Consider the following 71,579-nt stretch of genomic DNA (forward strand, 5'->3'; position numbering starts at 1 on the left):
TCCAATCCTACTATTCCCTCATTGCCACGGATGTGGACAGAAGTTGTGTCACGCGTGGTCAGGTCAGCCAGCTACTCAGAGTGCCGTTCCTACCTGGTCCCTCAGGCCGTAGCTCTATCGCCTTTGCTGGCAGTACCACATGGAACTCTCTCCCTGCTGATATTCGCGCTTGCGACGTACGCCACACGTTTCAAGCATTGCTGTCTGGCTATGACCTTATCTCCCTCCTCAACTAGCTCTCCGATGTTGTGCCTACTATGTCTTCTTCACAGATTCTGCCTGAACAGACGCTCTTCAATTATGTTCTTGTCCTCTACCCTAGTCCAAATCCTGCCTTGCCCATGCATGACTCTCATGAAATGCCCGTACTAAAATAGTTTATAGAACAAGAATATTGGATATCATACTTCTCTCATCAACTATGATAATACCCATTTCATACCCCCTTTCATAAAATTAATACCTACTGTTTCCTTTCCTTTCATTTCATCTTCTTTTCCGTTCCTTTCTTCTCCATACACATTTTAAACATTTTCATCATATTGTGAGAGCCGTGGGCCAATAGCCCCGGTGAGACGGCAGTCTTGCCTGTTAATATGGTGAAGTAAAATAAAGAAACAACAACAACATAGTACTCTTATTCTGGCACGTTATTTCTGCATTGAATAGTGATTGATTTTCCGCGCCGAATTTCCGACGCTGCATGCAATGCGCGTCAACAGTACTTCACACTTTCCTTTTCCTGCGTTATGACCTCAGCTATGCCAGTTTTGTATGTGGAAACCCCTATATAATAGCAGTTTGGTCTATATTTTTTAATCTTTCAATATCTACCTTCACTGATGAGCTATGTATTAGCGAAACAGCTGTCTGAAGGAGTTTATCAGTATCGTCTACGGAAGTGTCCTCGAAATGGTGATGGTTGTGTGCAGGAGGGTCTAGTCGGCTAAAGAGCGCAGTGTAATGGTGGAGGTGACTCAACATACCAAGTACATTTTGCAAAATTACTGATCAGATTTGCATAAAATGGTTGAGAAGTTATAGGAGAGAAGGGGGAACTGTATGAAAGACCTATTTTCTGGTATTGAGACTCATTATCACACATATGTCCTATAGTAATATTGGAAGAGGGGGAGTCGATCGAGGAAACCCGGTATGTTCTTCGAGATATGCGATACTGGACCACCGTCAGGGTGGTCCAGTACCCCTCATCCTCGTCCAGTACCCCTCATCCAATACTATTGCAGGTAGTGGTGCGTTATTGAATGCTTTCCGAGTGAAATGTTCGATGGACTTCTCGTGTGCTCTGGATGGCAGTCATGAGTCAGTCAAGTGATAATTCAAGCCAGCAGGAATACCGCAAGCTCCCACGTAGGGAGCCATGCAAGTATTTTATTCCCGGAGCTATGCAAAAGACGTTACTTCAGCATCGTCTGGCGCTAGCCAAGGTCCACACAGCTGTAAATAATTAATTAATTCCCGTAGCTATGCAGAAGACGTTACTTCAGTAACGTCTTGCGCTAGCCAGGGTCCACACAGCTTCAATTTGGTGTTTGTTTGTTTGTTTGTTTGTGTCACGCCTGGCTCTATCCCGTATCTGTCCCGTACCGTATCGCACAGCTGGCCATTTGCTGGCTCCCGTATCTGTCCCGTACCGTACCGTACCATCAAACACAGCTGGCTACAAACAGCTGGCCACAATATTATGTACATGTAAACGACTCCCTGTGTGTTGCAACTGTGCTTGAAGGGGACGGTTGCACTTTTTGTAGCTCCGTTTTATCTGAGTTTTCAGTCGTTTCTCTTACTAGTCTTGCCAAGGAGGTGGCTCTGAGTCCACCAGAGTTGCCCCTGGCGTATTTCTGAATTTGCTGGGGCGAGGGTTCCGCGACGCGGTCGCCAAGGCCGTGTCTTTTCAGTCACGACCGTTGTCGTCCTCGTCTCTCCATTCGCGGTGGTGTAGCTGACCCCCGAATGGTTTCAAACTGCGAAGCTTGGAGGAGTACAGTGGTGGCAGAGGCATGAGCTGTGAGTGGAGACGGTAGCTGGAGATGGATGGTGATGCAGGGAGAAGAGTTACGCTGCCTGACGCCGCGTGGGAAATTGTTTGAACCTGCAATTTCAGTTCGAGCGCGGTGGACTTCTAGACGATGTGTCCTCATGGCTGTTTTTCAACACTTGGCCTATCGCTGATATCCCTGCGTGGGATGTTCTTCCAGTGGAGTCCAGGCGGGACTTCGGGTGCCCACACTCCATCACCTGGTTGATTGTTTCGGAACTGCAAAAATAATTATTGTGTCCTATTTTGTGCGCATCTCTTGTCATCTCTCTTTTCTATACGTCGCACACCAGATGTACTACTATCGCCGTCTTTCTCTTGCTTTCTCTCCCTGCTTGCTGTTTTTTGTTTCTGTTGCCACTGTCCCTCATCATACCCATGCTTGGGTGGTGGGCGGCGTGACCCGTTAGGGTAGCTGCCAATACAGTACGACTCCCTGATGTATAGAGAGACTTTCTGGAAAGAAATAGGGAGACGAGGAGGAAATGAAATTAGAATGGATGTTAGTTGCCGAATAGGTGATACGATGCGTCAGCAAAAACATGCTTTGGAAGAGAGATCCCGTCGTCTCCAAAATAGGCGTGAACGGGCGAGTCAGCGCCGGTCACAGGAAACGTCGGCAGAGAGATCCCGTCGACTCCAGAACGCGCGTGCTCGGCAGAGTCAGCGCCGTCCCAGGAAACATTTCCATCAGTTCCCACAACATGCACGATGAGCTAAGTAACAAAGCATAGCGTAGGGCCCTGAGCTTCGAAGCTCTCTCGTTCATGTTTGTTTGTTCGTTCGTTTGTTTGTGCCATCGGCATGCCTGGCGCTATTCCGTACCTGTCCCGTACCGTACCATCAAGGTGTGTGTCTGTTTGTTTGTACCATCGGCATGCCTGGCGCTATCCCGTACCTGTCCCGTACGGTACCATGAAAGACACCTGGGCATGACCACAAAATTCAAATAATTATGCCTTTCAAATTCAAGATCGTAACGTGAAACAAATGAATATGTATGCGAAGTGTATCGGGGTAGGCATGGGCGGGAAATGCTACTTCCCATAGCTTTGCAGAAGACGTTACTTCAGTAACGTCTGGCGCTAGCCAGGGTCCACACAGCTTTAATTTGGTGTTTGTGTGTTTGTTTCCTTGTGTCACGCCTGGCGCTATCCGTATCTGACGGCAAAAAAGCATAAGATGTTATAATTTTTCAATTCTCCTATTTTTTAAGGCATATCCTGGGATTCGAACCCGCACTATCGCCCTACATGCATTCCCCCATACACTTCGCATTCATACTCATTCTTCCAAGTTGCTTCACGTTATGATCTTGCGTTTGAAAGCCCTATTTGAATATTGCAGACAGCTGTATGTGGCCAGCTGTGTTTGATGGTACGGTACGGTACGGGAGACGGTGTCGTATTAACTTCGATCATACCTGTCCCGTACCTATCCCCTACCGTACCGTGCCATCAAAGACGGCTGGCCACAATGCATATTCAAATAGGGCTTTCAAATGCAAGATCACAATGTGAAACAACTTGGAAGAATTAGTATGTATGCGAAGTGTGTCGGGGGATGCATGCATGGCGCGCGATAGTGCGGGTTCGAATCTCAGGTTATGTCATAAAAAGGATTTTTTTAAAGAATTTATAACATCCCTATGCTTTTTTTGTCTAGGTCATCAAGGCAAAAAAGCATAGCGTAGGGCCCTGAGCTTCCAGGCTCTCTCGGTATTTGCTGAGATAATGCTAAAGGCAATGCTCAAAATATGGTGATATAATGCCACTTATAATTTATTTGTTTTCATGTATAATAAATAAGCTTGTTCCTAAACGTTTTCGTCGCCATCTCATCAGAGGATTACTGGCAAATCAACAAAAGCTCTTAACTCAATATATATACGCACAATGCAAGTAATAATGTAGACCCTAACTAGCGCGATAAAATGAGAGCTGAAAGAAACATTACACCATTCAACGATATCAGGTGACAACAAATGCGATAAATTCACCACTAGAAAGTTACCAAGCAACCACAAACGAGAACTACTGATCTAAATTCACAAACAATTTCAACGTAAACAAATTCTTTTTCTGCCTACACAAAATCGGCCTGGTGGTAAAAATGTAAATAGACTCCAATACACGCAAATACCTTTGACTACGTGAACGAGACCAAACAGAAAAGCAATCATCAGCATAACTAGAACGACAATCACTATTCTGAACAAGATGGTTGGCGATAGAAGATTCATACACCCTAACAACGCTACTAGAACCAGTACATACTTTGGAATTACGTGACAATGAAACCGACCTGACATTCCTTGCCGCTACTGCCAATCCAGACGAGGCCGATGTAGATGTCCGTACCAAAGGCACGTCCGTTGCTGGCACTGCCTGCTGCGATGATGCTCCCTTTGACGTTCCAATGGCTGTTGATGTTGATGAAGAGGAGGAGGGAGATGAGGAAGACGCTGACGACGACGATGACGACAACGACGGAGACGATAAAGACTCTGCTAACCTCGCCCTAGAGCGAGTCACTGGTCCCGCAGACACACCATCCGGTGGTTTCTTCAGTGGCCGGCCACGCTTTTTGCCACCGGAGGTGGACACACCGGATGACGGTACAGAGGAAGTCAAAGAAGACGAAACCACAGATACCAACGATGATGACGGGATAGAAGGAAGAGACGGTAAAGACGAAGGCAATGACGAACAAGCCGATGCCGACGAAGAAGACAACGACACCCCAGTTGGTTCCGTCCCCAGCGACGGTGCACCTCCAGTCGCAGTACCAATCTTTGGGGGACGACCTCGTCTAGGCCTTGACGACCGTGCCTCAACAGGCATAACGTGAAGAGGCACATGCTGGTGGATCCGTGCCTCCAGGTGCTGAAGGGTCCTACCCACATACCGGCTCTCACATTGCCGGCACTCGAAGTTGTAAATAAGATGTGATAATTTAAGAGTGGGTAGGACATCCTTCTTCGCCATGAAGGCACGAGCTGTTGTGTAGACGAACCGGACACTAACCTTACGAAAGTTCGATTCTGCAGCTGACTTAACTCGACGTTGCATGGTACGGCAAACAGCTTCACCCTTCCAAGGCAAACGAAGATACACCGGAGTGGCCTCGGAGGACACTTCCTTCGCTCCACCCAGTGTACTAACTACGACATATTTAGATATCACATATTCCGGGTACCCGTTTAAACGAAACAAAGTGCGTAGCCGCTCCAGCTCCTCATCCAACTTTGAAGGCGAACATAATCGACGAGCACGATCCACTAGATTACGAACGAGATTAATTTTGTACGACCTCGCAGTAAACGAGTCCCAAACAATGTACAAGCCGGTGAACGTTGGTTTCCGGTACACTGATGTAATTACACCACCCATACCAGACTTCTCTACAAGAACGTCCAAGAAGGACAATTTACTAGCCGATTCAAACTCACAAGTAAACTTCAGTGACGGGTGCAGCTTATTCAATAATTCAAGAAACTCCTGCGCGTCGCTCCAAGTCTGAAAGTAGGACCAACTATCGTCAACAAAACGACAATACACCGCAGGCCATTTACATTTGGGGACCAATGATTCGCAATAACCCACAAATATATTTGCAAGAACTGGACCCAACGGTGAACCCATCGCGACACCATCTATCTGACGATACATAACATTCTCAAACGAAAATTCAACGCCAGACGTAACCATATTCATAAGACGGCGAAAGTACGTCTCTTCGATAGTAACAGGAGAACCTACATTACCACGGTACATAGCATCACAGCAAATATCAATCGTAAAATCCAAAGGTACGTTCGTGAAAAGACTCACAACATCAAACGAGCACATAAAGAATGTCTCCGGGAATTCGTGATCATGCAAAAAGTCGGCAAACTCAAAACTATCCTTGACTACATATGTACTGTACATGTCGAGAACAGGCTGTAACAAACGACAAATCCACCTCGACACTTTGTACTGCGGTGAACCACACATGGACAAGATCGGACGAACTGGACAACCAGCCTTGTGAATTTTGGGTAAGCCATACATACGCGGTCGCGCAGAACCAATTGGACTAAATGAATCCGACTCAGTCTGCGTGATCTGCTTCAGCAATACTAACTCTTTAAAATAGTTGCATAATTGTTCCTCTATTTTAGCCGTTTTATCATGTGTCTCAATAGGCCCAATGACAGTAAACTTCGAACTATCGTTCAGGATGGTATGTGTCTTCGTGATGTAGTCATGCTTGTTCATAATGACGGTAGCCCTTCCTTTGTCAGGTTTGGTTATTACAATGTTGTTGTTACTCCGCAATTCTTTCCGTACTCCGTACTCCAGCATTATGCCACCTGGAAAAAAGGGACTATAATGCCAGCGAAAATGCAGGCATTACCAGCCCATGCCTACTCCCAGCCCTGACAGAATACGTTACTGTAATTATGATTTGAAAATCAGTAACTCTTCTGTCGCTTCCCGATTTGAACAATTGCGTTCCCGTTCCTGGGCTTCCCGCGGAATGTGAACTAGGGTTCATGCAAGCAATACCGGACTGTACGTTGTTTCCTTTATCGTACCTATCGTACGGCAGTCGCATCTTCGCTGCTGATATGATGATGAGCATGGATTTTTCTAGTGTGTACCGCAGGGTACTAGGGTTGCAAAAATCCCGTACAGTCAACATGCGTACACTCAAATTCACCTGTGCGTATACGATACCGTAGCAGCTGGTTAGCCTTGTTAACCCGTGATTTATGTCTCTTTCTTGACGAGATTTTTGCGATCTAGGATCTAGTCTTGAAACAGTTGTGCATGCGAGGTCCGTTCTGCCCATTTCATAGCGAAATCCTCTTTTGTTCCCACGAAGGACGAGGCTAGCAATCCTCATTTTGTCAGCATAGAGGTAGACACGAGCCAAACCTGCTCGACTTAGTGGAGAATGGCAGCGGATGCCGAGTTCACGATTTCCGTCGGTGCCAATTTCCGCCAGGCCTCTTTCGATTGCATTACGCTCAAGATCGGCGAAGAAGTGAAGATCATTTCGGACATAGAGTCCGGCTTGTATGGCAGTGTGGCAAAGGGAAAGCATATTCCGACCGGTTGCCCAGTAAGTCTGGTCTTGCAGTCTTTATTTGTTTATTTATTTATTTATTTACGGATTCTCCAGAGGTAAATGGATACCTATCATGGGAGTCTCACCAAACCAATAAAATAATGAAAATAAAATTATGTTTGGAGCGCAAAAAAACTCAAAATCTGAGATTTTTCACTTAAATGAGAGGAAGAACAATAGATTGAGAACCAGGGGTGCTAATAGAACACTGGAAAGGCACTTAAACAAAATAACTGCAGTAGCAGATTTCAGTCCGTGACGCGCTGTTTTCTTGAATAATCTTTATTAAAGGATCTCCCAGAGGCGAAGGCCTGTCGAGGGGATCTCCTGATGCAAATCATGCAATAGAAATAAACAGTGAGGAAAACCACACGTGTTAAAGTATAATGCTTATGCTACATAATGAGCAATAAAAACAGGGCTGGGTTGTTCAAAATACAACAATTAGTTTAAATGTCCAGGGATATACCACTACAGTCAAGTTTATAACATTTCACGTGAAAGCGATATTGCTGCTGAAATTTACAAAGTGAATCTTGGGATGTCAGCCTTGGCGGAAGGCAGTTCCACAGCCTTCCGATTTTATACATAAAGAGAGAGCAAGAGATGCGGCCATGAGATTTGAAAATTAGTTTGTTTGGTCGGCGGGCGCTAGAAGAGATATTGATGTCAAAGCGGGATAGATAATCTCGGTGCCAATGGATATACTTGAACGAAACAGTGATGGAAATGTAAGTGTGTAAAAAGCGAAGGGGTGCCAAATTACACAGCCTATTTCAATTATTCTTCGATTCATAGCTATCAAAATCACTCTTCGCAGACCGCGGCAGGCATCTGCAGACATTTGCTTGTAAAATGTCAAGCGATTCTAGCTGGCTAGCGGTAAGTCTGAAGCACCAGACAGGGATAGCATACTCTACTGTGGGTCGTACATATGACTGGTAGAGTAGGGCAATATATGCAAGCGATAGATGACGGCCCATAAAGCATAACACGTTTACACGTCGGCGAAACTTTTTGAAACATTTCGACCACAGGAGTGAAATGGTCTTGGAATTTAAGACTAGTGCTGATCTCTACGCCTAGATGGATTACGGTACGTTTAACATTGAGTGAGACGTTGTCCATTTGGAGAGACGAAGAGGGTGGAGGAGCATATTTGGAGAATATGGTGGTCTTTTCCGCTGGAAACACCGCATGAATGCCTCTAGCCCAGCGCTGGCAACTTGTTAAATCCATCTAGAAGTTGGCCAGATTCTCACCAACAGGTAAACCGATGTCATGGGTGTTGAGCAGTGTAACATCATCAGCAAATAAATAAGGGGCGCTGTGGGTCAATGTGTCGGGAAGGGTATTGATGTAGGTTAAAAACAGCAGGGGTGCAAGATGTGAGCCTTGAAGAACACTACGACTCAAAAGATATTAGGGGGAGATCGTCTCCTTAATCTTGACAGCTATCGTTCTCTGATTGAGGTAGCATTCAAACCATTTCAGTGAGTGCGTTCGATTATGCACGCGAACCATTTCGCGAATCGATTCATGAATCGATTCGCGCTATTCACATCACCCCATATGAATAGAGTGAATCGATTCCGAATCGATTCTAGGGCTCATGACATGAAAATCGAACGACTTGAATGCATGCGAATGGATTCATGAATCGATTCAAGTGTGTAATCGAACGCACTCACTGAGTTTCGAGTGATAAAAGTACTAATCCTCTCAATCAGTGTTGGATGATGGACCTTATCGAAGGTTTTCCTGAACTCCAGAAGTGCACAATCATATCTGTTGTGTGTTGTCCGAGAAACCAGCCATCTGGTGAGACAGCAGGATAAGTTGGTCCGTTCCTGATCGCTGTGGAACATTGGCAAATTGGGACGGTGATGCCAATTTGTTTCTGTAACACACATCTGCTAGTCGTACTGTCTTTCCTCTTACATGTCTGTTCACGTCAATCACAGCGTTTTCCTTTTCATATGGAGCTAGTGGATAATGTTTGCTGCGTTTAAAGGTGCTTAAATTAAGGTGGCTGGGGCGGCACAACCTTTTGGGGAAATGTTTGACTGCATTTTTGAGTTTATCGGCAAGGCAGAGATGAAATTTGAACATGTGTTCTGGTGAATATCTGGAAAATAGCCTTCTCTAGTTTCCTATAGTTTTAGTTTTACTTTTGGACAAAATTTAAAAACGTTTTATGAAAGGTTTCACGGACCTTTCATGAACCTTTTTCAAATTTTGTCCAAAAGTAAAACTAAAACTATAGGAAGCTAGAGAAGGCTCTTCTCCAGCGATTCATCAGAAAACATTTTCAAATTTCATCTCCACCTTGCCGATAAACACAAAAATGCAGTCAAAATGTAATCACAATGACCCCCAAAACGTTGTACCGCCCTAGCCACCTTAAGCTGGAAATTTCAAGTAAAGCATGTTTTGTCATCGCAAAGCAATTTTGATCCATTCCGTTCTCACGGAATTATAACTCTCTCAAATAGAGCGGTGAATTTCTATGCTAGTGCTAATCGCCCCTATTCTCGCACCACAGTGCCGACAACTGAAATCCGACCCCTGATCGCAAAGATCCAACATGGGATGGTAAAACTGCGGACCAGAAACCACTAGAATTTGGAGGCACCGCTAATGGTTGGATTTCAGTTGTCAGCACTGTAGGTTTGGCTTTTTGCAGACCTACACTGCGTTTGCCTTGTTCGCTTTCGTACACGATTATGTGGTGTTGTCACTGCTACAATGCCCCGGTAGTAGTTTGCCAGAAAAACAAAGATCAGCCTGCCAAGACCAAAGCTATTAGGTGGAGTGGATCTTTGGTCTTCAAGTCCCAGGCAGATGACACATGGCTAGTGACTTCATCTTTAGCTGAATCGCCTGTCTGGTAGTTGATAACCTGAGGTGGGAAAAACCAGAAGAAATATCGGACGAATTCCGATATCTGTCTGGAATAGTCCTTGTATGTTTGATCTACAGACGAAAAACTCACGCTTTCGAGTGGAACTCAGCTAGCGGCCGAGCTTTTCACATCTGTAGGAGCGCCACCACACTCATGGATCAGGGCGCAGAGGGCGGCTCCTCAAGCGGTGAAAGCAGAGGAAAAGGAGAAGTAAAATCCAGGATATTACATGCCATATAGTCTGATTTTGCCAATTTCAATGCTTTTTCATCAGATTATGCCAGATGTCCGAGAATTATCTGTAAAAGACTAGTTGTCGATGTGCATTCATGCTTTAGGTTGCAGTGAAGCGGGCAAATCCGTTAAAGTCGGCGGCGTTTGCTGAGATCAACAGAGAGCTGCAAGCGTTAAGCATACTAAGGCACCCTGGCATTCCACAGCTATTCGAAGCGTACCAAACTAATTTCGGCTATTTCCTGGTGATGGAGTTAATCGAAGGCGGTAAGATAACACTTGGTCAATGCTGTGGTCGGCATGTCAGTAACTACTATGCGTCATTATGTCATAAAATCGCTCAGAGCATGGTCAGTGAATCACAAAATCACCAAAGCCACTTAACGTTGTAAAATGTTTTTATGTGCGTCCTGGAATGTTCCAGAAACCTTATACAGCACGGCGAATAGCGTATGGCCCGGCAGCGAACCACTGGCCTCCAAGATTTTCATGCAGTTAGCCGATGTCCTGCACTATTTACACTCTTCTGGAGGAGTACACAGGTAAGAAGAAACGTGTGCTGACATTTTCTTCTCTTGTTGAAACCTGCGCTAATGCACTAAATTCAGACCTAGGAGTCACATTAAAAAACTAACACAAATTATTAAAATGTAATACAACATAACATTGGAGAAGTAAACAGGAAAATGCATGTATATTAACAAAGATTTTCAAACCCAAACCGAACAGAAACTTCAAATCATAAATTTATTTAGAACGAGGTTTGTCTCGTGGTCCAGGAAACGACCAATCAGCGACATTCCCGCCAAGGGCCTTATCAGAGTTTAAAGCCCGCTCAATCGTTATTTTACTACTCTTGATGACGCGTCGAGGGCCTTGGATTAGTTTAAAGCCCGCTGAATATACTTGAAACTGGTGCGTACAACTCCCTGTATGCATTATAGTACGGTGCAGATAATGAACTCTGCATAAAATGTACGGTGTACTACTAAAAGCTACGCATTTCAGAAGTGTGTACGGTTTTTGCCTCCCGTATTCTTTCATCTGTACGAATTTCCTTTGTCAACAGCTTGCGGAAACCTATAAATACCGAAGATCAAAGTCATCAGAGGTATCGACAAGGGGCTCTCAAAGCCCCTAAATAGCTCCACAAGCTATGAATAAGAATGAAGCTCACAATAAGAGCCCAGCTTTTCATTTGCTTCTGTTCTACTTTTAGTAGTATTCTTTCATGCCACACCAAGTCTCTCTGTACATAAACCACAAAACTACCCAATACAATGGTACACAAGCATAATGGAAGTGGGATAATGCATGTAACCTCGTTCTAAAATAGTTAGTGCATGGCAGGGAGGGTCTTATGGCTTGTTTGTGCCCTTCAGGGTAGCCCTCGGGCCTACGGCCCTCAGGCTAACCCGTCGGGCACTAACAAGCCATAAGGCACTCCCTGCCATGCACTAACCTATAATTAATAACATTCAGGTACGCTCGGTCCTGGTTTAAATCAGGCTTTGGAAAAAATAGTATTCATTGCTATCAGGTTCGGCCTCATTTCCTCTGCACTGCTCTGAGGAGTCCACAAAGGTGGAAACAGTTCTATGTGCAGATTGAGTAATTGCAAATTATTATCAGCGAACTGAATCACTGAACTCAATTCAAAGTAGAAAAGCAAAAACTAAACTAAAACAAAAATAACCACTGAGCCACAGAAGTCGTGTGGAATGTTGCTTTGCGCCCTTGAATCATAGTTTGACCGTATTGTCCAATAGTCTTGCCTGTATCGTCTTCGACATGCATGGGCATCCGCCAAAGTCCTTCACATCTGAGACTTTCAGCTCCACGCAGGGGATCAGCGCGCAAGCTCGCGATGTCCCAACCTCCGGCTCTTCCATGATCTACAAATTATATGTAGTCACAAGCGATCTACATGCTTGCTTGCTGTGTTCGTTTATCAATCTTGCGAGTTCGTTTGTTCATTTTCAAATTTTTCGAACAAATATTCGAACTTTCTTTCGTTCGTTCACCCCTAGTAAAGTTTATTGGAAAGGGAAAACTATTCCTCTACTTCAATAGATAGAGTACGACTAGATTTCAGGCATGACCCAGAGGGGAGCCGTCTGTCGAGGGGTTTTTCACTTCCACGATATTGAATGGGTAGCATAACTAGCGTAGCTGTAGGGGGGGGGGGGGAGGGACTAGGCCTTGACAGATTATGCTAGCATAATTTTTCGCATAATTCCTACCAAAACCGAATAATCGCATAATTCGAGGCAAATTGCATGCGAATCGCATAAAATTGGAATAATCCGCCTGTTCGCATAAAATTCCATACAGTTGTACATGTTCTACAAGTACAAGTACAAGTAGATGCACCAGGAAGTCGTAGGTTTACGACTCCCTTGATAACATGTCCAGTCCACTATACTCAGTGGCGGTTGTAGCTACATGTACAATGTCATGTACATGTAGGTCGGACGGTGCGTTGACCCCGTTGATCTTTTGCTACTACAGTACAACGCCCTCTACAAAAAAATTCCCCTGTTATTTTGCACAGAACCATTATACATTAGCACCATATGTGAGCATAATGCGGCATAATATGATAACTTTTAGCATACAAAATTTAATAGCATAATTCTGCAATTTTTTCAGCAATGCGAAAAGCATAATTTCACGAAAATATTAGCATAATCTGTCAAGGCCTAGGAGGGACTAAATGGATCAAGTGTATTGCATATCTAATGGGAGGGTGTTAAATCGATAACGTGAGCCATACACATAGAATAAGACCATGAAAGAACAGTGCATAATGGCTTATCGAGAACAAAAAATTATACCGATGGAGGATATGACATCTGTAGGTGCCGTCCCTAAAATCTCACCCCACGGATTTTCTCTTTCGAAAACTTAACCCTGCTCTCTCCGGAAAAACTGTCCAAGTCTTGGCGAACGAGCAGCAAGACTGTGCATAAATGTTAAGCCTCGTGTGGTTCATCTTTTGCTTCATGCCTCAGGGATCTGCATGCTCGCAACATCATGATCACGCCAAAAGAAGAGGTAAAGCTTATAGGTGAGTTCACGCAGCATGAACGTGAAGCAACTTGCAAGAATGAGTATTTATGCGAAGTGTATCGGGGGAATGCATGCATGGCAATAGTGCGGGTGCAAATCCTAGGAGAAATGAAAAAATGTATAACATCCCTATGCTTTTAAAACACCAACTAGAGATTTTTTTAGGATACCCGTAAGGAGACCATAGGTCTGCGGGGACTGCCCTCGAGAAATATGAATAAATACTATACTACAGTATACTACTGGTATGACTACGATACTAATTACGAGCTAAAATTCCATTTACTTGCAGGATGTCCTCTTTGCAGAGACAGCAGAACCAAATGAAACACATCCTCCATGAAACAGATCTATTTGTTTGCAGTCGAGTGATGTTAGGGGCACGACCCGTTTGCATATTTCCCTCAGCCCACCACCTAAATTATCACTTCCGCTAAAGTGAGCATTTTTCTCTGTTGCAGATTTTGGGCATTGCCTGAAAATCGATGATGTGCGTGTGAAAAGGATGGGCGGATATAGCAGCAAGAAAGCTCCAGAGAGGATGTTTGAGGATCGTCCGATGGGAGCCTCCGGGGAGGTATTTAGTCTGTACGTTACGAGGCCCAATACCCGAGCCCGATACAAATCTGGCATCTCTCTCTCTCTCTCTCTCTCACTCTTCCCACTTCGTCCATTCATAAACCTACGTCTCTTCTGTGTCACATTATAGTGGAGTGGGACTTACATTGCTTTCAAAGACTTATCCTATTGCGCAGGTGCAGGTTTTGCGTCTTGGGAGACCGTTAGAAGTGTTTTTTTACTACTTGTATGTTCACATTCCCAACTCGTAACTAATAACGAAAGACAATAGTACTGAGACTAGGACAAACGTGACAACTACTGAGCAGGGGCTGGACTGAGACGCAGCAGGGATGGTGCGGCATTGATGGCTCTGCCGACCTGAGGTCTCGGCATCACGGCCAAAAACACGCACAATGATGATAAGGCCATCTCCCCATAACAAGGCAGCGGTTTTTCTCGACTCTCTTTCTCTCCCTCTCTCTTGCTGGTCATTTCTATTGCTTTTCTCGATTGTCTGAACGTTTCCACGTCGTGCTAAATGATGTGCAATATTGCAGAGGGAGGTTGATGTACAAATACATGTGTGACGGCACCGAACCATTCCCAGACGAGGAGAATGTTGTCAAGCTGATCAAAGTGATGCAGGCTCCACCACGGCAGACATACCCATTCCGACGCCTGTCTCCAGGTAAGTGTGTGTGAATAAGAGAAGTATTATCGGATACTGAGCCATTAATTATGATTATTATTATTATTATTTTAATAACGAAGGTACGTGTTGGGTCGTAAGTAGCCACGCCAACACACATCCAGTCAAAATAAGGCACTTGTTATAATTACTTCAGTATTTCGATATTTTGACAAGTGCCTTATTTTGACTGGATGTGTGTTTGAGTGGATACTTACGACCCAACACGTATCTTCGTTATTAAAATCTTATCCGCCCCCGACCTCTTGTAAAAATTATTATTATTCTTATTATTTTAATATGGCAATAAGTAGGACGAGCTGAAGCGACATGTGGACTACTTTATTAACAATGTAAGCGATGGAGACGATGCAAGAAACAACCTAAAGGGTAAGGAAAAATACATGTAAGAAGAAAAAGGGCAATGGAAAAAAAATGATTCGAACAAGTGTTCGTACAACACTTTTCAGGAATCACCGTTGTACTAAAGAACAAAATGAGAACAAAGGAAATAATATAGCAATCAAGGTAGGGTGACACGATACAATGACAGCACTGGAATATCGAGTTGCGAGTTCTCACAAACGTGTGCAGAAAACAAGGGTATACAAGTAAGAACTAAGCGTGACAAGTGTGTATCAGCAACAAAAACAGAAAAGTGAGAACGAATGATAATAATAACAATAATAAACAAGAAGGTGACAAAACACATTTAGGCACAAGTGGCAACAACGTTGCCACACTACACAACAGAACATTATTTGAACAAATTTAGGGTAATAACACTATCTTTCTGGACACACAAATTCGGCTTTCGAATGCGCTGACAAACAGCTTCCAAAACTTGTAACTGCAAAAGATAACCATGACGAGCACGGCACAAAACAGAAAAACAGGAATCGGAATAAGTACGACAACAGTCAGTACTAGAAACCAAATGATTGTATACTGAAGACTTGTTATTACGAGACAGACGCACACAATCTCGACTCACGCGCACACCCTCACACTCACTCTCACCCTCACTCAGCTCAGCTTCTCCCTCACTGTCCAAATCAGAACCTGCTCCGTCATCCACCGCGGTTTGACTCTCCTCCTCACTTGCATCGTCCTGCGTCTCACCTTCACCACCCACGCCAACCCTGAATGCCGTTGCCTTCACGTCAGTCGTCGTCCTTTCAGATTGTTTCCTTTGTATTTTTACCGTGAATTCATAGGTCCGGTTGTAATCTGCTGTAGATCTCCGTGGTCTGTCATTTGCTGCTTTGTTTTGTGGATTAGTTGTTGTTGTTGTTGGCTGTGAACCTGGTGTTGTTGTTGGATGTGAAGCTGGTGTTGTTGTTGCAGCCATGTCACCCTACCTTGATTGCTATATTATTTCCTTTGTTCTCATTTTGTTCTTTAGTACAACAGTGATTCCTGAAGAGTGTTGTACGAAAACTTGTTCAAATCATTTTTTTCCATGGCCCTTTTTCTTCTTACATGTATTTTTCCTTACCCTTTAGGTTGTTTCTTGCATCGTCTCCATTGCTTACATTGTTAATAAAGTAGTCCACATGTCGCTTCAGCTCGTCCTACTTATTGCCTTATTAAAATTATTGTCTCCTCGTCGAATTTTTAAATTATTATTATTATTATTATTATTACACGCATTCCCGCTTTGAAGTGTAGCAGCAGTATGCCGCGTCCACAGCTTCGCTTATGCAGAAAAAATCATTGTGCCACAAAACCAGTACACAGGAGATCTGTCGACAATGTAACGAAACATATAACTCAGTTACTCAATACTGGTTCCACTAAATTACATTAGAACGAGGTCTGTCTAGTTGTCCAGGAAACGACCAATCAGCGACATTCCCGCCAAGGGCCTTATCAGAGTTTAAAGACCGCTCAATCGTAATTTGGTTTATCGGGTGTTAGCGGCCGTCGTGAGTTCCCTTCGGGAACGGACACGATAATTTACTTTTTTTACTTTAATCGTAATTTTACTGCTCTTGATGACGCGTTGAGGGCTTTGGATTAGTTTAAAGCCCGCTGAATAAACTCTAAACTGGTGCGTACAACTCACTGTATGCATTATAGTACGGTACAGATAATGAACTCTGCGCAAAATGTACGGTGTACTACTAAAAGCTACGCATTTGAGAAGTGTGTACGGGTTTTGCCTCCCGTATTCTTTCATCTACATGTATAAGATTTTCCTTTGTCAACAGCTGGCGGAAACCTATAAAAACCGAAGATCAATGTCATAAGAGGTATCGACAAGGGGCTCGCAAAGCCCCTAAATAGCTCCACAAGCTATGAATAAGAATGAAGCTCGCAATATGAGCCCAGCATTTTATTTGCTTCTCTTCTACTTTTCGCAGTCCTCAGTTGTGCTGAGTTACCATAACTTACCAGAAGAAAATATTTTTTCATACCACACCAAGTCTCTCTGCACACAAACCACAAAACTACCCAATATAATGGTACAAAAGCATAATGGAAGTGAGATAATGCATGTAACCTCGTTCTAAAATAGTTAGTGCATGACAGGGAGGGTCTTATGGCTTGCTTGTGCCTTTCAGGGTAGCCCTCGGGCCTACGGCCCTCAGGCTAACCTGTCGGGCACTTACAAGCCATAAGGCCCTCCCTGCCATGCACTAACCTATAAAGAGAACAACGCTACAGCGTTAGAATTGCCGCTAAATTATCGCAAGTGTAAATAACGAGTCCCATACAAATGAAAACCATGAACAGACTGTCCCGAAGTCATTTAGGGACTACATGTACTTGCTGACTGACACTGACGCTGACGGAACACGAATTTGAGTTGAATACGCACGAAGTCTTGTACATGTACATCATTATGCGCCGGTGTTGTGGAGTAAGCAGGTACGTCAGTCACCAATCCAGCTTCAGCTCCGCGTTGCCTTCAGCAGACTGTTGCCCGCGTTTGCTTTGCCTCCACATGGATAGACGACCAGCGCAGAGTCCCGCAGCTCCGTGGCCGTGAAGTCTTGATATTCGCCGTTAGTGCCATCAGGTCTCAGTCCACCTCTCACAGCAAGCCGCTCCATGAAAATCTTTCTCTCTCCATTGGAGTGCTCCTCCGGTTGCGCGACGAGACTCAACCAAACGATTAATAGATGTAAAATATCACAAAGAACGGAACAGCATGCTGTCCGCAGATTGAGTATATAAGTGACATGAGATCTTATGTTGCTAAAATTCAACTCAAGTCGTGCTAGCCATTCTGTGAGTTATCATGGGAAGCGCAGTGTTCGAAATGCTAAAAATATCCAAGTACGAATTGGGAGTAGTCGGCGCACGACGCCGTCTCCTGTTCACACTCGAATTGCAGCCATTTTGTACGCTTGCGTCCCCGTCTACGCCCGTCTACGGTATGAAAAGTTGGATCGATCCAACTCTTCCCGTCGCTTCCCGATCTGTACGGTAGTACGGTTGCGTTCCCGTTCCTGGTGTTCACATTGGACGCCGTCAGACCGTCCCGTCGCTTCCCGTCGATCCGTAGGCCTCGGTCACACTACGGCAGTTTGAAGCTGGACGCAGCGTCAAGCCGCAGCACTTGACGGAGACGCGGGGTCACACAGTGTTTTGTTTTTTTTGCAGCTCATGACTGCCGCGGCTTGACGCATTTGTCTACGTCACAAAACCACCAGGAAAACTCAATGACGACACGGATTCCCACGGAAACCGGCCTTTTGCTTATTATACAAAAAAATTGTCGGACAAAGTTTTCGAATTTTTCATTGATTTTTGATTACAAGAAGACGAAAGGTACATGTATTAGGTCCACGCGTGCACGATCGTTGTTGTTTCTTTCCGAATTTGAAGCCATTTTCAGTTGTAGTGTCATTGATCAGGCAAGAAAAGTCCGCATCGCAGCTGTGTTTCTCCTGACTTCGTCATACTGGTTGTCCTTTTTGGGGCTCTTGACGACAACACAACACTCACAAGTCAACAGGCTCCAGTTGGCCGATGACCCACTCAAACAACTGGTCCTTTCTCGACATCATTTTCTTCTCAGAAAACGCCTCGCTCTTCCGCCAGGTTCGGAGCAGAGCAGCCTCGGCCTCGTAGGTCCACGGACTCATCTCGAACAAAAAGAGGGAACAAAACAAATCTTGAACAGACGAATGTCGAATAACTGCTAAACTCAAGCAAAGTGTCTTGAAACTAATTATTTTACTTGAAAGACACTGTTTTTCCGCCAAGCGTCACTCCCATCAGCGGCAACGCAGCCGATTTCCCCACGTCAGACGCAGCAGCGTCTGACGCTCAAATTTCCCGCGTTGCGTCAGTTGCCATGGAAAAGCTCATGATTCTGACGCTGACGCAGCATTTTTGCCGTAGTGTGACCGAGGCCTAACGTCGCGTCCCGTCGCGCCCCGTCGAATGTGAACTAGGCTTTATAAGGCACGGATCCCGTACGCAAACGTACGGGGATACGCTAAATATACGGTATAGTAGGGCATGATCAAGCTGTGGCCCTGTCCTCCTTCAGGGACCAGCTCAGCCTGGAAGATCAAAGGATCTTGGATCTGGCTGCGGAGAAGGGAGCCTCAAGTTGGCTCACGTGTCGGCCATTTCGCTGCTTTCAATTCACAATGCCAAAGTCGGGATTTTGCGATGCCTTGTGCCTCGGATACGTCTGGACCCCTCCCCGACTTCCAACCCATTGCGCCTGCGGCAAGCAGTTTGACACGACGAATGCTCTGTTGTGTCCGGTGAAATGTTCCCTCTTCGGTCGACCAACATCGAAGACCATGCTAGGCTGGATGTGGCAGCGCGGGGGTTGTATGGGAGTAGGTTTGAGAGGACAATGTTTGATGTTCGGGTGTTCAACCCTTTTTTCCCCTCAAATCGAAACCTTACACTCTCGTCTGTCTACAGAAAGCATGAGCAGGAGAAGCGGAGGAATTATGAGCGGCGATTTCTGGCGGTAGAGCACTCCTCCTTTGTGCCCATTGTCTTCTCCACCACTGGTGGACAGGGAAAAGCTTCATCTGCGCTGTTTGCCAGGATTGCCAGCAAACTGAGCGACAGGCACAACGAGCCTTTTTTCGTCACCATGGCTTTCGTCCGGACCAAACTGTCCTTCAGCCTAGTGAGAGCCATGGTTCCTAGTCTGCGCGGCTACCGGCGCTCTTCAGTGCCACTTCCTGTTCACTCGGCTGTTCTGGCGGCTGCTGAGTGTCCATTGTAAGCGTATGACACAACTGTACTGTTGATGTACATGGAGTTGCTTACCTCTCTTTCTTTCTTATCTTTTCTTTGCCTCCTTCTCTCTCTTTGGTTACCACGGCGACCCCGTGTGCTGTACTATTTTTTATTTTTTCTCTTTTACGTTTACTGTATACCAGGCGTGGGCCATCCCCTGTACATAGGTGCCACCTTTTTTTCTTTGTTTCAATAAAAAAACTTTTGAGAAAAAAATCCACACAAAATATAAAAATAGAAGCAACGATGCAAACGTAAACGTAAAAAAATAGTAGGGAGTAGTAATTCTACGGCCGGTACTATAACAGTATAAGATTCAAATAACTTCGAGAATACTATAGTAAGTCATTTCGGATTGATAAGGGCCTGGTCAGACTGCGGCAAATTTTGATTGCCTGACAAAAAAAGAACAGCGTCCAGAATTAGAATCGCGATCAAACTACACCTGCGGGGAGAATGAAAATTCCAAAAATTTCAAACTTCATTTCGAGCGTCAAGTGGTAATCTCCACGAACGATGTAAAGTTCCTTCAACTTCGGGAAAGCCAACACCTTCAGTGCAATCCTTGCAACCATCGTTTTGTCGTTGTCCGTGACCAATTAGCTCCTCGATATCGAGATGAAAAAAATCAGTGAATATCAGCGTCAATGGCGTATCAGCGTCAAACTCCTGTTTGGAGCGGAAAAGGCCTCGGTCACACTACGACAAAAATGCTGCGTCAGCGTCAGAATCATGAGCTTTTCCATGGCAACTGACGCAAACGCGGCAAGTGTGAGCGTCAGACGCTGCTGCGTCTGATGTGGGGAAATCGGCTGCGTTGCTGCTGATGGGAGTGACGCTTGGCGGAAAAACAGTGTCTTTCAAGTAAAATTAGTTTCAAGACAGTTGCTCGAGTTGAGCAGTCATTCGACATTCGTCTCTTCAAGGTTTGTTTTGTTTCCTCTCTTTTTTCGAGATGAGTCCGTGGACCTACGAGGCCAAGGCTGCTCTGCTCCGAACCTGGCGGAAGAGCGAGGCGTTTTCTGAGAAGAAAATGATGTCGAGAAATGACCAGTTGTTTGAGTGGGTCATCGGCCAACTGGAGCCTGTTGACTTGTGAGTGTTGTGTTGTCGTCAAGAGCCCCAAAAAGGACAACCAGTATGACGAAGTCAGGAGAAACACAGCTGCGATGCGGACTTTTCTTGCCTGATCCATGACACTACAACTGAAAATGGCTTCAAATTCGGAAAGAAACAACAACGATCGTGCACGCGTGGACCTTTCGTCTTCTTGTAATCAAAAATCAATGAAAAATTTGAAAACTTTGTCCGACAATTGTTTTTTATAATAAGCAAAACGCCGGTTTCCGTGGGAATCCGAGTCGTTATTGAATTTCCCTGGTGATTTTGTGACGTAGACAAATGCGTCAGGCCGCGGCAGTCATGAGCTGCAAGAAAAACAAACTCTGTGTGACCCCGCGTCTGCGTCAAGTGCTGCGGCTTGACGCTGCGTCCAGCTTCAAACTTGCCATAGTGTGACCGAGGCCAAAGCGTGGTCCGTTCTTGCTGTTTTTTGGAGCGTCAACTCTCGCTTTTGCCGCTCTGGCGGCAAGTTACTGTGGAGATTCGGATTCTAATCCTAGAATTATTTCGATTTTGCCGCAGTCTGACCAGGCCCCAAACCTCGCAAGTTTTCCTAATTCGAAATAGATTTTCGCGAAATGTCACGAATACCAAGAGTGCGAATTTTCGCTTTTGCTAAACGTCAATATCTTATTACAGTCGTCGACAGTTGCTGCATTACTCGTGCTCACGTGCTTTCTTCTCTTTTTTTCAAGCTGAGTGATCGGCCAAATATTTTACTTTCTCAATGATGTCATGCAGATAGTTTAATTCAGGCGTAACTTGAGTGTGTCCATCTAAAGAAATAATAATTATATAATGGCAGAAAAGGGTCTTCAACAGATGATGGAACTATCAGTGTAACGTAGTACTTGTCATATTCACCAGCCTTTGTTCACCATTTGTCGGCGTCTTGCCTGAAAGCATAGTCACAAGGAGTTTGGATCTCAACTGTTGACGACGGGCAGTATCTTAGCAAAGGATACGATTCCTCTCTTCAAAACAGCGCCCTTCCCAACAAAAAACTCCGGCAACGGCAAGCATCAGATTCTGTAGACTCCTCTCTTGCTGCTGTACCTGAACAGCTGTTTTGTGGGATGGTGCGGATACTTCAGGTTTGGTGGCTGCCACGGTTGCAACAGGCTTAGGGCTACTGGAGATGGGAGGACTAACACGACGACGAACTACGGTGCGGTCGTGTTGTCAACTCTCCGATTCTCCTAAGTGTCGGGAACGAACGACCACATGGCAGGAGACAATTACTTCTTCTTAACGGTATATTTGACTCGGACAGATTGTCAACACTACAGGAAGACTTTCAGACTCTCCACCATTATCTTCAGCAGGTAGATTATTAACACTACAGCAAGACTTTCAGACTCTCCATCATTATCTTCTGTAGGTAGATTATCAACACTACAGGAAGACGTTCAGATTCTCCATCGTTATCTTCTGTTTATAGCATGAAAACGGCGTATATCAAATAAGGCATACACATGACTGTTATAGAACCTAAAATGGCAACGTATACAGTAAATCTCACATAGCGCATAATATAACGTATACCGTGCAGTAAACATCAGCGGTACGGCGTAGTCGAGATACAAAAATTGAAGCAAATACAATGTCGTAAGCGAGAAGGTCTTTCCCACTTCAGAACTTGTGGTTTTGTAACAGCTTGTTTACAGACGCATAACACAAGGCTGGCATATGATTGTTTACATAAAATGAACATTGCTAATGATTACAGTAATAGAACAGCCTCAGAAACAGGGATGGAACTATTCAAAACAGCACCCTTCCCAAGAAACAACTCAGAATAATAACAAAAAATCCGGCAACAGCAAGCATCAGATTCTAGATGCTCCTCTTTTACTGCTGTTTCTGAACAGCTGTTTTGTGGGATGGTGCTGATACTTCAGGTTTGGTGGCTGCCACGGTTGCAGCAGGCTTCGGGCTACTGGAGATGGGAGGATTAGCACGACGACGCAATACGATGTCGTTTGTCAACCCTCCGATTCTCGTGAGTGTGTGGGACGAACGACCACACGGCAGGAGGACAACTACTGTAGTCATTTCTGATGACCACAGCCATAGGATGGCCTCAGAAACAGGGATGGAACTATACTGTATGTGACATTAGCCTTCCTTCCAGCACTTCTTCTCGTTCTTGTGTCGCTGTTTACCCTTGACTTGCGCCGGCATTAGCCCCGTTGATGGGAATATTTTTGCATTTCTGGGATACCTCTTGCCAAGTAGCAGCCTGTTTGTTCCTGGCCTGCCATATCGTGAGAGGCTTGCAGTTGCGCCTGGCGAAATTGCATTCCGCCATAAAAGGAAAGATTCTGACAATGATATGCTGCAACTGGGTCCATACAACGGTTGGCAGAAGCCCGGGCATATGGAGATGATTCTGCTGAAACCACGCCATTAGGCGCATGTACCCATGTGGCGGTAGAGCGGAACTTTGCCGCTGGAGTGGCATCCACAAGAACAAGTAAGCTTACACGTGATGAAGGCTGGTTGATTGCTCATCACTGTCCTTACAAGACATTATGTGACGACGTTACTGACAGCTTGCGGCAAGGAAACCTACATTGACGCAGATGACTTAGCAGGGTTAGGGCTACTGGAGGTGGCAAGATTAGGACAAGGTACTCTGGCATCGCTTGTCTGCAGACAAACAGACCAAGGAGCTAACAGTGCAATTTAGTACTTGCCATATTCATCAGCCTTTGGTCTACACTTGTCAGCCTCTTACCTGCTTCCGACCTCATGGGATGAATATCTTCCAACAATGAGGGACACAAGGAACTGACGCAACGACCGCCCTACCACTATGCTTGGGCCCTGGTTGTTCGGTGTGGGTCCTCGTCACTTGTCCACATGCGCTTGTCTTCTGCCCTCCTGACGAGGAAATTCTATTCTTGAACGCAATTTTCTTCTTGCTTCGAAGCGGGGTAAGAGACATTCAGACTCCCCATCGTTATCTTCTGTAGATAGATTATCAACACTACAGGAGGACATTCGGACTCTCCATCGTTACCTACATAGATAGATTATCAACACTACAGGAAGACATTCGGACTCTCCATCGTTACCTACATAGATAGATTATCAACACTACAGGAAGACATTCGGACTCTCCATCGTTATCGACATAGATTATCAACACTACAGGAAGGCATTCAGATCCTCCATCATTATCTTCTGTAGGGAGATTATCACCACTTCAGGAAAACCTCTGAATGCGATCACCCTGATAAGGCGACCAACTGTCCAACAGGACCACTTCAACCTGAACCAAGGGCTGTGATTTCCAGCTAGATCATACGGTGCTACAGAAACCCGATAACTATTATGTAATCCTAGCCCTGTTCATAGATAACATACATCAAAGTACACATGGACATACTCTCTATCTCTCTCTCCATTTCTCTCCTCAACCATTCTACCTCACCTTCTCTTGTCGTTATCGTACGAAATCACCCTTTTTCTTTTAGGCTATGGTCCGCCAGCTCACGATAACGCCGAGACCATAGGTCGGTGTTGTGGGCTTGCCTCACCAGCACAGGCTTGCATTGCAGCCCCTACTCTCCCTGCTGTTTTGTTATTGTATACTCTGCTGTCTTCTTCCCTTCTGACGAGTAGGTTGTGTACTTACTTTGAAGTAGTAAAATAAGAAATAGTTTTGTTAGTATTCGATGAAGAGTCATTAATTTTAATATGGCAATAAGTAGGACCAGCTGAAAAAATAGATCTACCGGTAATTATATTTTATACTCGGATACTGAGCCAGTAATAAAATGTGGAAAGAGAAGAAAGACATGAGAACGAGTTATGCAGCAACTATCCACGACTGTAACAAGATGATGAACGGTCAGAAAGTGCGATAAAAGGCCACGGAACTGACAGGCTGTTGGTTTGCGCACTGGAGATGTGTTTGGGCAAATCTCGGGTCGCTCATTGTCTCAGTAGCCTGTCAGTTCTGTGCCCTTTTATCGCAATTTCTGACCGTTTATCATCTTGTTACAGTCGTGGAAAGTTGCTGCATAACTCGTTCTCATATGTTTCTTCGCTTTTTTCCAACTTATTTTAGATATAATTTGCGAACTAACATTTTTAGTTCGCACTATAAAAATAATGATAGTAAAATAATTTGTATCCTACACTCTACTCCCGTTACCAGATGCTCAAAACATTATCCGGGCGTGTCTTGCATTCCGAGTGGAGGATCGAATTACGCTTCCGGCGTTTTTGGAACATCCCTTCATCATGAAGGCTCGGGAAACCCTCGGCGTTAGAAGGGCCGCAGAAGCACCACGCTACATGGATCACGTGTCCAATGATCCGATTGAGGAAATTGTCCAAGAAACCAAGGCCCTTCACGAAAAGAGGAAGACAGATACTCAGGAAGACGAAACGGATGTGTTGGAAATAGTAGAAGAGTGAGTAGTCATGTTATCTACATGTAGAATCGACACCATGATGCAAAGGCAATGCAATGAATTTGACTTTCTGCGTACATGTACACGTATATATTTGACCAATTGTCTTCATGGATAAGGGAGGGAATATTGCGAGTTATGAGAGACCTTGGGACTGCTGGTTGGTGGTTTGCGCTTGGTAGCATGTATTGTTGTGCCTAATTGCTCACGCAATGGCCACTCGAGCCAAGGGTTCCTGAACTGGCGCGTGTATGGTCGTGCTTGTGCTTCTGCCTGTGAGTGGTGTGTGTGTGTGTACATGCATGTGTTTGTGCGTGTGCTTGATCCTACATGTATGTGCATTATATTCGCCAACCAAATGCGTCCAATGCTGCACATGGCAGTTGACCGACCAGCATGTGCGGCATTGACTGTTTTTTTGTGAATATAGTATGAATTTGTGTTTGTATGTGTGTGTGTGTTCCTTCTGGCGTGTGTCTGCGTTTGTGCTTGCCCTTGGGTCTGCACCACGACTAGTGGCACACGGTGTTTAACCGTAATCACTGTTTTGTCTTGTGGTCGTTCTTGCTTTGCCTCAGGCAGCTACAGACTCCCGAGTTGATGACATACAACATATTAAAGTACAAAGCATTGAAGGACGGTATATCGTGCGTTGGTGAGGCAACGCCCCTGAAGGGCGGTGTATCCTGCTTGGTTGAGGCAGCGTGCCAGAAGGACGGTAGTGCTCAGGAGACAGGAACGTCTAATTGACTATCGTGCATTTTGCCTAACTCACGTTCACTAAACTCCACCTTTCATTGCAACCGTCTCTGTTCTCCTTTCCTTTACTTTTCTTCCGTTTCGTTTTTTGTTATCATCTAGTTGTCTACCTCATAGTGGCATCATTCAAACAAAACCACTCCTTATCTGGTCATCCACTTAAAAGTAAAGACAACAACGCCAACAAAAAAACAATAAAAAACATAATTTTTTCTTTCAAAACGCTACTTTGCATAAATGTGGTGTACGTCATCTGTATGGTTGGTGCTCGCGCCTTTGTGTGATTTGAAATTTTGTATTTTTCTATTGTTAGAGAATTCCCCAAAGCCTGTCGCCTGTCATGTACATTTGTATGGTTGGTGCTCGCGCCTTTGTGTGATTTGAAATTTTGTATTTTTTTATTGTTAGAGAATTCCCCAAAGCCTGTCGCCTGTCATGTCAGTGTTTCCATATTATAATCCGAGAGCCGTGTAAAATGTGATGAGCAATAGCTGAGCAAAGAAAGTGATGCAGAAGTGGAGCTGTGTACTTGAACATGTACATGTACATGTACATGTACATGTATGCCTGTGACTCACTCCCTGGTTTTAATAGGTTATTCATTTGACCCGACGAGACCACACGACGCTTGCAGACCACAGCACGAACAGCTCACCAGCCACACTCCACGAAAGCAAGTAGTGTTACTCCTGACAAGTCTTGTTTCGTTCCATAAAGTTGACGGGGAACTCATCAGAGGAGAAGCAGTTGTTGAATGAAGGGGTTAAGCTGAATAATGCTATTTTATAGAGAAGATACCGGCGCAAGGCGTAAACACTCAACTAACTCACATATGTGACAAATCAACATGTGACAAGCGTCGTGTGGTCTCGTCGGGTCAAATGAAAAACCTATTACTACTATTTGACGGACCTAATGAAGATGGCAACAAAGAATTAAGACTTCTCCTGGACCAGGAAACCTGCCATTGATCTGAGGAAGGATGTGATCTGCTGCTCGGAATAGCGTTAGACGCCAACCCTGCAGTCAAGATTTGGATGGATACGACGCCCCAGCAGCCAGCAGTTCTATGTCACACCCAGCAGCCTTCCTTTCACCTAGCGTTGGCTGAATTTCAATTATCGAGGTTCGTGAAGTATTTGTCTTGTGCAGTTAGCAATCTTCAGATGTGACGTTAGACGTCCGTGATGATTTGTTGGCTTTCACTTGGCGTTTACTTTTCACCTATCTTTGTCACCACCTCAGTACTCTTTGTGACGTGTAAATTAGCGCAATCTATTCCTGTGTACCTCTCCTTCTCATTGTGATTGATTTAGCACTTGTGATTGTTGTGTTTGGTAGGGTTCATAACACCTCCATTCTGCACTATTCCTTTTGTGTTGATTTGTCACATATGTGAGTTAGTTGAGTGTTTACACCTTGCGCCGGTATCTTCTCTATAAAATAGCATTATTCAGCTTAACCCCTTCATTCAACAACTGCTTCTCCTCTGATGAGTTCCCCGTCAACTTTATGGAACGAAACAAGACTTGTCAGGAGTAACACTACTTGCTTTCGTGGAGTGTGGCTGGTGAGCTGTTCGTGCTGTGGTCTGCAAGCGTCGTGTGGTCTCGTCGGGTCAAATGAAAAACCTATTACGACTATTTGACGGACCTAATGAAGATGGCAACAAAGAATTATTACTCCCTGGTTTATAAAGAACGACGGTCAGTACACCCGTCTGTGTCCGGAATGCCCTTTTAGAGATACAATGACTATGTAGATCGTAAAGATTGACAGACAATTTACTGCACTGGCACGCCTCTTGCCCAGACCAGTGCGGCTCGCTACTTCGGAGTCACTCTGGACGAAAATCTTCGCTGGTCACCGCAAGTCACCTCTATCATCCGACGCACGGCTATGAAGCTGCGGATCCTCCGCCAGATCCGGCACTGCCTAACAGTCAGGCAGGCGATGCTGTATTACTCTGCCCTTGTCATACGGGATTTTCTATATGCGTCGAATGCGTTTCTCCCAGGACTGTCCGCTGAGCAGCGGAATACAGTAGCCAAACTGGATAAACGTTGCATCCGTTGCGTGGCCGATGAGCACCCATTGGCCCACACTCTTCCCCTGTACACCAGGCTGGGTGTCTGCCCAGTGCTGGAACGAGGAGAATGCAAGCTCCGACTCCTGACATTTAGAATCCGTTCTGGAATCGTCAGTGAGCTGTTGTCGTCCCGAATTGTATTGCAAGGCCCGCCGACAGGCATGACCACGCGAGGTCAATTGGCACCCAACCTTCCCCTCCCCCTGGCCCACAGTGCTTTTGGCGCATGCCGACCGCTTCTAGCCAACTGCCGGCTCTGGAATGGCCTGCCCGACTGTATGAAGTCCATAGTATCTGTCCGTGAATTCAAACGCATGCTACGCGTATTTTTCTTCGGTTAGTTAAATGTAATGACTTTCGTAACCTGCTGATGAGGCTCGTTAAAATCATGCTACGATGACCCGACTTGTAAATTTGAGATCCATTTTTTCTGCTCGTCTTGACCCTGCCTCCCCTCATTGCTACTTCCATTTTCGTATATTTATTTTCATTTATTTTTCTCTTCCTTTCTGACTCTTCTTACTGGATGTCATCGCTTCCATAATATTGGGCAGAACTGCCCGTTTGCCTTGCGATGTAAAATAAATAAACAACAACAACAATGCATGGACTTTCTGACAGCAACAGTTCAGATCTCGACACAAACTAGGGACCGGCGGATTATGCTCGAAAAGGTGGCAGATTCTGCACGAAAAGCAGTGAACGCTCCGTTTCCAGCCCGACAAATACCTCGTGAACACTACATCGCAGCATTAGTCGGTGCCGCTCCTGGACTGTGAAAACAATTTCCCGTATGTCACATGACTGTCGCCTTGGAGTTGACCAATGACAGATCAAATTACGCGGGCTGGAAAGCGCGATCCTGCCTGATGAATGGTGATGGAACTAGTTCCACTGCCCGTCGTCAAGTGACGACGGGCAGTGGACGGAATCCACTGCCCGTCGTCACTTGACGACGGGCAGTGGACAGAATCCACTGCCCGTCGTCACTTGCCGACGGGCAGTGGACAGAATCCACTCATGAGTCTACCATTTCAATGACAAGCTTCTGTGGTCTGAAACTTGTGAAAGTACATGCAAAAGTCATGTACTGTAGTCCGTGTATATGTACGGTTGGCGAAGTCACTCTCACTCAGCTCACACAGAGTCACAGCCTCATAGTCATACAGGACTCGAGTCGAGTCACAGAATGGTTCATGTAAACTCAAACGTCAAAGATTGTGAGTGATCTCCTTGCCTTGGCTTGGGTGCATACGGGAAACACGTTCCAGTCACTCATACTCGGTCAGTACCGCTGCTCATCCAGCCCTTGCCGCTATCGCGGCGCGGGCTGGATTCCGCGGTACTGCCCTCATACTCGTGCAGGAACCTGTACTTCTCATTCATAGACATGTATGATTATCCAGTGAATGAAAAGCGCCCCGCGCCTGGGCCGGGATGCACAACTCGAGAGCCACGCAACGTACATGTACTTCGCAAGTGAAGAGCAGTGGCACCTAGCCCACAGCGCATGTGACTTTGACAGCGAGTGACAGTGACCGTTCGCCGCCCATCCTCACAGCACTGCGCATGACATTGACATAGATCTACAGAGCACACGAACGTCAGGCGTTATCTGTGAAAAGCCGGGGACGTCAAAAGCCTGAAAAGGCAAAGAAAAATCCTGGATTCTGTCATTCATCGGAGAGACATTTTGCCCAAGTTCTAGCAGAATGAGCATTTTTGAAATTACGTTCGCATAGTTGTATGAATGGAGATTCATTGCAATTTCCATCTCTGCATTGGCTTAGATTCGGCAATTGGCAAGGTTGCGTAGATACGCTCCGTCCAATGCACGTGTTGTAGCACGGCAGTAGAAGCTGACTGGAACTAACTTGCCTGCCCACTCGTCGATCTAGCAACTGTAGGCGTGAACACACCAAAAAGCTGTTAGTCGGAACTGAACTCGAAGGATGCAATCACCATCGGAGTCTGCCCCGGACTCTCAGCCGGGCGGCGGACGAGGCGTCAGCCAGAACCTACGAAGCCTGTTCACACATCTTGTTGGGTTTAGTGTGGCAGTCCTGCTGTTGCAGCAAGTCCATTTAGCCACACGATCTAGCAATAGCTACAAGTTCAGGCCAGATAATTTGAACGCCCTGCAAGCAGCCAGCGACGCAACCAGTGCCAGCAGTTCAGCACAGAACACCAAGAGCAAGAAAGATGTAAGGCTGTCAGCGCAGCTATTTCGCCTTGCCGCACTTGGACTTGCAGCAGCACTGCCAGACAGGGAAAGGCAAAAGCGGGTGCAAGACACCGAGCAGGGTGAAGAGCTTTTCTCTGACGTCGAAGAGGAAGCTGAAGATAACAGCTCTGTGCCACTGTTTCGTATCCAGAGCCTGCTCTTCGGCCGAGAGAATATGCAACCTGGCCCGGACACGGGCGTGTGCTACAGAAACATGGAAATAGCATGGAAGCCCGGTGAGAGTAGATCCAAGGACGTCACATGGGCGTGGCCTAGCGTGACGATCCGCGATCGTCGCTGCGGCACAGGACCACGCTTGCGGCTTTGCTGCCGACCGAGAAAGCAGATCTTGATCTTGATGTGGAACAAGGTATTCCGGAGCACATTCCTGCCGCAGAGGGACAAACCTTACCCGTTTCTCTGCTGCGATGGAGTTCAGCTCAGCTACACGACCAAACGATCGTACCAGTTCACTGCCGACGTCATAGAGTATCACATGGAGGATTCGTACGCCATCGATCCGACGCGACATACAGCCAAAGACAAGATCAGCATGCTGTTTGTGATGGAAGCACAGCGGGAGTGGACGAGGCTCCGTCGCCCCTTCAACCTGCTGCGCAGCTTCATCAACACAGCTGATATCTACCAGCCATACTTCGCCGGTGGCGGCTCGTGTTTGTGTAACCAGACCCTGCGTGCATTGCCAGTTCCGTTCAAGCTCAAGCTGAAAACCGCACCGATGCTGGCTTTGGTTACAAACTGCAGATCGCACAGCGGGCGAGAAGGTCTGCTCCAGTCCCTGATAGCCGCCATACCCACGCATAGCTACGGACATTGTTTCCATAACAAACATGGCGTCGTGAACGACAGCGTCGCCTTGGCGACTCACTACAAGTTTACGGTGGCAGCGGAGAACAGCATTTGCGATGAGTACATCACGGAGAAGTTCTTTCGCCTGTTCAAAGCCGGTTCGGTGCCGGTAGTTGTCTCCGTCAACGGAAAACCCGGTTACGAGGCATTGTCACCCACGCCACATTCTTATCTGGACGTTGCCAGGTTTGACTCTGCGGACGATGCAGCTAACGAGATCCTAATGGCTTCGGCCAGTGTGAGCCAGTATATGAAGTATCACACTTATCGGCCCAGAGCGACAGCATCATCTGCAGGTGCGGCCCCTGTTGTCTCTACAGCATACATGGAGAGGGTGTGTAGTGAGAAGGAGGGATACGACACAAGCTGGTGCTTTCTGGCCAAGCAGATGTCCACCGAGGGAGGCCGTCAAACACTGGCGTCCACGTGGAGAACGGATATTCGCCCAGCCAGACACTGCATACCAAAGGGAAGTCTCATGAAGCGCTATCCAGTACCAAACACGTCCCCTAAACCAGGCATGTAGCCCGCATGGGGCACGAGAACCCCCTACAAATTTCGACCTCGGTTCCTTATGATAATTATTATTATAGGCGTTTCCGCGTTGGCATCGGCAAGCAAGCTTGGCTAGCCTTCGCATAAGCTGCTCCATGATGATGAGCCGAAACAATTAATGCATTGATATACGATCTAGGACAGAACCAAGGTTGATGATGTTTTGAATAAAGCTGCATGTTGTGTTGAGGAACAAAAAGTCGCAAACTCTACGAAAGTAAACTGCAAGAAATGTTTGGATGGTAATGAAAAGAATAATACTAGAACAGTACAGGGCAGCAATATAGTGCTAGCCCTTTCCGCTTCTGTCTCAATTGAGCTCTGCTACATGTGACGACTGATTGTCCACGTGAAAAATGGAAAAGAAAAATACCCCGAAAGAAATGAAAGTGCACAACCGCATAGAGATGTGTATGGAGACCTCGGTTCATAATCACTGACATAACATGCACCAACCACCCTACATGTATTATACAGATTGTTGGTGAGGCGGCCTTTCACCTCCCCCTCCCCCCCCCCCTTTCCCCTCTCCCCTCTCCTGAGAGCAGGACCAGGTACGCCCCTGATTGACCTCTTCAACATGCCAACGGACTTCCACTAGGCACCGGCGGATTATGCCGGCAGAAAAATTGGCAGAATTCGGTACTTTTTCTGGTACGTTTCATGCATGTTTGGTAGGTGGATAAAGAAATGGAGCAGAATTCGCGGAATTGCCCGCCATAAGGTTTGCATGGTTCTGCCCATTTCACTACTTTTCGACCAGAATCCGCCGGTGCCTAGCTTCCACATGTGCCCTAGCTGATGGTACGGATGATCTCTGTTATCCTAAGCATGTAAAAAAAAAATGTGCATGGAAAAGACAGAGTGTGTTCCGACTGCAATCTGCTCGGTGTACAAAAATAGAACTACGCGATCAGCTCTGAGAGAACATGCTCTCTGTCAGAGTGTACATGGATATGGCGACGTGTTAGTCACAGGTAGGCACATCAAGTAATAGATTGCTGATCAATACTCGAACCTGCAATAGCTCAGAGAGAAAAGAGCATTTCGCCTCTAACTTCCTAATACTTTTGAAATTGTTTGTGAAGTCCAAATTTGAACTTACAATCGATTCAAAGCAACCTGGTCGTATCGAGAGCATGAATAATCCTCCTGGGAAAGCTTGAAAACGTAAAAACACAACACAGGTTTGCCGCAGTGGAATGGGTCCGCACACTCAGCCCTGGAGTCACCACTAAAGCCGTAAACTAATTAATTTTACTTTCTACCGGTTTTCCCTTTTTCGATACTAATTATTCTTGTCAAGTGAAATGCATGGCGGATTATTTTCATCGAAGGTGCCTTGCTGCAGATCGCCAGCAGTCTTACCATTAACTATTCCCTGAGGCATACTTACAATAAAGATTTCGAGAATATTGACGTCCAATGTTTGCCTACTATTCTTTTCAACAACTCTCCTTTTTCTAGGATTTCCACCAAGCACTCTCTGAACTTTTTAATCCAGGTTTGAGTGATAACTGGAATCAACAGGAAGTGAAGGTGATCTCATTTGAAGCATTGCCGTTCAAACTGTTAGACGAAATCCTTGACAATAGACGCGTTTGGCGGTCTTGGTCGGTTGTTATGTCGTGATTACTCGTATTGAATGACTGATCGGCTGGAAGCGATGTGTATTGGAAGACTCGGATATTGTTTATCCACTGCTTGTTTCTTTCCCACGTGACTTACTGCTGCTTCACAGATCTGCCAGCTACTTACATGTATCCTGCCTAGGTGTCGGATCATCGGCTAATTCATGCCGACTAATTGTCCCAATGGGCCTCAGCATTCCAGAATTAAAAGGTTTTTCATAGAGCCCCAGGAAAAAGTCAAACATCAGAAATTGTCACTTGTTTTGAACCATAACTGCAGTTCAAAGCACTCAATCTTCACAATCTAAGGCTTGTGGAAAGGTCACCTGAATTGTTCAGTTGCACCTTGGGTGTGCTTGTGTGTGAAGGCATCAAGGTCGTGGTGTGAAAGACCATCTTCGTGCACACTGTCAGCCAATTGAAGAGGGACTGTTCAGTGGTGCGTCAGAAAACCTGACACCTGACATGTTTGCCGACCCGGTGAGCTGCTAAGCAATATCGCCAAAGGTGGAGTTGATTTGCACTATAGATACGACCAGGGCTGTAAAACTGCAAGGTTTGTTACACATTATGAATACTTGCATTTCTCGAAGAATAGCACTCAATCAGCGTTCGCCAGCATCAAGTGAACTCCTGCAGTTATAGCATGCTCGCTGGCTCTCATTCCGTCTCCAGCACAAAGGCAGAGGTTTCAAATCAGCAGTAGCAATCAGAGCGTGAAGTCCAGCCGATCTGTTCCATTCCTTCAACTGCGGACATGAAGATGAAGAGGCAACTCATAGAGGTGCTGTACAGTCCCAATCAGGTCAGTAGCCATTATCAAATATCAGATGAAAAGATAGACTTCCAATTAAAAGGTTTTTGTACCGACGCACCGCCGGTGAAATTGACCCCAGTGGAAGAAATTGATCTCACCGTTGCACTGACGTTCATTTGTAATGCCAATCAGACAGATGTTCCATTTAATGAGACGTTCAAGCAGGCACTGTGTGGCTTGGAGCGGGATCCTTTAGAAACCTGTCTGAAACTGAGAGTAGCAGTGGAACGCTGTCCTGTAGAATGCGTGTCAACGGTTACCGTAGAGACACTTCGCTGGTTGAAGATGTTCCGACGCAATGCTGAGGATGATACTATAACCTGTAATTGGAATTATAGCCTAACAGCCCGCGGGAGGTCGTTGAAGAACCTCAGCCCAAGTAAATTGTACCAAGTATCCATATTGAATTGCAAGCGACATGTAGTGTCCGAATGTGATCTTCCCCGGGCATGCTACTGGCCAAAAGGCTCTCAGTTGATGATCGAGGACTTGTATTTTCCTCAGGATCTATCTGATTTCCGCCTTCAATTGGACTTCTGCTGCCATCACAAGAGCAGCGCTGCGGATGTGCATTTATTGCTGCGGGACTTCTGCCTCATTTCTTTTATAGGAATAGCAAGCTTGGCAGACTTTGCACAATCATATCCAACGTTTGACTGCTGCACTCTCATCAATATCAAATGCTGTGACAAGTGCAGGCACGTGGTCGCATCTGCCGTCAGATACCTTCTAAACACGGTGCGCTATTTCCACGTCTTCCTGCCATTTGACGGTTCGTTGACGATAATTTCATATCATGATTACGTGCGCTTTAAAGACAGCCTCTCGATATCAATATGGGATCTTTTAGAGTCCGACGTTCCAGACATCCTTTTCTATAATAGTGATAGTTCTTATACCCGCAAAACACATACATGTGACGAATACTTCATATACATTCGTATCGAGCCGGAATGGCAATCTCTCTTGCATAAGCCGCGCCACCCGAAGACGTCCAGTCACAGAGACTCCAGTAGAGCAGGCTGGAGTACCGGGCACGGATCTCACTCACATTTGCTCCCCAAGTCTTGATAATAATGACATCTTGATCAGTGGATATATCACTTTACTCTGGCCGCCTTTTCTCAGAAATTTCTTTTCTTACACAGACAGCAGCTCTTTTCCTTCCGCAAATTGAGCCCTCTACGGACGGTTGATGAACTTCACATGGTACTTTTCTTACATTAACCTTGTGTTACACCGGCTTGTTCATTAGCTAAGCTTACAGATACTATGTCTTTTGTGTTACAATTCTATCAGGAATCTTTTATGCGTTTTTTTGCAATCGTTTCCTGGCATAACAGGAACCAATCATAATGGTTGATGAGGCTGAGAAATAGACATTGGGGTTATGCCGGCACAAAAACTGCCAGAATTCGGTTCTGGTATGGTACATACATGTACAGTACTTGCACATGTACATGGTTGGTAATTGGATGAAGAAATGGAGCAGAATCCGAGGAAGTTCCGGGCATAAAGTGTTAATTGTTCGGCTAAATTCAATTCTTTTCGAGTAAAATCTGCAAATACTTTCACGGACATTATCCGCCAAAGGTGTACTCCACAGCATGCAAAATTAAATTAATGTATAATTATGTAATAATAATGCTGCGAACGATGATTGCGCATCTAAAATTTAGGCATTTCCGACAAATTCTGGTAGACAAGTAGTGAAATTGGCAGAACCATACAAACCTTATTACCTTCTCATTATTTTCTCACCAATTCTGCCTCCCTATGACACAATAACACATTGGCTGCCAGATCATTGAGGATTACATTTTGTGCAAAGATACAATAATATGTGGACTCGGATGGAAAGCCAACGATTCATCTACATGTAGATGTGTAGTAAAGAAAATGACCAAGTAATTACAAGTTATCTCGAAAGCCTCTTTTACCAGCAACGCAGAGCACACTCATTACCACGATAAAAGAAGAGTAAAATGTTAAACCCTGAGCCCACCGTGGTGAAGACAATAGGGGTAGATGTACCACAGTCGACGTTTTTTATACGCTTGGCGTATTCTCAAAAAGTCACGTTTGAGCCTCTAGATCCAAAAAGGGGGCTTACATGTACATGTATGTGATATGTGAGCATGTTGAGTTATCTATACCACGACGTTGCTGTATCCCAGCAGATCACTCTGCAAAAAAAACCTAGGTCCGGAATCTTCATCTTTCACAGAGTTATGGTGTTTCAATTAGTGAATTATACTTCGCCTTATGCAGAAAACTCAACTTTCAAATGCATTTTTCTCAGTACTACGCAAAACGACGTAAAGGTACATGTACATGTACATGTACATGTAAGCCCCTCGGATATAGAGACTCATTTATTATTATTATTATCATTATTCATTCATGTATTAATAGGGCAGTCCCTAGCCTAGGAACCGGCGGATTCTGCTCGAAAATGTGGCAGATTCTGCTCGAAAAGCAGTGAAATTGGCAGAACCATACAAACCTTATGGCGGGCAATTCCTCGATTTCTGCTCCATTTCTTTATCCACATACCAAACATGCATGAAACTTACCAGAAAAATTACCGAATTCTGCCAATTTTTCTGCCGGCATTATCCGCATATGCCTAGCAGTCCCCACAGTATTCATTCATATTCTAATAGGGCAGTCCCCACAGACTCAACATTTAGGGTTCCCAGTAAAAAGGCAACATTGCCTGTTGGGAAATCCCTAACGAAATGAAGTTGATTGTTCCAACTAGGAACACACGCTTCTTGCCGAACTTGACACTTGACTGACTCGTGACTGCCATCCGGAGAACATGAGGAGAACGTCGCACTTTCCACTCGGCAAACCTGGAAGAAAGCACCACTCCCTGCTCAACACAAAGTGTTTCGGGGAATTCGCCCCTCATTAGTTTAGCTTGAGTAGGCTGAGGAAGATTGTGCGTGAAAAGCACCACTTATATACTGCTCTCCAGGCCAAACCATCACCAGGGATACAAACTTACAGAGACGCTTTGTTTCCAGCGCGACAAACACCTCCTGAAGCCCCAGGTAGCAGCGTGAGTCAGAGTCGCTCATGGAGCTGTAACAGACGTTGAGAGCCAGTATAGCTATTCACAAGTCTGTCACCTCCAACAACTAGTCGCACGTCCGCTTGAGGGACAACAATACTAACTTAGAAGTTGAGACTTCGCCGGTAATAGTCATGAAGTTGGTTGTTCCAACTAGGAACACACGCTTCTTGCCGAACTTGACACTTGACTGACTCACGACTGCCATCTGGAGCACACCAGGAGAACGTCGCACCCTCCACTCGGCCAACCTGCAAGAAAGCACCACTTCCTGCTCAATACACAGTGTTTCGGAGAATTCACCCCTCATCAGTTGAGCTTAGGTAGGCTGAGGAAGATTGTGTCTGAAAAGCACCACTTATATACATGTACATGTTTCTTTGCCTTCGCTTTCTTGTTATTGGGCAACTTGCCCGTTAGAATCTGCGAAGTAAAATAAACAACAACAACAACAACAACAACAACAACAACAACAACAACAACAACAACAACAACAACAACAACAACAACAACAACAACAACAACAACAACAACAACAACAACAACAACAACAACAACAACAACAACAACAACAACAACAACATGTACATGGACATGTACATGTACATGTATATGACATTGTACTGCTCTCCAGGCCAAACCATCACCAGGGATACAAACTTACAGAGACGCTTATACATGTATGAGTGGTGCTTTTCAGGCACAATCTTCCTCAGCCTACTCAAGCTCAACTGAGGAGGGGTGAATTCCCCGAAGTCGCAACTTCTAAGTTAAACAATTAATTAAGAAAATGATAACTAGAGAGCTTGGAAGCTGAGGGCACTACGCTATGCTTTTTTTGCCTAGCGAGAGTCAACTTTCTCTTTGCATTCGAGGGTAATACGATACCGTCTACCACCTTGATGACTTAAACGAGAGAGCTTGGAAGCTCAGGGCTCTACGCTATGCTTTTTTGCCTTGATGACCTAGACAAAAAAAGCATAGGGATGCTATAAATTCTTTAAAAAAATCCTTTTTTTTAGACATAACCTGGGATTCGAACCCGCGCTATCGCGCGCCCTGCATGCATCCCCCGATACACATCGCATACATACCAATTCTTCCAAGTTGCTTCATCATGATCTTGCATTTGAAAGTGCGGACCCTGGCTAGCGCCAGACGTTACTGAAGTAACGTCTTCTGCAAAGCTACGCAAATAAATTTCATTTCTCCTATTTTCCTAGGATTCGAACCCGCACTATCGCCCTGTAAGCATTCCCCAGCTGTCTTTGATGGTACCGCGCAAGCTCACGTTAACGCCGAGACCATAGGTCGGTGTTGTGGGCTTGCCTCACCAGCACAGGCTTGCTTTGCAGCCCCTACTCTCCCTGCTGTTTTGTCATTGTATACTCTGTTGTCTTCTCCCCTTCTGACGAGTAGGTTGTGTACTTAGTAAAAAAAAAAAAAAAAAAACCGTGTGGGTTAGGTACGGGATAGCGCCAGGCATTACGATGCTGTCCTTGATGGGACGGTACGGGATAGCGACAGGCATGCCAGTGCTAGCATGCTGTCCTTGATGGTACGGTACGGGACAGGGACGGGATTGCGCCAGGCATCTCTCTTTTTTCTTTCTTTTTTTTACTATTATTCACAAACCCAATTCGTAAAATAAATAATTATTTGGACAAAAACAAACAGCTACTGAGCAGGGGCTGCACTGGGCAGCAGTGATGGTGAGGTACCAGGGGCTGCACCGACCAAAGGTCTCGGCTTCAATGCCACAAGCACGCACCAGGAAAAAGAAACAGAAATGTAAAGCAAAGCTAGATCTAGCTATGGGGAAGTAGAATGGGTAAAAGTACCGTTAGGTGTTTAGAAAAATAAAAACAAAATGAAAAGTGATTGTTTATTATCAGTGTTTGGACTGATGTACAATGTACATGTCAACTTCATCAACCAAAACTTATGAACTTTTTTAATAGATCTGATATGAAACTCGCACAAAGACTGAAGTGTAAAGAAAACAAGCTAAAAAACAGAAAAATAATAAGGCACCCATTTTGAACAATCCAGGGGATGGCCCACGCCTGGTAAAAGAATAAACAGAGAAAAGAAAAGAATCAGAACAAGTTTTTCCATGTAAGCAGAGCACTCTGAGCAAGGCCAGGTACGCGGATTAGCGGATCCGGCAAGCGACGAGCTCGAAACATTACAGGGAATATGTTGCCCAGGACCAGTTGCTGTCTCTCAGGTGTCGGTAGACCTTTGTCCTGAATGACTGAAAACGTGTTTTGTGTGGGCGCTGCGACAGCAGCCTGTCAGGAAGGGAGTTCCATGCGCCAATACAGCAGTACGGGAACGACCGCTTCACGACGGATGGAGCTGAGACAGGGAGCGTGTCTGACAGTTGATAGGCGTGGCTAGTGGCATTATTGTGCTGGTTCCTGGTTCTGGGGTTGGCTGGAGAAACGCGATGCGGTGGCAATACAGCAAGTAGCTGAGGAGGACCAGTAATGAAATGCAATTCGTACATGCACGAGAGAGCAGGAACAGTCCGGCGGACAGCCAGATTGGGAGAATTGCACCAGGGCCAATGATGCGCAGTGCGCGGCGTTGAACATTATCTAGACGTTGGATGTGGCTGGCTGGCGCGCCCATCCACACAAGCGGGGCATACTCCATCAGGGGCCTCACGAATGCCTTGTAGACAGTCGTTCGGCCAGCTGGCGTTAGAATGTGGGCCGCTCGTAGGAGAAAGCCGAGGCGCTGCTGGGCGCGGATGGTCACGGTCCTAAGGTGACTACTGAAGGACAATTTGGAGTCAAATCGAACACCAAGCAGTGATATGCTGGTTTCCTCTGGTACAGGGGTACCACCAAACAGGATTTGGGGCAGGTCTAGGTCAGTGCGTCGGAGGGTAGCAGTCATAGCCTGTGACCTGGTGGGCTCGAAAGACACTTTCCACCGGCAACCCTACTCATGCAGGCGGTTTGTAGATACCTGCAAGGTGTGTGCAGCGTCCCGAGGGCACTGAGCTGAGGATACTAGACTGTATAGTGTCGTATCGTCCGCGTAGGCCTCAAGCTGAGCATTGCCATCAAGAACATCGGCAGCGTCATTCACGTATATTAGAAACAATGTAGGGCCCAATATACTGCCTTGGGGCACCCCTGCAGAGATTGGGTAGGGAGAAGAAATCTGACCGCCGACTAAGCACTGGAGTGAACGGCCGTCAAGATAAGACGATAGCCAGCTATGGAGAGTGCCAATAATGCCGAGCTGCCGGACCTTGTAGTGGAGGCCCACGTCCGAGACCCGGTCAAAGGCCCCGGCTATATCGACTGCGAGAATTCGTGCCGCGCCACCTTGGCCAACGATGTCCACCCAGGCGTTATGAAGCGCCTGTAGTGCGTCTGCCGTGCCGAGACCTCTACGGAACCCAAACTGGTGGGGAGTGAGGAGCTGCTGGCGCTCAAGATGGTTCATCAGTTGGCGATTGACAATAGTTTCCATTACTTTGGACAATATGCATAATAACGAGACTGGGCGGTAGTTCTTCAGAACAGAGCGCGAGGACCGTTTGTGGATCGGTACCAAGTTAGCTGTCTTCCAAGATTCTGGTTGAACTCTGCACCTGAAACAGAGAGCGAATAGCTGGGACAAAGGCTTCGCAAGTTCTTCGGCACGCTCTTTCAGGACCCGGGCTGAAATGCCGTCAGGGCCAGTCGCCTTTGATATGTCGAGTCGCGCTAGCAGACGGTAGACAGTGGCGGGGCGAAAATGAACGGCTGCGAGGGCCGGTGCTCCGGTTGCAACAAGGTCAGGTAAGTCGTCAGAAGAAGATCCTGGCCAGTGACACTGCACTTCCTGGAGAAGAAGGTGGCAAAGGCCTCCGATTTCTCATGGCTTGTTGCCAACTCCCGTCCGCCCGCATCAACAATGAGAGGAATGTCCGTGTTACATCCGTCCCCACTAGCATACTTTAACTTGGTCCACCATTCTTTGTCCTTGAGTGAGCCCGTGGACAGGCTGTGACGGATACTGGCCTCTTTAGCTTCCTGGGATCGCCTTAGGATGTTGACGGCTGTGGTAACGGAGCGGAGGAAAGCTTGTTTGAGTGAAAGATCGTTCGGGTGTTTTCTCCAGGAACGCCAACGTTTGTCCTTTTCCCTCATAGCAGCTGTACATTCCGGTGTCCACAGTTTTGGATCACTCGGCCTCGTGGTAAGTTCCTTAGATGGGACAAACCTGGCTATTGCGCCTCCGATAGTTTTGGTTACCCGCTCATAGGAGGTGTCCGGGTCATCAGTTATGATGTCGTGCCATGGAAAGTTGCGAAGGAAAGCTCGGAGGCGATACCAGTCTGCGCTCTTGTACCGCCAGACAGTTCGCTTTGCTGCAAGTTCGTGGCAAGGTAATATGCCTACGAAGTCGGATAGAACGATAACGTGGTCAGACCGCCCAAGAGGGGGTGTGGCGGTTGTCAATACTGGGGAGTTGAAGGTAGACATCACGAGGTCAAGGGTATTGTCGCCACGAGTAGGAGTCTGAACATGCTGCGTAAGAAGGTGCGCGACACAAGTGTCCTCAAGTGCTTCGCCCGCCGGTGTGGTCTTAGAGCTGTTTAGCCAGGCACGGTTGTGAACGTTAAAGTCCCCAGCAAGAATGAGACTAGCGCCGTGTTGACGGGCCAAAGGAAGGGTATCGTCGAGATGATGGATAAGTGAGAGGTCACCGGGCCCGCAAGAACCCGGCCAGTAGACACCTCCCAGGACAATCTTGTGCCCGGCTCTGAGCTGGATGGATACCCACAAGACTTCATGCTGGGGGGCGGCCAGTTCATCGATGATCAAGGCTGGGAGAGTAGATCGCACCCAGATTGCATCTCCACCACCGTGTGCTGTGCGGTCAAGCCTGAATGGAGGGCTATAGCCCGGGAATATCGTGTCCGACACTTGGACCTCCTCTGTTGTGAACTTTGTTTCGGTTACCACTGCGACGTCAGGGTTGTGCTGTAGCAACGCGTGCTGGAAGTCGCCTAACTTGCTACTTAACCCGAACGCATTTGTGCACAAGAGGCGAAATGGAGCAACCATGGAAGAAACAGCAAGAAAAAAACGAAAAGCTAAAAAATACCAAAATGTAAACCAAGAGCTAAAGTTCTTAAAACAAAAAAGTCCTGAACGTGTTTCTAAGATTTAAAAAAAACTTACTGAAGTGACGTCTTTTGCATAGCTACGGGAATAATAATTATTCACTCTTCTTGCGACGCTCACGTGGGTGGAGAAGACCACTTTATGGGCTTGTTCTTGTACGACTCTGCATCCGGGTGGAAGACCCAGACGTCAAAGAACGCATTCTGAGCCCACGAGCTCGAACACCGGCGCGGGCGTCGTTCCCTGTGTTTGTCGAGGCTGCTAGAAATAACTCTCCTGTGATGGGAGCAAGCACAGGCTCGACCGCCAAATCTGAGCACACCTTCGTCAGGCGGATTTGACTCACAGCATGCGAACGAGAAACTAGACGAAAGATTTAGAAGCAAGTTCTGTCAGATTCTGTGAAGATGATCAGGAATAGATGTAATGCGCACAATGCAAAACAAGCGCCTCGACCGCGGTGAATCTTCCACTCGAGGATTGCAGCCGGAAATCTGCAAACACAAACTCGGCGTGATGAAGGAGAGATCAACGATCTGTGTGAGGCAATGCTGTGGCCTAGCCCAAGAGGCTCGTTGTTGACCTAGGATACTATGCAGGCCGCTTGTGACTTGAGTAATTTCGTCCACAAATTTCGTTTCTTACGCCTCGGCTGCAAGTACTTGTACATGTACAACTCATGTAGTTGGTTGAAAAGGACTTCGCCTCAAGCCAGTCTGACGTTCATGCGAAACTGGCTTTCGGTGAAGGAACACCCTTCCTACTCGAGGCGCAACAGCCAGCTGAATCTCCTTGATAAATGGTCGCTTGCCCTCCTTCTCCATTGTTCAGATTCAGTGCATTTTGTTCAAAAGTACAGACCAATCGTTTTGTAGCGCGTGTAGGCCTCGACCAAATATGCTTGCGCATATTTCCGCATATTTTTGTGAGACAGTTCATATATGGCATATTGAGCGACAAAGGGAATTTTAGAATGAAGCCAGCATATACATGTAATTCAAATATTCTGAAGAAAATGAGAACAAAACATTCATATTATGGACAAAATGCGTTCAGAAATGCCTTTTATGGATGAATTTGGAATGGTTGAGGCGTTTGCTACATTTCCCCATCGATGAACACTATCGCTACTGTTGCTGGGGACACACCCCAGCCATACTATTCCGCATGTGTTTTGATTTGCACCATAAGCATGATAGCCGTGAAGCCAATGAATATTCCAAGGTTGTAATTTTACTGAAACGATCTACACTTTCTGCTTTAAGGGGGCAGCCTACCCATAAATTTCGTATGGCATTCAATTGACCGTAACTTTGGTGTTTCTCAGTGGATTTGAGTGAACTTTTGACCACACACTCCTGCCACTATGCTGGCCCTCAGGACATGATTTACAAGTTCTTGCGCCTCACTGACAGGCGTTCCAGGCCGGAAAAACTCAAATTTCCGGCATAGTGCCACGGTGTGCGAGCCACCCAGGAGCCAAACAAATGCATTAATACATTTTTTTCATTCACATTTTCGTGCCCATTCTGTCCGTGCGCGGGACCCAAACCTAAAACAAGTCCAGAAGCAGCCATGGGTGGTGGGGTAGGGCCCCTCAACGTGGCCCTGGAATCTGTCACAACGGAACGAGTGGGCGTTCTCTCACGGACTCCCACAGACCCAAGTCAATTTTTGAATTTTTTAGGTTTAGCACGTGCTACGAGGTCGTACCTTTGATACAACATCCAGTGCTGGGACCTCCACAGCAAGCCATTTCCACAGCGCTGCACACCAAATCCAGGATGCCCTCAGAAACCGGCAAAGACTGCCACTCACGTTTCACTACTGCCTAGTACTGAATCCTACCTGACTTCTTGACACGACTCAAACTTGCCAAAGTCACTAAATCAACGTCAACTACAATAATCAAGCCACATATCTGCAACGTCACGAGGGTGCTGGCAAAAGTCCTGCTGCACGGCGGCGGGCTTCGCCCGCCGCCGTGCAGCCCAATACGTGGTTTTTTAACGTGATTTTTTGGACTTTTTTGGACTTGGGGCAAAATTCTGCACACTTTCGCGTGTTTCCATAATACGACAAGTTGCGCACGGTCTGCTCACATTCAAATACAGTGCTGCCAACAAATGACAGTATGCAGCAAAAAAATCTTTCCTTGCAAGGGGCCAAGGGCACATTTTCGGCCATAACTCTTGAACGGCTGGTCAGATAGGGACACAATTTTCAGAGAATTTGCAGCAATTCATGCTCTTTCAACTGACGTAGCACTCAATATGAATTTACAAATTCGATTTTTCAGCGAATTTTTGGGTAGTCTGCCACCTTAATATGTCGAGCATATTTTGGCATATTTTGGCATATCTTTTTGCATATCTTGTTAAGGCTTTGGCACATTATGGACGTTTTCCCTGATATGCGACGAGCATAATTTGCTCTTTTTTCGCATATTTGGTCGAGGCCTATGCGCGTGTACGTACAGTCGTATACAGTCGACTAGTCATGTACAGTCATAAGTATACGTGATTGCACAATGTCATGTACTTCTTTCAGCAGATCTACAGAATCAATGCAAGTGACGCAGCTCTGTAGCATCACGGCTATTAATTACTATTATAATGCTAATCATTGATGCGTGTTGCGGTTGCGTTTCCACACTTTGACGGAGACGCGAGCCGGCTACCGTAGTGTAATAACGGCTAACTTATCGCACTTTCTGCCTGCCTAATCTTGTTGCAGTCGTGGATAGTTGCTTCGGGCATACATGTATGACGCGTTCCCATGTGTTTTCTACATAACAGTTACTATACTTACTTACTACAGTGAAACATGTGACTAGCGACCATTTTGTTTGTGCTTTACACTCGCCAACTGGGCTCTGTGCTACCCCATGCTGTCTCTCATCAAGAGTTTGCTGACGATATTATAATTGAATACTCGAACTCTGATATCGCACAACTCAGCATAACTCTCTGACGGATGCTGTGACGGATGCTGCACTTTGGCTCAATGACATCGGCCTGCTTGTAAATGCCAGCAAAACACAGGTCTTGTTTATCCAGCCCCGTGGAGCAACTGTTCAACCACCTCCTGTTTTCTGCGGCACTGATAAGCTGGACGTGACATCCACAGCGAAGCACCTAGGCGTTGTTGTTGATGACACATTGACATGGAAACCTCATGTAGAGCATGTTGTAAGAAAGACTGCGCAGACTGTTGGCCAATTGTGGCGGCATGGGAGGTGCCTGACACTGTCGGCACGCCGGTCATGGTACATCAGCATGATAACCAGTCATTTATCCTATGCATCGAATGCATTTTACCTTACAGCCCCACTTCTCAAGAAGCTCACTAAGATCAGTAAATCGGGCATTCGTATTGTTTTGCGTTTGCCATCTCGTACCCCAACTGCGGCTCTCTTTATCCGCCTTAATATTTCCTCTCTTGTACATCTTTATAAGGAAAAGATTATTGTTTTTGTTCACAGATGCCTCCACTCAAATACAAGCATTCTCTTTTCCGATTTCTTCGTTGAATTTAACAACCAAGATGAGGCTATTCGTCGCAACACCCGTGGCCAAGCCAAGCACCTTCTACAAGTACCTTTTATTCGCGGCCCTGCTGGGCGGTCGCAGCTACAGTGTATGGCCCTATAGGCAGCATTTACTGGAATATGCTTCCAGCTGACATTCGAAGCTTGGACGGCACTGTGAATCTAAGGTTACATTTGAGACGGGACTATAATATTATTGATGTACTTTCTGTCACCAACTGACCTTTCTGTTTCATCTATTCTCCAACACCCCGTATTCTGCATATTATATTATACAAACTCATAATTTTTCACAAAACGCGGCATATTTTCTATAAATTCATAAAATTTATGTCTGTCATACCCTAGATATTAGGTTAATGTTCATCATTAGCCATCCATGCAATTTCTTCATCATTCTAGGAACTGGCTCCTGGCCGGTGAGAAGGCATCCTTGCCTGTAAATCTGATGAAGTAAAATGAAACAACAACAACAAAACAACAACCACGCCTTGGGGCTAGAGAACGTTGTCTTTACTGGCAGGTGGTCCTTAGTTAGAGGTTTGCACCGCACAACCATACATGTACATGTACATGTAAATGAATGTGAGACCGTCCGTGCCTGGCGAAGTGGTCTTTAGTAACAGGCTGGTCGCTAGTCACGGTGGTCTTTAGTTGCAGGTTTTACTGTACACTGTACTTGTAAAGATAACTGCAAACTGACAAGCTGAATCGACATTCGAAAACTCTTTTTTTTTAGAGTAAAATTCTGTGCTACATGTAGTATAATCATTACTCAATCTGCGGACAGAACTGTTTCGTCCTTTGTGGACTCGTCAGCGCAGCACAGAGGAAATGAGGCCGAACCTGATAGCAATGGAAATAAAAATTTCCAATCAGGCCCGAACGTACCTTGCCAGAGTGCTCAAACTGACAAGTCAGTGAGCTCTGCATAAAGCAAACAGCAAAGGCACTACTACCCACGCAAGAGTGCTCAACTGCTACAAGAGCAGGAGCGAAATACTCAATCTGCGTGAATGTACATGTAGATCTACAAGACAGGGCGCAATGAGCGAAAATGAACCGTTTGTAGGTTCAGCGCGCCCACGCCGTCCAGGCCCCAGACCACAATAGGGCTTGAAAGTGATGACGTCAAAAACGGCCTGGGAGTAGTAAATTGACATCAGATTTCTATTTTGGATCCACCAAGGTGTGACTTTGCTATTGCCTCAGTATGTGGGTGCATAGCAACCCACTCATGTCGTATGCAGGTGCAACTTTTACTTCGCCACCAGTTGTCACCCCGCCCCCACTAGCCAAATCAGTCAGTTTCACTGGCAACATCACCTTGCTGTGAGTGAGACCGCTTGAAATGTGCTTGGATCCATACAAAAACTGGATCCAGGTGGATCCAGTTTTCGAATTTTTCAAATTGTTGCTATGCCATTGCTATGGAGTGACGTAGCACTTTCAAGCCCTATAGGGCTTGAAAGTGCTACGTCACAGCATAGCAACAATTTCAAAAATTCAAAAACTGGATCCACTTGGATCCAGTTTTTGTATGGATCCAAGCACATTTCAAGCGTCTTACTCACCGCAAGGTGATGTAGCCAGTGAAACTGACTGATTTGGCTACTGGGGGCGGGGTTACAACTGGTGGCGAAGTGAAAGTCACCCCTGCATTATAGTGCGTACGACATGAGTGGGTTGCTAGGAACCCACATACTGAGGCAATAGCAAAGTCACACCTAAGTCCTTAGTGGATCCAAAATAGAAATCTGATGTCAACTTACTACTCCCTGGCCGTTTTTGACGTCATCACTTTAGCCACGCACAGGCATCACACTTGTATGATTGTACTGTCTGATTGTACCGGTACTTGTCTTGTGTTGAAGTAACTAACTTAGTTGTCTTGACCATGTTGATTTGGGGCTACTGACGTCCGTGCGGTCGATGAGTTACGTACCTGCCACCTGAGTCCTGACAAGTCGGTTGCTACCGCATTGTATACAGGCTGTTGCTATGCCCACAACCAACGACGTAAACCATGTAAACAGACTGACTCTGTCGTCGTGTCGAGACTAGAATCTGAGTAGATGTTTCCATTCTCTACTGCATGCTGTATTCTCAGGAGGTACTACATACATGTACTCATGGTACTTGAGAACGGAGAACTACTTATTTTATTGCTACGCGTATTACTACATTGTACTCTGCCTAGATAGATCTACGCAGTACAGTCGAGTGTCGTGGACATGGAAATCCGGTCCCACGTCTAGCGGCCCCAGGGCGCTGGCCATGCAGCCGTAGCATGTCTTATGTGCTGCTAGCTGATGGCTGCATCGGATCAACAAGTCAAGTGTACTGCATGCAACCACTCAGTGACTCATAATTTTACTTAAGTTACATTCTGTACGCGCTGAGGGCGCCGGCCCCGGTCAATCGACTGGATTTCCATGTCCGCTACTCGAACTACGAACTACATTGTAGATTCTACGTCCTCGAAGAAAGACAAGTGGTTCTACATCACACACAGCCTGCTGGGCCGACGCTCCGTTCGCTTTTATGTGCTCTGTCTAGCTAGGCAAGTATCGATTGAGGGGGCTGTAGATCTACGAACAGTAGATCTACTACATGTTCGTAGTTTGCTGTAGCTTGTAGTCAACGTGATAGGACTGAAAGTACAATAGTCAATACATTACTACTGCATGACTTGTTGTAGTAGTAAGTGAAATCTGCACGTCGAAGGCGCTTGTCATGTCGGGAGAGTTTTAGAAAGTCAGACCTAGCGGACCAGCTCATGGGAAGAGCAAAGGTTCCGGCCGGCTTGTAAACCTGTTTCTTGGCGAGCACAAAGTGTTTCTTACTTGCCGTGACGCACTCGCCTGTGTACGGAATACTATAGTGTTGCTGTTGGAATGATTGTGGATGCCATCTGGACTGGGCTGAGCTGACGGAAGTTTGTTTGTCCATGCAATCACAGCAAGGAAGTATATTTGGACGGTCAGTCTCACCGTCAGACTCGACACGCTAAAATTTTAGGTATCGCCGTTCACGTCCGCTCCTGCTCCCTGTGAACAGCTAGTCGAGTCGGAGGCCGGTCCACTGCGTGCTGCGATGGGTAATGCACAAACGTCGAGAAAGGTATGGAACAAAATATTAATTCGTCACATGCAGGTAGATCCTGTTAGTTTTGGTACCTACCCACTATGACTACACAAAATTTACCAGCCACAGTACACAGCTACAGAGAGAGAACAGCAGTGGAGCAAGGCTAGTTAGTTTTAGCCCCTGAGTTTTTTTTGCTCCTAGGGATATCACCAGGTAGCATGGTGGTGAGTGTAGATCATACATATGAATTATACCCAGATTATGTAGGGAATCGTGAAACAATTTCACAAAGTTCATATTTTTCACAAGTGCACTACTACCAAGAGGCATAATAATAATTATGAGGTACAGAGTAGGAACGGTATAATCCATGGAATTATCCCATGGTTGTTGCCAGATAATAGGGCTTGAAAGTGCTACGTCACAGCATAGCAACAATTTCAAAAATTCAAAAACTGGATTCAAGATGTGTTACTCACAGCAAGGTGATGTAGCCAGTGTGTAACTGACTGATTTGGCTAATGGGGCGGGGTGACAACAGGTGGTGAAGTAAAAGTCACACCTGCATACGACATGAGTGGGTTGCTATGCACCCACATACTGAGGCAATAGCAAAGTCACACCTTAGTGGATCCAAAATAGAAATCTGATGTCAACTTACTACTCCCTGGCTGTTTTTGACGTCATCACTTTCAAGCCCTATACTATAGAGTGCAGCCTACAGTAAAGTTGCCCTATTTACTCTTGGAGTGACCCATGCAAACTGAGCAGGGAGCATCTTTGAACCCAGTGAACAGAGCTCGTATATTTTAACCCAGCAGGTATATCACTCTATATAACTTACATGTGCCCCGCTCAGAACTTACATGTGCCCCGCTCAGAACTTACATGTGCCCCGCTCAGAACGGCCTGCTGAATGGCTGAAATCACCCACATCGAATTGTACTGGTGTGTGTATGTGCGTGTGTGTGCATTATGGGCATGTGTATGTGTGTGTGTGTGTGTGTGTGTGTGTGTGCGCGCGCGTGCGTGTTTGTTCCTGTGTACATGTGTTTATGTATGTGCTGGTGTTTGTTTGTGTGTTTGTGTGTGCATATGTGTGCATGCATGGGCATGTGTGTTCTGTACTCGTGCTCCGAAACAACTCAAGCTACGCCAGGATAAGAAAAGCCGCAGCAGCAGTACCTCCAGCATCCTGGAGCATGCAATGGCCTCACCACTCACTGATGACCACTCTTGTGTCACGCCTGACGATGGGTGTACAGAATTGAGGTAAGCTTCTGCGAGATTTCGTCTGGTGCTTGTTTGTGTTTGTTTTGCTTCACCAGGTACACCGGCATTTCTGCCTTCTCGTGTAACCGTATGGCTAGACTCTCAATAGAACAGAACAAGAGTGAAGGGAACGGTGAAGAGAGCTATTACCTGTATAATTCAAGAATCCATTGTTTAGGCGTGGCACTTGACTCCTGACAGTTTAACACTTGTTGAAAACTGGTCAAGTGTTAGTGGGTGGGCTTATTCTCAAGTGAGTTATATAGAATCACCTGGTGATCATGTTACCCATTGTACCGTACTACATGACCATATCATAACCTTATGTACGCTCACAAAGTAAAGAGAGTAGAACAAGGAGACGGACAGAAAGACAGACAAACAGAGAGGGAGAGAGAGAGAGAAAGTTGGGAGTACCATTTGCTGAAATACTTTGTTTTCATCTGACTAGCGTGCAGTGCTCTGAACGTGAATGAGTTGCGTGTTGGCGCATCCTTGTTTGTAACCGAAGTACCATCCAACCAACTTCAACTGGTCGATTATTTTCTGGTAGATGAAGAACAGCGTGACTTTGAGTTGCGCCCGTTAGTCTGAACTACAGTTGGTTCAGCTGTCTTGAGTTGAAAAATGAAGCGTTCTCAAATATAACATCCGAGTTTCAAATATGTATAGGATATTGACCAAGACGAGGTCTATATTTCCCATATAGACCGAAGTCGAGGTCAATATCCTATTTATCACGATTCCTTTGTCATAACCCCAGAATTTGAACATTTAGGAGCTATTTTAACCTTTTTAGTATAGCATTTGTACTATAGTGTACTTAGGATGTTGCCTATTTTGGGTACAAGACTGTAAGAACAACAGGGTTCAGCATCTGCAGCACAGTGGCTGGGTGGTATAAGGGGTTGCTTGAGATTCATACTGTTGTGGGTTCAAATCCTGCTTGTTCTCTTCCTTTGTCTTCTTTCTTTCAAATTTTCTTTTTGAAGTGGAGAGAAATTTTCTAAGTCCCTCCAAAGTCGAAAGATTACAATACCTAAGTGGTCGATATAAGCGGTCGATACAAGCGGTCGATACAAGCGGTCGATATTACGGCGATATGGGTAATATAGGACCAGTCAAGGATCACGAGAATTAGTGGAGGTCGATATAGAAGAGTGATAAGCACTAGTATTAATTAATTTTGGGATCGGAGGAAGCAGTTCTAGATTGGTCCCCACAATACCCTAGGCTTTCATACTGCCGTAAAGTACCGCCAGAGCGCCCCGTACCGCCAGAGCGCCCCGTACCGCCAGAGCGCCCCGTACCGCCAGAGCGCCCCGTACCGCCAGAGCGCCCCGTCTCGCGAAAGCGCCTCACCTTGATTTCACAGCCAGGGAAAGGAAAATCGTATCACAGAGTGCAACAAAGTGTGCACTGTGTGAGAACCTTAGTGTATTACGGTCACACTTAGCATGTTTTGGTGTGGAGCTCAAAGATAAACTGAGTACGGACTGACTACACAGCGTGCAATGTGTGTACAAGGTACGTGTCGTACGACCTTCAGACAAGACACCACCTCCACAGCACGACCCCGAAAGGACGAGCTGGTGGTGCGCTCTGGCGATACTTTCCGGTGTGAGTATGATGTGGCGGGGACAAAAAACATTTTTTTATTTTTTTTTATACAAAATACACAACTCACTGGCAGGCACATGGGGCTAGCATGGGGTGAGATGGTGCTGGTGGGGCCTCTTCAGCAGTAAACATATGTTGGTGACCAGTCTTTCCGGCCATGGCCCGACCAACCGAACCGGTTCTGCCCCTCCTGATGTAGTGGAATGCCGTCCGTTGTACATAGCTGTATGGCCAGGGTGGGTTTGCTGAGCTCCTTCTGTCCACATACGAATTACTGTAAAACCGGAAAGCCTAACGTTTTAACGACCAATTATTTCTCGTTATTTGAAAAATCGTTATCGCTAGATGTCTGTGTAAAGATGCGCATACAGATGCGTGGCCGACTAGACGTCGTTAAACTTTCTGCACGTAATCATACCAAAATCACAAAAATGTTAAATTTTTTGGTCGTTAGACTTTCTGGTTTTACAGTAATGTGTTACTGATACCTGGCAAACGCAACACACAACAAGTTACATGCAAATGCACAGGAGCAGTGAGTGTTAACCTGCTAGTGGGCTGAATGTCTATTTTGGATAAAGCGCAGTACACCAAAAGTACACAACCGCAAACGAGAGAGCTTGGAAGCTCAGGGCCCTGCGCTATGCTTTGTTGCCTAGCTCGTCGCGCATGTTGTTAGAACTGATGGAAATGCTTTTTCCTTTTATTAGCTACATCATTGTATTGCAAAAACGTTTCAATGAGTTACAGAAGTAACGTCTGCTGCAAAGGTATGGGACCGGCGCTGACTCTGCCGATCACGGGCGTTCTGGAGTCGACGGGATGTCGGTCCTGACGTTTCCTGGCCCCGGCGCTGACTCTGCCGATCACGGGCGTTCTTCTTCTTCTTATTATCATACTGACGGCAACTAACATCCATTCTGATTGCATTTACTCGTCTCCCTACTTCGTATTTCTTTCCAGAAAATCTCCCCATGCAGCAGGGAGTCGTTTACATAATATGACTCCCTGCTATACATCTACACGACTGTATATACGTTATAATTATTATGCTATCAGCCTACATGCCATTCCCGGGCTGGTCGACAGGCGGCCCAGCCAGCCTGCTAGTGGGATCTCGGCCTCGCACACAAATCCACACAAAATGTTACTGCACTGAATGCATTCCCCCGATACACTTCGCATATATACTCATTCTCTTGATGGTACCGTACTCTTGATGGTACGGGACAGGTACGGGATAGCGCCAGGCATGCATGTCGATGGCACAAACAAATAAAAGTATTGTGGCCAGCTGTCTTTGCCGGTACGGTACGGTACGGGACAGATACGGGATAGCGCCAGGCGTGACACAAACACACAAACAAACAAACAAACACCAAACGAGAGAGCTTGGAAGCTCAGGGCCCTGCGCTATGCTTTGTTGCCTAGCTCATCGTGCATGTTGTTAGAACTGATGGAAAAGTTTTTTTCCTTTGATTAGCTACATCATTGTATTGCAAAAACGTTTCAATGAGTTACTGAAGTAACGTCTTCTGCATAGGTATGGGACCGGCGCTGACTCTGCCGATCACGGGCGTTCTGGAGTCGACGGGATGTCTGTCCTGCCGTTTCCTGGGACCGGCGCTGACTCTGCCGATCACGGGCGTTCGTCTTCTTCTTATTATTATACTGACGGCAACTAACATCCATTCTAATTGCATTTACTAGTCTCCCTACTTCGTATTTCTTTCCAGAAAATCTCCACATACAGCAGGGAGTTGTTTACATAATATGACTCCGTGCTATACATCTACATGACTGTATACACGTTATAATTATTATGCTATCGGCCTACATGCGATTCCCGGGTTGTTCGACAGGCGGCCCAGCCAGCCTGCTAGTGGGATCTCGGCCTCGCACACAAATCCACACAAAATGTTACTGCACTGAATGCATTCCCCGATACACTTCGCATATATACTCATTCTCTTGATGGTACCGTACACTTGATGGTACGGGACAGGTACGGGATAGCGCCAGGCATGCCGATGGCACAAACAAACAAAAATATTGTGGCCAGCTGTCTTTGTTGGTACGGTACGGTACGGGACAGATACAGGATAGCGCCAGGCGTGACACAAACAAACAAACAAACAAACAAACAAACAAACAAACAAACACCAAATTAAAGCTGTGCGGACCCTGGCTAGCGCCAGACGTTACTGAAGTAACGTCTTCTGCATAGCTACGGGAATTAAAGCTGTGTGGACCCTGGCTAGCGCCAGACGTTACTGAAGTAACGTCTTCTGCATAGCTACGGGAATTAAAGCTGTGTGGACCCTGGCTAGCGCCAGACGTTACTGAAGTAACGTCTTCTGCATAGCTACGGGAATAAGGGCGTATTGGTTTACGCCCACACACCACACAGACATGCGTGCGCATGCACACACACGCACACACACACACACACTCCCCCACTCACGCACACACGCATACACACACACACACACACACACACACACACACACTATCCTGTCCTGCTAACGATGACTCTTTCCATGTTCGTTGGCCCACTCCAGGAGTGGAGATGTGCACTTCCGAGACCGCGGAGAGCAAGACAACAGCCACGCCGTTACTGGACTGATGTGCTCGTCCTCATCCGTTGCATCGCCACCTCGCCCTCGTATTGCTGTGGAACTCAGACTTCGATATTCCGATGATCCAGGTACTGTTACACTGGCCAGTGGGCATGAGTTGGGTTGGAGAACAGTTGATGGTTTTGTGGAGGTGTTCTGCAATCATGAGCAGTCGTCACTGACAACTGCTCAATCTAGTGCCAGTGTTGTTCAGACTGGTGCTGGAAATGCACTGGGTCCTGTAGAAACGAGCGGCAGTTGCCCTGGCAGCCAGGTTGCACTGCCATCCGCTACGGGTGCGCTCAGAGTAGGAGTGCTGCGGCATGCCATCTTGCAGCATGGCTCCAATCTGTATGGACTGTGCCCGCTGTGTCGTGCCCGGGGATGTGCTGACCTTTCTAAAATATTGCCATTAGCACCAGCCACTGTCAACACCAGCACCGCGGCTAATCCGAGCAATGCTGACAACAAAGAGTCCGTGGATACTAAGCCACATGGACGTCCCTCAGAGCTGGGAGGAACTGAAGACGTGAAAGTTACGCCCGTTGTAGAATCGCCCCATCATCTAGCTCAATCCATGGAGAGACGTGACAACGCACAAGTGCCTGCGGAACACCAACCTCAAATCGCGCATTTGAAATCTAGCAGGGAGATTACTGATTGCGTTATTCACCAAACCGATCGTCAAGGCATGAGCTGCGACTCGACTTTGCAGTCGCATGATGACGCACGGGTGCCAGGAAGAAATTCAGAGCCCGAATGCAGTAGAGGAAGTGGCGAGACACAGAAGGCAGCAGAAGACACTGGAAAGCACCTCGCACTCATGCACTGCCAGCACTGCGGAAAGTCCCTCTTGTGTGAGTTGAGTGTAGACACTTTGGAGAAGGACGACATGATGACCACCAGTATGAAGCTGCACCCCATCGGCTTTGAAGTTGACCTGAGCGAGTATGACATCATAGAGAAGGCTCTGCCGGAGGTGAAATCAGCACGGCAGCGCAAACGCGGAGCTTGTCGTCGATCTGGAGATCTGGACTATCATTCCAGCGAGATTGGTGGTGGCGTCGCTTGGTTCAATGAATCTGAGCCTCTATGGAGTTGGCAGGATCCTCACATTGCTGTGCTGATGTGTTCGGATCCACTGACTTATGAATACTTGCCATTCCTTGCAGCAACAATAGCACACTGAGTGGTTATGCTGGAGCGGAGGATCTAGAGTGAAACACAACTATAGAGTCGTTGACGCCGTGGCCAGTGTCTCATCAACACGGTGTCAAGAACCACAGCCGGCAAGCTGCTTTGTCTTACAACATGTGTGTGCGTATACAGTAAAGGTAGAGACTGATGAAGAGAGTGCATATTTGTGTCCTGATGCCGCAGGCAGGCACAGTAGGTTGGTCTAAGACCATGATTGAGAAACGAGAGGTACCAGGTTCAAGTCCTGCTTGGAAAATGGGATTTTGGCCTTTGGACTCTGGTTGGTGGATCTGATCTATCCTCCCCCACCGTTTAGGGGCCGCATCTGACGCCTGATCATGGGGTGGTGGTGTCCCACGGAAGCGGAAAGGTGATTCTTGACCAGGGAATTGTACGACTCCTTGTTCTTGACCTGCCCGGTACGTGACCCGTCGAATTTTTATTATTATTATTTTTGTGATGCCACAGTACTGGGCAAGAGGTAGTATGGATCACGTACCACCATGCAGCGCGTGTATGCATTACACACACACACACACACACACACACACACACACACACACACACACACACACACACACACACACACACACACACTACTACTACTACTACTACTACTACTACTACTACTACTACTACTACTGACCAAACCACTTTTACGGGCAAAAAAATACCATGGTAAGCACACAAGTGATGGAAAAGAGTGAGTAAGAACGAAAGAGAGAAAGAAAGAGAGAATGCACTAGTATGTCAAGAGAAGTAATCAATTGTTAAGGTCTTTGAGCTATTGTTATATTGTCCAGATTGACGCATGGACACTGAATCTCAGCCGGCAGCCTGTCGACACTGCACCAACAACGACGAGCGGACGCGACGCTGGTAGGATGATCGGCAACCGCGACTACTACTACTACTACTACTACTACTACTACTACTACTACTTGACACAATCTTTATTAGGAAACTTGAAATGGAGATGTGAAACACAAATACAGCCATGTAGATGGAGCAGCAATGCAATACAATGTCCAAAAACTCAAGAATTCATTATCATGGGGCAATGTTGGGCAAATGTCTGTCAGGTACTATCACGCTCAGGCTGCCCGCAACCTGCACATCGTCGTGAAATTCATCCTGCTACTACTACTACTACTACTACTACTACTACTACTACTACTACTACTACTACTACTACTACTACTACTACTACTACTACTACTACTACTACTACTACTACTACTACTACTACTACTACTACTACTGCTACTACTACTACTACTATCAGGCGCGTGCTCGGCGATGGGCACGGGGGGCACGTGCACCCCCCAAAAATTTTCAATCTGGGTAATTGCAATTGTAATGTATGCAAATATGCTCTAAAATTCAAGAAAGGTTGCAAACAAATTGCAGAAAATTGCCGGGGGGGCTCCCCTCGGCTCCCGTGCACCCCCCTAGTTGGGGGGCCGAGCACGCCCCTGACTATCAATCAGCTACCCCAGTGGGGTCACGCCGCCCTCCACTTAGAGAACTGAGCGCAAGGTGAGGGGCAGTGGCGCAAAACAAAACAGGAAGTACAGCAGAATGATTTGAAAAAAGAAAAAAAAAGGAAATCAAAACAAGCTGCCATAATGATGGAAAAGAAGTCACCAACAGAGGAAATAAGTATCACAAACCAGATGAACAGTCTGCTGCAGGTCCATTATAAAATACGACGGCTGAAAAGGAACAATAATTATAAACAATAAATGTGAACATGATGTTCTGTTCAACAAACGTCTATGCGCGTGATGCTTCGGCCTTCGTGAATCAGGAACACACACACACCAGATGGGACAGTTAACTCTTCACTAACCAGTGTGTGCAGAGTGCTGTCGTGCATATCAAACATTAACTCACGGCACAGGATCACATGAGAAGAGAGCAACGTTCCATTCTGTATGATGAAGAATGATAATGCGTGCAGGACCCTGGCGAGCGCCATACGCTACTATTGTAGTACGTGACTTTGTGTACAAGGTGTTGGTGCATGCGCGTGTTGCTCTGGTGTGAAAAGCAGTCTTCGTCTTGACGACTTCGCCATGTCTAGTTGTGTTTCTGTAGTCGTATTGTAATGAGAGAGCTTGGAAGCTCAGGGCCCTACGCTATGCTTTTTTGCCTTGATGACCTAGACAAAAAAAAAGCATAGGGATGTTACAAGTATAAATTCTTTAAAAAATTCTTTTTTTTTAAGACATAACCTGGGATTTGAACCCGCACTATCGCGCCCTGCATGCATCCCCCGGTCTTTAAAAAATTCCTTTTTTTAAGACATAACCTGGGATTCGAACCCGCACTATCGCGCCCTGCATGGATCCCCCGATACACTTCGCATACATACTAATTCTTCCAAGTTGCTTCACATTATGGTCTTGCATTTGAAAGCCCTATTTGAATATGCATTGTGGCCAGCCGTCTTTGATGGCACGGTACGGTAGGGGATAGGTACGGGACAGGTATGATCGAAGTTAATACGACACCGTCTCCCGTACCGTACCGTACCATCAAACACAGCTGGCCACATACAGCTGTCTGCAATATTCAAATAGGGCTTTCAAACGCAAGATCATAACGTGAAGCAACTTGGAAGAATGAGTATGAATGCGAAGTGTATGGGGGAATGCATGTAGGGCGATAGTGCGGGTTCGAATCCCAGGATATGCCTTAAAAAATAGGAGAATTGAAAAATTATAACATCTTATGCTTTTTTGCCGTCAGATACGGGATAGCGCCAGGCGTGACACAAACAAACAAACACACAAACACCAAATTAAAGCTGTGTGGACCCTGGCTAGCGCCAGACGTTACTGAAGTAACGTCTTCTGCATAGCTACGGGAACGAGAGAGCTTGGAAGCTCAGGGCCCTACGCTATGCTTTTATGCTTTTTTGCCTAGCTCATCGTACATGTTATAAGAACTGATGGAATTGTCTTTTTCCGTTCATTGGCCACATCACTGTATTGCAAAAACGTTTCAATCGGTTTGAATATTATGAGTTAGGCAAAAGTATTTGCAGAATTTATTGCGGATTGTTGTTTCTCTAATAATCATCTACTTTTGTTTTGCTCCTTCTTTAATTTTTATCTCCTTATATTGTAAATCAACAAATTTTGGCCGATGAGAAATAGAAACCTCTCGATTAGAGAGGTTAAGATGCACGTTATTTCCGACGTGACGCGCAGTTTCACGTCAAATTTGAAATCGATCGGTATTTTTGCTCTCACATGCATCCATTGCTGAATCATGCATCATTTGCCTATATGACAGACGTTGGCCTGCGATTTACTTTGGCCGGTTGGTACCAAGCGGCGAAATCAGCGAAATTAAATCGCCAGCGAACATTAGTTGATTTTAATACAGTAATCGGATTCTCTGGCCTTTTTGTAGTAATACATGTACGTTGACCTGTTGAGCCAATGACGACGCCGAATGCATGGTTGCCTGTGGAGCACATTACATAACTTTACAGTCTCCTAAAATACGTATCCTGTCCGACGGCAAAAGAGGCTGCAGATTTAGTTTTTCTGCGCGTCGACGGGATGTCTGCGACGCGAAAGTTCAGCTCGCGTTATTTGCTCGCACGTCGAAAAAATCAACGCGAGTGACCTGCTGCTCACGTCGAAATTTGGACATTACATAACTTTACAGTCTCCTATATAAATACGTATCCTGTTCGACGGCAAAAGAGGCTGCAGATTTAGTTTTTCTGCGCGTCGACGGGATGTCTGTCCTGACGTTTACTGGGACCGGCGCTGACTCTGCCGATCACGGGCGTTCTGGACTCGACGGGATGTCTGTCCTGACGTTTCCTGGGACCGGCTTAGACTCTGCCGATCACGGGCGTTCTGGACTCAACGGGATGTCTGTCCTGACATTGCCTGGTACCGCCGGACTCTACCGATCACGGGCGTTCTGGAGTCGACGGGATCTCTCTTCCGACGTTTCCTGTGACCGGCACTGAATCGCTCGTTCACGCTTATTTTGGAGACGACGGGATCTCTCTTCCAAAGTATGTTTATGCTGACGCATCCTATCACCTAATCGGCGTCTATTCTAATTTAATTTCCTCCTCGTCTCCCTATTTCTTTCCAAATCCCCCTCTACATCAGGGAGTCGTATGCATAATACGACGAATATTGGTACGGTACGGGACAGATACAGGAGCCCGCAAATATTGTGGACAGCTGTTATGTACAATCCTGTAGAGCCTTTGTAGTCACAGATACGGGACAGATACGGGATAGCGCCAGGCGTGACACAAACAAACAAACAAACAAACAAACAAACACACACACAAAATACCAAATTAAAGCTGTGTGGACCCTGGCTAGCGCCAGACGTTACTGAAGTAACGTCTTCTGCATAGCTACGAGAATAAATAGTCTTTCCAATGTAGTTATCGTCCTATTGTATAAGTGTGGAGATGACACAGGGCGGGGAGCAGGTAGAGAAATGTCTAGTTACAACACTTCTACTCGTAACATCTTCTGCACAGCTGTGGGAATATGTACTGTGTGGGGTTGGTTTACCTGCGTAGAGTCAAACCTGTGTAAGATGACCGCTCACGGGACATTCAAAATGTGGTCTCTGTTACCAGGTGGTCACCTTGCCCAGGGTTATTTGACTGGAAATAGCATCCCTTGGTCCTGGTTGCAGTGGTCTTCTAGCACAGGTGGTCGCCTTATCCAAGTGGTCGCCTTGACAGGTTTTACTGTATGCTCAAGACAGAACGTCATCCATTATACATAGTGTGATTTATATCTTTTTCTTGACAGTTGATCACAGTATAAGGACTCAACCAAAAAAACAAAAGAAGACCTCTCCCCACTACATGTAGAGTAGCACAGTTTGACCTCGCTTTACCGCACACATCCGTTTTCCACAACAAATATCCAGATAGGCAGGGGAACCGGATAATCGAACACACGTACTGTATGTGTACATGGTCATAACATATGCTGTAAATCGGTAAGCAACGATTTTCTTCCGGATGGCAAGGGATCCGGATAAAAGAGGGCCGGATAAGCGAGGTCTGACAGTACAAAGAGTAAACACAGGTTGGTAACGCCAGCGTGCTCTGCACAATGCCAGGGTGTAATAGCCAATAACGGCATGCGATTGGCCACGCGTTAGTGGCGGATCGCCATAGCATGACGTGGTGGTACTGTTACTATTTCATGGTGCGCAAATCCAGTGCATTCTTGCACACTTCCAGGGTTTTTGTGCTATAGATGGCATTGGATGTTAGTAGCCAAAGATTTTGCTAACTCTAAAACAGTGACTAGATACTCCAAATATTCACTGGTTTGAGGGAAAGACGCAAACGGGAAAAGTCTGAAGAAGAAAAAAGACTGTCACGACCAGGACTCGAACCAGGGACCTTTGCTTGAGACCAGCGATGCTCTCACCACTGAGCTATGGTGTAGCTGTCATCCCAGCAGAGACTGTTCAACATTGATACATTGACAGGTACTCCAAAGGCTATTTAAAAAAGAAAACTGGAAAATTTCATTCAGAATAGCCCAAACGCTGAAGCCACCGTTAGGAACATAAGACAAGATGAACATCTCAGAGTGTATTCTTACAATGGATGTAAAGGTACAAAGCAAATTGTGCGAACATCTTTCAATCCGTGTAACTGGTTCGTATGATTATGGGGGGGGGGGGGGGAGAGAGAGTTAGCAGCCCTCTTGTCTTGTGTGTTGGTGTGTGCGTTGCCGGGTTGGCCAAAGAGCCAGCGCTTGTAATGAGGCCCACAGCGTTTTTGTATATCGTACATGGCCCGGAGCGGTAAATACATTGTGTATGGGGTTGAAGGATACAATTTGGCTGATGTCCGTTGTATTTGTGGCAATGAGTTGGTCGCAAAGGCGTGAGGACAACACTAATGTACAGTCTACTTCGTTTATAACGACCCACGGCGGGGAATCAGAAAAGTGTCCTTATAGGGCTTGAAAGTGATGACGTCAAAACGGCCAGGGAGTAGTAAGTTGACATCAGATTTCTATTTTTGGATCCACTGAGGTGTGACTTTGCTATTGCCTAAGTATGTGGGTGCATAGCAACCCACTCATGTCGCATGCAGGTGTGACTTTTATTTCGCCACCAGTTGTAACCCCGCCCCCAGTAGCCAAATCAGTCAGTTTCACTGGTAACATCACCTTGCTGAGAGTAAGACGGCTTGAAATGTGCTTGGATCCATACAAAAACTGGATCCAAGTGGATCCAATTTTTGAATTTTTGAAATTGTTGCTATGCTGTGACGTAGCACTTTCAAGCCCTATTCTCGAAGTGTCCTTAGACCCGAAGTCTCATTACAGTTAGATGGGATTTTGCTCTGGCAATCGATTTTCTGTCGTTATTCGCGAATTGTCGTTATATCCGCAGTCGTTTCTAGCGAAGTGGACTGTATAAGCACGACGAGAGTCCTGAGCTGGCTAGCGCTCTCTCTCTCTCTCTCTCTCTCTCTCTCTCTCTCTCTCTCTCTCTCTCTCTCTCTCTCTCTCTCTCTCTCTCTCTCTCTCTCTCTCTCTCTTTCTTTCTCTCTCTTTCTCTCTCTCTCTCTTTCTCTCTGTATGTCTGTCTCTCTCAGTACCACAAAAAGAACGCAGTGAGAAACAGAAATGTAGCAATTGGATTCACACTCAATCGGCTCAAAATGGACAAAATGAAAACTTTGAAATACTTCATCCACCTCCCCTGCGGATACAAAATAGAACATCTGCTAGCCAACCAAGAAAATAATGAATATCGAAAATATTGTAAGCCAAAACCCATAGAACTCAAAAGAGATGATTGACAGAACACACAGTTCAGGCGACCAAGCCGGATGCTACAAAAGTGTCTCGATTACATGGAGAAGGACTATCACTGCCATTGCAGATCACTCTCATCCTGACTAACTACTTGTACAATGTATAGGAAGATCAACAGAACTGCCACTCGCATTAGCAGGGCTGGGTGCAAGTGGGTGCAGAATGGGAAAATACGATCTACTTTGAAGTATATGACCATGGCGATGGCTACAATTTCTCTCAATTACGTACGGTAGGATTAAAGGAATCACTGATCTGGCATTGGCAGCAGCAGCACACTTTCATCCTAATCAGAATTTCTATGTGTATCGGTATGTAGATCGATATGCAATGTCATGCCGTTCGCAGTAGCAGTCAGCACATCTGCGTTCGACTTGTTGCATAAAGCACCCGCAATGTTCAATGTAGGCACATGAAGCACCCAGCAGATATTTTGGAGTCAGTCGACTAGAGCCACGCGAAGGTCGGCATTCTCTGCAGGGCTTATTACACTGTGCTGAGTCCAAGAAATCTGTCTCTTAGGGCCATGAGATTACGAGAGCGTGCAATCAAACAATTTGCATGATAGTTTTTTCTCTCACTCCGTCACTCCATCTCCTCCTTATTGTTCACTCTGCGTGCCTGGCCGTTTTCTTCCTCTCTCATCCTCTTTCTCCAAGCTTGTTTTACGCACACAGTCTTGCCAAAGTACGCATGCAATCCAGAATGAATTACATGATGGTATCTGTAACAACAGAGGAAGGAAGACAAGGGCAAAAAGGCAGGCGGTGTTATCCAAACTGACAGAAAGGTCTTTGTGATACTGGTAGTAGGTACGTCTTATTGCAATGCCGTTTTCACACACGCTATTCCACACACAAACACACGCGCTTCAAACAAGCTGGTGCTGACATTAACCTGTGTATACTAGATACTCGCGTGGAAAGTCACGTGACATGTGCCCAACGTACACGCAGAATACGAAAGAGAGCGCTGCGGGCCCTTGGCAAAATTGCTACTTCACCACGTGTCTTCTTTTGCATAGCTTCACACAGACTAATTCCTCCAGATATCCCCTTGAATACCGACAATTACTAGTTGACGTCACCAAATAACCCTGGTTACCGACCTTTACATACAACTCAGAATCATCAAGTTAACACCAGAAGCGAACACCAGCAGAGGAGATTATATGCAGGTTCCACAGCATTGGATGAGCTGTCACCAATTCACTGGTTATTCTCACCTTTCTTGATTCACACCCGCTCTCCAGGTTCCAGTAGGCTGTTCATCAGCTGCAGCTTCTCATCGAACTTTCCCATATCCCTAACAAGTGCGCACAGGGCTACGTATCCTCTGCGCCATTCCAGTTTGAGAATTCGGAGCAGCTCCTGATTGTGCTGCGACGGTGGTCGGTTGCCCTCCATCCAGCAGAGGTCATCAACTTCAGTTGTCGTCAGGAGACCTGAACGAATTGAACAAGACGGCAACAATCCCACGTCGGGGCAAGTTTTTAAATAGAACCAACGCCTTTATCTAGCTCTGGGTTCAAGTTAGACATGCTTTCGAATTCAAGTCAGTCTTCGTCTGACGTTATCCAGTTCGTGACAAGTCGATCTATGCGGATTCATTGGTTTCTATTGTTATCCTTCACTCCAACGCCGTCTTGCCTTTTTCATCTGACCTCATCCTATTCCGGGTTAACTCGACCTTCGTTTACCATATCCAGTAAGTTCCCGGGTTAGACGAATGAACTATACAATGAAGTACCAATGCAGCGCCTCGCCTTGATTCGAACCCAGTTGCAGAGCTTCCTTCCCCTCGAATAATTTCGTATGGATTGACTGAAAAATGTAAAAAACATATGGCGAGATTCAGTATGAACAGCTCGAAGAAATCACTCATCTGTCCCATTTCCAAAGCAAGGCCAAGCAGGGCCATGTAGGGGTCTTGATGAAGGTGGGCTTTTACAGTATTTTACGAAGTAGTGGTTGCGACTTCGGCGATGATTTGTAAGAAAGGTTTGCTCCCCACACCGGAGCTCGAGTCGAAGGTTCGATGGACTTCTCGTGTGCTCTGGATGGCAGTCGTGAGTCAGTCAAGTGTCAAGTAAAGTCGGCGGAATAGCGCGAGCTCCGGTGTGGGGAGCAAACCTTTTTTACAGTATTTTGCCGTATTTATTATGTTTTTTAAAGGAACTATTTGTATGAAGAGAAAGGAGCTTATGGCCAGCCTTTTGTAGCGTAAAATGTTTCCCCCTTTCCCCCTTTCCCCCTTTCCATACTCAGCAAAGCACCTTGTAGCCAAGCATTCGAGGTAAAACTGTGAAGGCAGAGAAATCGTATGCATGTGCTTGCAACTACTAACCTGCACGCTGCGCGGTCTCTCTGAAGTGAGTGGTCTCCACGCCCAGTATCCAGGGCTGAAGGTCAACACAGAACAGTTTGGTGTCGAACGGACTGCCTGCACGTAGTCGAGAGCATAAACACAATACGTTACATATCCATAACATCAAGGCATTCTTTAGCGGTGTCCACGTATTCCTAAGGATGCTGAAAACTCATTCTGACCAAGTCTGAAGCGAACCGTGCTGAATTTGTTTATTGACTCAGGTAGACTGAGTTTTCAGCATCCGTAGGAATGCCACCACCCTGCAATGATCAAACATGCAGGTGCAGCACAGTGGGGTGCTCCATGACGAGTATTCAATCTCAATATGTGTCTCTCTTTTGTAGATTTATTGATTGGTTCTAACTTGCTCGACTACATTACCTCGTCTTTAGGCCTCAGAATGTTTAGAAATGCCATCGGAACATATGTTTTGATAATTGACTGTGAAGAGGAATTGGCAACCTTGTTGCTGTGTGCCCGATCGGGGTGAACGTTATCACAGGCGAACATTTCCCCACATGGTATAATAATTATTATACTCCACCAAAGACAACATTTTCCGGCCCAACTTAATGCAGTTACAGACCACTGAAGGAATGGCCTCACCAGAAGTATTGCATGCAAGCATATCTCGTGTAGACTTCCTTACTCACCGATGGTGGAGTTGTTCGAACGGGATGGCATTTTGTTCACTTCTGGATACAGGATAAAAGAAAGAAGGATACATGAAATGGGCACATTTCTAGAACTATGGAGTTTCACCTGAAAGGATAGAGTGACAACAAATAATGGAAAATACATCATAATCATGACATGAAGAGAGAGGGAAGGATGTTGATGAAGGTAGATGTACATGTATATGAAGGCATCAGAGAGAGACAGAGCAGTACACAATGAAAAACCGACCAACAGACAGACGGAGACAAAGAGACAGAAGGCAATTCATTGTTACGACAATCAAGCTTTTGCTTAAAATGTCTAATGATAGACAGAGTCAAAGACACGCAGAGACAGAGAGCGAAGAGTGACAGAGATGCGAGAGACAAAGAGAAGCATACAGAGAGGGAGACCGACTGGAAGAATAACAGCGACAAGGATTAAAGGGAGACAGAGATGAGCACACACACACAAACACACACACACACACACACGCTCGTACACAAGCACACATGTACTTGCCAGAAGGAGGCGTGTGGTGTTCCTCGTCACATTTGGCATGACCAAGGCAGTGAAGGAAGACATAGTGAAGATCCCGTGCCTTAGGTGCGTTCAGCGCAGGCAGAACCTTTTTAGCCAACGACAGTACCACTGTATCTGGTAGGTTGTAAATGGCTTCGCAAAATAGATCAGCCGCGGCTTTGGGCCCATCTTGTTTCACAAACTCTGAAAATTCAAACTGGAAACTGGTGTTCACCTCGTGGACATGTGCCAGTTTAATCAAGCATTCATCGAAGGGGAAGTCACTTGCAATCAGCAGCCGATGCTTGTACAATGCAGAGCAGTATCGTTTGGCCCTGTCTCGCTCCTCACTTGTACCTGCAATTCATAAAAAGATAATAAACCAGGGAAGACGGAGTGTTTCAAAAACATAGATAGTATATCAATCCAAATTTGGGTTCCAGGTTTGAAAAGGTTGTAGTCAGCATTTTGGATGTAACATTTTGCCCAGCTGTGTGCCTACCCTTTGCATTACAGAAAATCAGATATCTTCAAATAGGTCACCATCGGGTTTTGCATCTCAGCTATTCAACCGTACTAGTGTTTTAGAAATTTGTTTCTGCTCCGGCTTACCTGCATTTTCACACGAGGCACCCTTGCAGTAGCGATGTAGTAAGCGTACATCTGGTCGCTCTCCGACGTCTGCGTAAGCGGCCGGTGGTAGTGGGCACTGGCTACGCAGGTGATCACTGGCGAAGAATGCCAAACCAGCATTCAGCTCTCCTTTGATGTCCAGCCCCTGCAGCTGACGGCTCGAGCTCAGGCAGTCATCATCCACGAACACCGGTTCGAGCTCGGAGCCGGGCGAGATCCTAAGAGACAGCGTCTGGATGTGGTGCCATATCTCCTGTTGTTGTTCGCACACGTTGGCTTGATTCGGACCCCGGGTAATGATGTTCAATGCCACCTGCCCATACGGAACTTCAATCAAGGTTTCCGTGTGTTCGTACTCGACTGCGCTGACTCGAATGCCACCCTGCCACACGGGAAACTTCATGCCACAGCTTGCGTATTTGTTCACCATGGCCATTTGAATTGCAGGCAGCAACGCAGCGCTCATGGCTATACCAGACTTGCAGTACAGGCGGCGGCCGGAGTAAAAGCGATGAACTCCTTTGATTGGGGCTGGCCAGTGACACTAGGCACGGTTTTCAGCTTGCGCCGGCATAATCATCACCTGCACCCCGTCGTCGGTTATGTGGCACATTCCGAGCTTGTGGGCAATGTTGAGGGCTTCGCGGCCGGATATCAGGGAATCATGGCCAAGTACTTGCTCCACTTCGTCACGCTTCGCGAATCCCACCTCGTTGCACGTGATGAAAAGAGGTAGATAATCGGGCGGAGAGTAAAGCTTTTTCGTGATATCTGACATTAACCAGACGGGTTCAAGCACCACAAGTCCATCATCGATGTCACGAGGCTTTGCCACGCCAGACTGTGTCCGCGGGAAATAGAATAGCTGCCAATAGAGCAGAAAGACACAATGAAGAGCACATAACTCAGTTGAAACTCGGATAATGAGCCAGTAATAAACTTAATGTAAAAAGAGAAGAAACACATGAGAACGATTTATGACTGTTTATCATCTTGTTACAGTCGTGGATAGTTGCTGCATAACTCGTTTTCATGTGTTTCTTCTCTTTTCTCCATACTAGTATAACTCAGTGCTTGGTATATTCGACTTTGCTAGGCTTCGAATTTCCTATTTCATCCACTAACCCTTTCATAGCAATATACTTGTATAGTTCTGTCCGCAGATTGAGTACGTATATATATACTATATACGTCTTTGACAAGGGCACATATGTGCTGAAAATATATAACCACCTTGAGCTCAGCCTTATGTCTGTAGTCATTCCTGTTGATTTTAAACCTGGTTTATCGAATTCTGGCCAAAAATTGTAAAAGAGGAGACAATCCAAAAAAGGATCACAACTATTTAACCAAACTAGGTTAAAATATACTTTGAAGTACATAACTGAGGAATTACCTTGGCTGTTTTATGAAGATCGTAAAGACTCTTCTCGATATCAATGATGCGCTGCATTGAGGATATGGCAAGTTGCACTGATCTACTGTCCAGAACAAAGTCTGGGCTGAGGATGGCCTTCACTAGGCACTTGGTGAACTCAGACTTGCTGACAGTCAGAGCCTGGTTTGCCTGTGATCGCACATTATCAAGGTAGTACTCGGCAAATGGCACATCACCCTGCATGCCCTGTGGAAACGCAGTATAGAAAGAAACCCGACCGAGAATGTATATTGATATCGCGCATGCCAAGTGCAGGACTGTGCGCGTCAATGCAGAAGATCACACTTGCTGTGCTAGATTGTGCGCATTCTTGTCCACAAGAATACATGCACTTGCACATGTTCTGTACAGCAATGCATGCATCGGTTCAACACTGCATTTCAACGTAACGCATTTTCCGGAGTATAGTGCGCACCTTTGTATAACGCGCAATCCCAATCTTCATTGGGGGTGCGCACTTCAATCTTCATTGAAGTACATGCATTTCATATTCGGAGCATAGTGCGAACCTGCGATTTGGGGCCTATAATAGCACATCTAAAGTGCGCACTATACTCCGGAAAATACGGTATACGCTGAAGTCGCATCAGAGGTAGAAATTGACATGAGGCGGAAATGGAGACATGATGCTATTTAACAGTAGTTTGCAGGGCATAATTAAATGGGCCAATCTGCATTCACAAAAAATTCTAAGAGATTATCTTTTGACATTCCACCCAGGTTTTAGGAAAAAAGACCTGGCGCCCGTTTTTGCTGAATCTCATTATGGTGTTTACCTGTGTGACTTCATCCTTTACTTTGCTGATGGCTTCTCTTAGATTTGCCACGCCGAAGCATTCCTGATCGATAGCGTTCACGAAGAGCACAGACGGACCTTGAAACTCAAAGTGGTCTTTGAGGACTTTCTTGAGCAGCTTCACTTCAGCCGAGATGACATCCCGCTGTGCTTTCGTCGAGCTGTCGCGCCTCGTTGCAACGATGAGCAGTTTACTCTTGTTGGCCACGCCTGCCTTGACACGGCAGGCAATGAAGTCACACCATTGGCGTAGCTGCCGCCGCACTTCCTCCTTGGATGCCACACTGGACACGGTGAGAATGTTCAGCACCGGAACATCGGAGTAGCCCGTCAGCCATTGATGACTTGCCATGTAGCGGTACTGACCGCCTAAATCCAGGTAGACGATGCTCTCATCCGGTGAGTTTGAGCGCTGGATGCCCTTCGTCCGGGCAGTCATTATGCTGTCCCCCTGGTCTCCGGAGAAGTAGTTGACAATCCGCATCCAGATCGTACGAATTCTCAGTAGTGACATGACGAGCGAGGTCTTCCCTCCGCCCGGTGGACCTAGCAGGCGTACTACCAATGGCGAGTGATGAACACGACTCTTCATGCGCCGTCTCATAAAGGCCTCCTAAAGCACATTGGAAATATGACATTCAAACCATCAAAACAGAATAGAAGCTGGTTTGTGACGCTAACCTTCAAGAGTACACTTTACAGCAAGAAGAAAACGACACCGTATAACTACAAAAAATGACGGGTGTACAGAGCAAGCTTTCTTGCGATTTTGCTTGACATCACCATGAGATAAAGTTCTCACTAATATTCACAGCTTTGAACGTGATCGTTCAACGGAAGGAAAGAAGGGAAGCAAAACAAAAGTACAGAGGCATGTTTTGATGCCTTCAATATTGCCTCTGATGCTTGCCAGGTACAAAAGAAAGAAAAACCGATCAGTTCAGCCAAAGGAGTTCATGCCAGGGACATTGTCACTCACGATCAATCCTCTAGCCAAATGAGCAACAGTATTATTCTTATCCACGGTGCTGGAACTTTTATCTTTATCCAATCAAAACACCTGGCTTGCATCAAAGTGCAAACTCACACCACTCCTCAAGAGGGCCTTGTGCCATTCGAATGATAACATGGTGAGGGCACCAAGCAATGTCCACTGCTAGCAAACAAAATTGCATTCTTCATGGAGTCGAATTCGACAGCAAGACAGAGAGACAGGCATACACAGATACAGACGGACACACATGCACGCACGTACACACACACACACACACACACACACACACACACACAAACGCGCACGCACGCACATGCACTCAATAGGATCTGAGGGTTGTGGCCATTTCTGCTGTCCCTCTACTGCCCTGTGATTGTATCATGGCCTTAACAGGCAATAGTAGCATTGTCAACAGCAACGCAGTGCTTCTTTGAATAGGCAGCTTACCAGTAACAACGGGTGAAGTTGGTATCTCCTTAGAGAAGCCTATTAAGCAGAGCGGGAGAGAAAAGGCTTGAAATAATCAAAGAGGGACCGTATTGTTCCGGAGTATAAGCCGCACTTTAAACACGCGTAATTCATCCCCAGAAAAAACCTGTACAGCTTGTACTGCAATGGCCGAAGTGAGCGGTGAAACACAGGATAGGTGTCTGTGTTCCGTGAAAATATCTTTGTGCGGCTTGTACTCGGGACAATACAGTAAGCCATAATTTACCTTGGAAGGAAACTCAAACACACACACACACAATGTGCCATTGACTGTCAGTAGCAAACTCGCATCACGGGATGCACTCGTGAGTTTTAAATAATGAGGCTTAGTAGAGAGTGGGAAGCTGAACCCATGAATCACAAAAGCAACAGAAAAACGTACACCACATTGTACTCTAGTATTGACTTCGCCAGCAACAACCCTGAAGAAGCCCTCGACCGGCAAGCAAGTATATTATGCAGATGCAAAGTGTGAGCTGAGAAACTCAGACGATACTGTGCAGGGGCGTCGGAAGGTATTTTAGTGTGGTACGGTCAGCCATCTGAAGTACAATTTACTCTTGGGGGAGGGGTGGCTGGTCCAAAAATTTTGCGAATTTAGAGCCCAAATCAGTGCATTTTATTGATTCACAGGGTATTTGGGGCAAATAGTGGTACGGTCAATACCGTAGTGAACGTACCGTGTCCGACGCCCCTGCTGTGTATACGCATGTTGAGAGGACGAAAGAAACAAAGATTTGTAAACAGCAGCCAGTGCGCAGGATATGGCAGGGCCACTACTGCGTATATGCCAGGTACTAAATACCCTGCCCACACAGGTGGAATATACCATATGTACCAGAGAAAAACGCTTACCCAAGGCAATGTCCACTGCCCACACCTTCCATCTGAGGTATAGAAATGTGGGAAACCAG

General features: G+C 46.1%; 6 protein-coding genes across 6 annotated transcripts in view; 3 read left to right on the forward strand and 3 right to left on the reverse strand.

Annotated features, from left to right (window-relative positions):
* The first annotated feature begins 6,854 nt into the window (after positions 1-6,854).
* On the forward strand, positions 6,855-26,440 carry LOC135825233 (serine/threonine-protein kinase pim-3-like). Its single transcript, XM_065337970.1, has 8 exons — positions 6,855-7,171; positions 10,421-10,583; positions 10,741-10,858; positions 13,331-13,386; positions 13,850-13,976; positions 14,507-14,637; positions 25,151-25,409; positions 25,988-26,440. The coding sequence occupies exons 1-8, from the start codon at positions 7,004-7,006 to the stop codon at positions 26,157-26,159; spliced, it is 1,194 nt and encodes a 397-aa protein (XP_065194042.1). The 5' UTR covers positions 6,855-7,003; the 3' UTR covers positions 26,160-26,440.
* A 3,514-nt stretch (positions 26,441-29,954) lies between these two features.
* On the forward strand, positions 29,955-32,264 carry LOC135824914 (uncharacterized). Its single transcript, XM_065337656.1, has one exon. It carries the CDS (start codon positions 30,210-30,212, stop codon positions 31,875-31,877), a length of 1,668 nt encoding a protein of 555 aa, XP_065193728.1. The 5' UTR covers positions 29,955-30,209; the 3' UTR covers positions 31,878-32,264.
* Positions 32,265-41,161: 8,897 nt separating this feature from the next.
* LOC135825143 (uncharacterized) lies at positions 41,162-42,508 on the reverse strand. Its single transcript, XM_065337875.1, has one exon. The coding sequence runs from the start codon at positions 42,506-42,508 to the stop codon at positions 41,162-41,164; it is 1,347 nt and encodes a 448-aa protein (XP_065193947.1).
* A 6,195-nt stretch (positions 42,509-48,703) lies between these two features.
* Positions 48,704-56,706, forward strand: LOC135824518 (uncharacterized). The gene is made up of 3 exons (XM_065337255.1): positions 48,704-49,241; positions 50,359-50,480; positions 54,662-56,706. The coding sequence occupies exons 1-3, from the start codon at positions 49,215-49,217 to the stop codon at positions 55,905-55,907; spliced, it is 1,395 nt and encodes a 464-aa protein (XP_065193327.1). The 5' UTR covers positions 48,704-49,214; the 3' UTR covers positions 55,908-56,706.
* A 5,859-nt stretch (positions 56,707-62,565) lies between these two features.
* LOC135825221 (uncharacterized) lies at positions 62,566-67,414 on the reverse strand. Its single transcript, XM_065337959.1, has 6 exons — positions 66,928-67,414; positions 66,316-66,672; positions 65,790-65,831; positions 65,113-65,208; positions 63,992-64,210; positions 62,566-63,490 (listed from the first exon to the last, which is right to left on the reverse strand). Exons 1-5 carry the CDS (start codon positions 67,412-67,414, stop codon positions 64,002-64,004), a joined length of 1,191 nt encoding a protein of 396 aa, XP_065194031.1. The 3' UTR covers positions 62,566-63,490; positions 63,992-64,001.
* Positions 67,415-67,492: 78 nt separating this feature from the next.
* Positions 67,493-71,579, reverse strand: part of LOC135825219 (uncharacterized) — a 16,073-nt gene continuing 11,986 nt past the window's right edge. Inside the window, exons 13-16 of the mRNA XM_065337958.1 lie at positions 70,624-70,662; positions 69,163-69,795; positions 68,345-68,572; positions 67,493-67,813 (exon numbers count right to left, since the gene is read on the reverse strand). Of these exons, the coding sequence (XP_065194030.1) occupies positions 67,493-67,813; positions 68,345-68,572; positions 69,163-69,795; positions 70,624-70,662 (1,221 nt within the window). The remainder of the gene's footprint in view (positions 67,814-68,344; positions 68,573-69,162; positions 69,796-70,623; positions 70,663-71,579) is intronic.

Source organism: Sycon ciliatum, chromosome 9 (assembly GCF_964019385.1).
Source record: "Sycon ciliatum chromosome 9, ocSycCili1.1, whole genome shotgun sequence".
Classification (NCBI taxonomy): domain Eukaryota; kingdom Metazoa; phylum Porifera; class Calcarea; order Leucosolenida; family Sycettidae; genus Sycon; species Sycon ciliatum.

Coding starts and splice junctions, on each gene's coding strand:
- LOC135825233 (XM_065337970.1), top strand. CDS start 7,004: ATGGCAGCGGATGCCGAGTTCACGATTTCCGTCGGTGCCAATTTCCGC. Junction 7,172..10,420: donor ATATTCCGACCGGTTGCCCA/GTAAGTCTGGTC, acceptor TTCATGCTTTAG/GTTGCAGTGAAGCGGGCAAA. Junction 10,859..13,330: donor TCTTCTGGAGGAGTACACAG/GTAAGAAGAAAC, acceptor TTCATGCCTCAG/GGATCTGCATGCTCGCAACA.
- LOC135824914 (XM_065337656.1), top strand. CDS start 30,210: ATGCAATCACCATCGGAGTCTGCCCCGGACTCTCAGCCGGGCGGCGGA.
- LOC135825143 (XM_065337875.1), bottom strand. CDS start 42,508: ATGGTTGCTCCATTTCGCCTCTTGTGCACAAATGCGTTCGGGTTAAGT.
- LOC135824518 (XM_065337255.1), top strand. CDS start 49,215: ATGGGTAATGCACAAACGTCGAGAAAG. Junction 49,242..50,358: donor ATGCACAAACGTCGAGAAAG/GTATGGAACAAA, acceptor AAACAACTCAAG/CTACGCCAGGATAAGAAAAG. Junction 50,481..54,661: donor GATGGGTGTACAGAATTGAG/GTAAGCTTCTGC, acceptor GGCCCACTCCAG/GAGTGGAGATGTGCACTTCC.
- LOC135825221 (XM_065337959.1), bottom strand. CDS start 67,414: ATGAGCGCTGCGTTGCTGCCTGCAATTCAAATGGCCATGGTGAACAAA. Junction 65,209..65,789: donor TTCGAACAACTCCACCATCG/GTGAGTAAGGAA, acceptor GACTACGTGCAG/GCAGTCCGTTCGACACCAAA. Junction 64,211..65,112: donor AGAGACCGCGCAGCGTGCAG/GTTAGTAGTTGC, acceptor CAATTCGTTCAG/GTCTCCTGACGACAACTGAA.